Source organism: Mustela putorius, unplaced genomic scaffold, assembly GCF_011764305.1.
Source record: "Mustela putorius furo isolate JIRA1106 unplaced genomic scaffold, ASM1176430v1.1 tig00000876_pilon_pilon_pilon, whole genome shotgun sequence".
NCBI lineage: Eukaryota > Metazoa > Chordata > Mammalia > Carnivora > Mustelidae > Mustela > Mustela putorius.
In genome coordinates, this window is record NW_025421506.1 from 3,298,276 (window position 1) to 3,370,364 (window position 72,089).

The 72,089-nt window shown below is 41.5% G+C and overlaps 1 long non-coding RNA gene across 1 annotated transcript; it reads right to left on the reverse strand.

Annotated features, from left to right (window-relative positions):
* Positions 1 to 22,092: 22,092 nt before the first annotated feature.
* Positions 22,093 to 33,624, reverse strand: LOC106003878. Its single transcript, XR_006608422.1, has 2 exons — positions 33,474 to 33,624; positions 22,093 to 22,823 (listed from the first exon to the last, which is right to left on the reverse strand). It is a non-coding gene; the product is annotated as an uncharacterized LOC106003878 (long non-coding RNA).
* Positions 33,625 to 72,089: the final 38,465 nt, after the last annotated feature.

Sequence of the window (72,089 nt, forward strand, 5' to 3'; positions counted from 1 at the left end):
TTCACATTTTGCCACTTTGTCCTTTTCGAAAATTCTGGATAGAGCTTCTGTATTTCATTTCTTTGTTTTTCCCCAGACAGACTCCTCCTGAAAATGAAAGGCATTCATAAACTTCTTCTGAAGAGTGGGTCTTCTTGGTTTGAGGACACCTCCTTTAGGACACAGAGTGTCCAGGGAGGGTAACAGGACATGACAACCAGACCGTGCACACATTCTACCTTGTTTCTCCAATCACTTGTCTTTGCATTATGTACATCTTCTCTCCAGCAAAATCAACACCTAATTTCTAGAATTAGATACTAATGCAAAACAGTGCTATTTATTTATTACTGAGTGACAAACCATGCTAAACTTAGCAGTTTAAAACAGCAAACATGGGCGCCTGGGTGGCTCAGTGGGTTAAGCCTCTGCCTTCAGCGCAGGGCATGATCCCAGGGTCCTGGGATTGAGTTCCGCATCGGGCTCTCTTCTTGGCAGGGAGTCTGCTTCCTCCTTCTCTCTCTCTCTCTCTGCCTAGTTGTGGTCTCTCTCTGTCAAATAAATAGTATAATCTCAGTTTCTAAGGGAAGCTTAGCTGGATAGCTTTGGCTCAGAGTCTCTGACGAAGTTGTAGGTAACTCAAGTAGGAAGTGGGTTGCTTCTGAGCCCACTCAGGGGCTTATGGTGGGTCTCAACTCCTCACAAGTTGGTTGGCTGGAAATGTCATGTTCTTACCACATGAACCTCTCCATAGGCTGCCTGAGTGTCACTGGAGTGAGTATTCCAAGAGAGAAAGCCCAAAATGTAAGTCATAATCTTTTATAATCAAATCTCAGAAGAAACATACTGTCCCTTTTGCTCCATTCTATTGATTGCACAGACCAGTCCTGGCAAGAGTCAGGGATCAATGGCGGCCATGTTGGAGCTAGCTAGCTGCCACTGATAGAAAGTCTTTCACAATTGCAATATTAGTTCTCCTCTACACACACACACACACACACACACACACACACACACACACAGAGTTCTTATTTATCTGCCACTAACACTTATTTCCTCAGTTTTTAAAAGGGCCATCTTATTCAGATATATGGGCAGCTTATTTTTCTTTGCAAACTTCCAACTCAGGTCCTGTAAATGTTATTTATTCAATAGTAACCCCAAATACACAGTTTAATTGAAACAGGTTAATAACCACAACAAGAGCAGAGCTGCCTGTCAGTGGTCCCATGTTCCCTGACCCATGTGGATATGATTATCTATAGCTCCCATGTGAAATGGCACCATGTCCAATCACACTGCACTGCACTCTCCCTGCACTGGAACCCACTGTCTGGAGGACACTAACTATGGCCTCTGATAAAGTGACATGAAAGAGAAAAGACAGAAAAGACACCATTATGCCACAGGGATGCCGGGAATCTGCATCAGTAGGAAGAGTTGAGGAGTTCCTTTGGGTGTCTTTCCAACCAATGCCCAAAATATGTGATTTTCTCAAAGTGCCTCTTCATTTCAGAAAGATTTTTTAGACCAAATGATGTTTCCTGTGGTTTAAAGTTATATCACATTGCAACTTCCTTTGCTTCTTTGTGTCCCTCCTCACCAACCCAGCTACCTTTCATGAAACTACACTCTCAATGCTGTATCACGGGAAAATGACTTAATCCAACACTCTTGTTTTATGCCACACACAACATCCTGAACTCATTTTCTTAAAAACCCTACTTTCCGCCACTTCTCCCTACTTGTCCTGGTTCTCTCGTCTCCCTACACTAACCTGCTACAGTTAGAGATTCTGTAGGTAAATTTTTGTTCAGAGCTGGTGGGGGAAGTGTAAGAATGGATCCATCACCTCAAATCAACTTTTAATCATCAACGAAGGAAATTCAACAAAATTATCTGGATTTTCTCTCTTGTTCACTTTTTCTTAATACCCCTGTCTTTTAGAGTAGTCAAAATCATAGAGACTGAAAGCAGAGTGTTGATTGCCAGTGGCTGAGGGGAGAGAGAAATGGGGAGTCCATGTGTAGTGGGTATGGAGTTTCAGTTTGGGAAGAAGAAAAAGGTTTAGAGACAGATGGTGATGGTCACACAACAATATGAATGGGCTTATTGCCACCGAACACTTAAAAGTGACTTAAATGATGACTTTTATATTGCATGTATTTGACTCCAGTAAAAAGAGAACCAAAAGACCAGGAGACTCAATTTAGTTTCAGTGCAAAAGGAGGTGTCACAGCTTAACCGTGAGATTTGAAGTTATTGGTAAACATTCAAGTTTTATGACATTAACCCAGTAAAGAGTAACTACTCCCAGTAGAGAAGAACTATCCTTGTATTCTGGTTTCTCCATTAAGCAATTAAATGAGAATGGAAGTAATTTAAATGTCATGTGTTTTGTTACAGGCCAGATACACACTTCCCAGTGTGTGTCTCCCGGTGTCCAGGAATTGGCCCTAGGTTTAGGAGACAGGGAAAAGGAGCCATGGCTCTCGTCCATGCTAAATTAACATTGCCCTAAGTCTAAATCAGTGCTTTGTCACTCTCACTGCCATATGAGTTAGCTAGGGAGCCTGCAGAACCCACAGATGTCTGAGGTCATGTCCCCAGAGAATCTTCTTTAATTGGTCTGGGAGACAGCAAAGACAGTATTTCTGAAAGCTCTGTTGGTGATCCTAACATGCAGTCAGAGTTAAGAACCACAGTTTAGAGAGGACATATACTCACTATTGGTTATACCAGAATTGGATATTGGTCATATTGGAAATCTATTGGATAATACCATCGGTTATCTTTTCTTCTGGGTTTTAAGAAAAGAATAAGTTCTATCTCATCAGGTAAAGCAAATGACTGATCCCAATCTTTATACTGAAGACATCGTAAACTAGACAGGCTTGGTCCAAGCACATGATTTGCCCATGTGGGGACCCCAGGAGGATGTCTAGAGGAAAGAAGACTATATGAAGAGGGAGCACAGCTGGGGTTGGGCAAGTAGCAACTCCTGTAGGAGTCCCCCAGGGCTAACACACCAGAGCGATGAGGGGAGAAATCTTATTGCCATCCCTGGAGACTCAATCACAAAAGGATTCCCATGCAAAGGGAATTTCCCAAGTCCAGAGGGAGAAAATAATTATATTCTGGGCAATACTATTTGTGCCTATTTTATCTCATCAGCAGTAAGCTGCACCATATTTTATGTACCACTAAGAAAGAAAAAAAAATACAGTCCCCATTCAAATATAGCACCATATTTCCAGATTACTTGGATTTATTCAATATGGATTGAAAGAGGTTTTGAAGACGTATTTAGATAGAGATGATCATCTTATATGACTCTTAAGCTTACATAAGAAGAATAGAAACAATGAGTTGACTCCCTAAACCTTCTGCATACAGAATGTGCTCATCTGAATAATTTCGTTGACTCAAAGCTGTCACGGTTTACTATTTCTCCCACAGAGAATTGTCCCCTGGGCCATCAAGAGGAGAGCACTGGTGATGCAGTATTTCATAAAGAAGGCTTGTGGTTGTCATCAGGACTCTCTTTCAAGGACTCTCCTTACCTCCTCTGAGGGTGTGAATGGAAGGCTTTCAGACTACACCCAGGACTCCTTCAGAAGGTCCTCATGGTCTAGAAGCATCCATCAGGAATTGCCATCAAGTTTGTTCTAGGAACAAGAACGCATGCATGGGTAATAGCAGCCGCATCACACCAGTCTTCTCGCCTGCGATGACTGTCAGCTGTCATCAGCTGTAACACACATCCTGTCTTCAGAGACATTAATATGTGAAAAGAAATGTGCATTTCAAATTGACAAAATATGGTATTAATGTTTGCCACTAATTGAATGCCTATTGTGGGTCAGACATGACCTTAAAAATCGTAGAGGTAATAGAATTCACTCCTCATAACGAACTCAGAAGTGAGCATTAAATATTTCACGGAAGATTGGGGCGGGGCGCGTGGGTGGCTCATTTAGTTAAGTGTTTGCCTTCAGCTCAGGTTATGATCCTGGAGTTCCAGGATGGAAACCCCTGCACCCTCAAATCAGGCTCCCTGCTCAGTGGGGAGTCTGTCTTTCCCTCTGTCCCTCCCCCTGCTCCTTCTCTCTCTCTTTCTCACTTTCTGGCAAATAAACAAATGAAATCTTAAAATAAAATTAATAGAAGGGGAAACTGAAGCTCAGAGTTGCCAAAAAAATAAAACAAAAAACAGAAAACACCATCCAAACCACACTGCTAAAAAGAGGCATGATCACAATTCCATGGAGCCAAGGTGCCTAATGCCTGTTGTCAATGGACAGGGATATGAAAAAAAGAATCCAACTTCACCACCAGGGTGACACCGAGTCAGGTGGTGCTCAAGACAGGGCTCCACCCCAGCAGGGCACCAGACAACCAAGTAAGATGACCCAAAAATGGCAAGTGCAGGAGAGGATTTGGAATCCAGGCTCATAGAGTCTGACTTCAGGCTTAATTCTTTATCCCATTGAACCCTGGCCAGGAGCAGTCAGGGCTGGGTCTGGATGAAGGATCCTTCTAGAGTTCAAGGCCAGCTTCAAGGACAGAGAAGAAGGGCTGATGGTAGAGACACCTACTTATATTCTTGGTTTCTTCTGTGGTGTGGGACCGTGGGATGAACTCCACCAAACGTGGTTGAAAATGACTTTTTAAAAAATATTTTATTTATTTATTTGACAAAGAGAGATCACAAATAGGCAAAGAGGCAGCCAGAGAGAGAAGAAAGGAGGCAGGCTCCCCACTGAGCAGAGAGCCCAACATGGGGCTCGATTCCAGGGCCCTGGAATCATGACCTGAGCCGAAGGCAGAGGCCTTAACCCACTGAACCACCCAGGCACCCCTGAAAATGACTTTGAAGGAGCAAAACAACTTTTAGTTTCATCCTTCACTTATATGGTCCATTGCTCAAAAGAAGCGCCACCAGGTCTGAGAAGGCAGACTACTGAGTGGGACGAGGTGTCTGGTTTTTATTCAGTAGTTTAAGGAAACTGACCAACTCGTATGACAGTTATTAATACCATATTTTAAGTGCAGATTGTCACGGAGAACAAGAAAGGCTCCCATTTGCACTTGGAAACTGCTGACGGAGTCCTGATTTGGTTTGAATGCTGGATTAAAAATGGATCTGCCTCAACTCCACTCTTGGTTCTTAAAGCTCCTGGAGAATGAGCAAACTTGGTGGATTAAGACTTACGAGGGAGATAAACACAGTCGAGTCTTAGGTTATGAAGCTCTTCCCTTCTATTCCTACTCAGAAGACTCGTTATAGTCTGGTTAATAGGGGAAGCAAAACCAAAGACTAATTCAAACCCCATTAATAATGATAATACCTAATGACAGATGCTGGCGAGGATGCGGAGAAAGGGGAACCCTCCTACACTGTTGGTGGGAATGCAAGCTGGTGCAATCACTCTGGAAAACAGCATGGAGGTTCCTGGAAAACAGCATGGAGATTCCTCAAAAAGTTGAAAATAGAGCTACCCTATGACCCAGCAATTGCACTACTGGGTTTTTACCCTAAAGATACAAACATAGTGATCTGAAGGGGCACGTGCACCCAAATGTTTACAGCAGCAATGTCCATAATAGCCAAACTATGGGAAGTACCTAGATGTCCATCCACAGATGAAAGGATAAAGAAGAAGTGGTATATATACACGATGGAATACTATGCAGCCATCAAAAGAAATGAAATTCTGCCATTTGCTACGATGTGGATGGAACTAGAGGGTATCAGCTTAGCAAAAATAAGTTAATCAGAGAAAGACAACTACCATATGATCTCCCTGATATGAAGAAGTAGAGATGCAGCATGGTGGGTTTGGGGGATTGGAAAAGAAAAAAGGAAACAAGGTGGGATTGGGAGGGAGACATAAGTGACTCTTAATCTCACAAAACAGAGGGTTGCTGGGGGGAGGGGGCTTGGGAGAAGGGGAGTGGGGTTATGGACATTGGGGAGGGTATGTGCTATGATGAGTGCTGTGATGTGTGTAAATCTGGCGATTCACCTGTACCCCTGGGGATAAAAATACATTATATGTTTATTAAAATTTTTTAAAAAATTAATAAAATTTTACAAATAAAAAATAATCATAATACCTAATATTTACAAGCACTTACCAAATGTCAGACACTGTTCTAAACACTTGATGTCTGTTGGTTCCCCAAAGCTCTGGGAGGTAGTATTAAGCTGGTTCCCATTTAACAGATTTGAAAACTGAAGATCTGAAAGTTTGAATAACTTGACCAAGGTCCAATCGCTAGGAATAATGAGAGGCAGAAACGGGGTCTCCAGCACATACACGTTTTATAATAATAGAACTTCTAAATTAAGCATTACACGTGGCAAGTATTTGCTTTACAGCTTCTCTCCTGACAATTTACATTTTAAGCTATTTCTATAATCATTGTTATTTTATGCTTGATGAGTTTTTACAAATATATATCTGTGTAACCGCTACCCTAAATTAAGATCTAGAATGGGGCTGCCGTCCTACTTTTGAGAAGTAAGAGAAGTTTATATGTGCTGAATTCAAATCCTTTGTCAGGTATGTGTACTGTGAACATACATTTTTTTTCACCCTGTGGCTTGCCTTTTCGTTTTCTCTAAGAAATATGAGATTTAAAATTTTGATAAGGTTCACTTTCTTGGCTTTCTCCATTTATGACTATTTTCCCTTTCCTTGTCTAAGGCTGCAAAGCTATTTCTCCATGTTAACTTCTAGAAATTGCATAGCTTTAGGTTTTGCATTAGGTCTATGATGCGTTTTGAATTAATTTTTGCATATGTTGGAAGGTTTGGTTGAGGCTTCTTATTTTGCACATGATTTGTTAAAAACACAGAACATGAGGGGCGCCTGGGTGGCTCAGTGGGTTAAAGCCTCTGCCCTTGGCTCAGGTCATGGTCCCAGGGTCCTGGGATGGAGCCCCGCAATGGGGTCCCTACTCAGCAGGGAGCCTGCTTCCTCCTCTCTCTCTGTCTCTCTCTCTCTGCTTGTCTCTCTGCCTACTTGTGATCTCTGCCAAATAAATGAGTAAAAAATATTTTAAAAAACCGCAAAAAAACCCACAAAAAACACAACAGAACATGATTTTTTCAACATTTCATCACCTGGGCACCTTTGTTTTGGCCTGTCTTTGGACTCTCTTCTTGGTTCCACTGATCTACTTGTCTTTACGCCAACACTTGGCTGCCTGGATTACTATATTGTTATCATAAATCATAATATTTTATTATTTGCAAATGTTTTTGCAGGTAGCAGTAGTGCCCCAGCCTTTCCATTTTCTCATAAAATAGTGATGACAAACGGTTCATCCCAGGTCACACAACCGGAAATGGTAGTCAGAAACTATTTCCTGGGCTCGCCCTCCAAGTTCAGGGTTCTTGCCTCCAGCTGACCTGTCTCCTAGAGCCAGAAAGGAATTCTACAGTGAAACGACAGGGTTAAAGTAAACCCCTGCAGCTGAAATTCTGGAATTCTGGCTAACAATACCGACATATCTTCAGTCAGCACCAAAATGGAAATTGTGTGCTAACTGCAGTTCAGCACTGCAGATAACATGAAATGGAGTACACTGGCTGACAGAAAATTCTCTCCCGCAGCTGAGGCACTTTCTCTATATGTCAGCACTAGCAACAGAACCCAGACTGAAAAAGTGAAGAGAAGGAAGCTGTCGGACTCATGGTTTTCCAGGTATCTATACATTTCAGGTCTACCTGCCATCCTGTCCTCTTTCCTTACGCCATATCTGAAAAGTCCAGACCAGAGCAGGATTCGTTGTTAATGGTCTTCATTATAACTAAATGAAATTTAGTTGAATTCTCAAAGAATTCTTGTGTGTTCCTGGGTAAGGGAGACAATTGGACCAGCAACCACTGCTAACCAGTGTCCATGGACACATCCTCAGCTTTGGGAGGAAAGTCATTGTCTTCCTTGCCATTGGCCTAAGCATTCCATTGCCCCAACTGGTTTGAAAGGTTGATGCTGCTTAACACACAACCATAGCAGCTAAGGAGGAATCCATTTTTCCTCCCGTTTACTCTTGAAAGAAATGACTAACACAAAACATTGTTAGAAGGATAGCGATAACGTTGATCCCAATTTATGGATTTACTTTGATTATTGTTATTTTTATGCAATTAAAACAAACAAGAAACTCAACTATTTACATGTGAATAATGAAATTTATAAGCATATAAGTATCTTTTTTTTTAAAGATTTTAAAATTTATTTATTTATTTGATAGACAGAGATCACAAGTAGGCAGAGAGGCAGGCAGAGAGAGAGGGAGAAGTAGGCTCTCTGCTGAGCAGAGAGCCCAATGCGGGACTCGATCCCAGGACTCTGGGATCATGACCTGAGCCCAAGGCAAAGGTTTTAACCCACCGAGCCACCCAGGCACCAGTATCTTATCACTGTAAGTAACCACTTCAAAACTAGCTCGATAATTCTATTTAGTTCTGATTTCAAGTCAGTCTTTGGAACACCATGGAAGGAGAATATAGGAATCAACTCCATTATTTTTTTAAAGATTTATATTTATTTATTTGACAGAGATCACAAGTAGGCAGAGAGGCAGGCAGAGAGAGAGAGAGAGAGGGAAGCAGGCTCCCTGCTGAGCAGAGAGCGCCATGTGGGGCTCCATCCCAGGACCCTGGGATCATGACCTGAGCCCAAGACAGAGGCTTTAACCCACCGAGCCACCCAGACACCCCAACTCCATTATTTTTTAAGAAGAATTTTATATGTTTACTATTTATGATTCACAAATGCTGCTTAAAATGAAGAGTGATTCCAAATGATTCAATCATGAAGGACTGTTTGAGAAAATTAAACAAAGATGAAATTGCTAAATTAGAGGATAAATTTCAAAATCTCATGTTCAATTCATAGGGTTTCCTATTTTCTGTTTTAAAACAGGTTCAGTTTTAATTGCCTCATTAGCATATCACCTGATTGGAAAGGGTGAGATCTGGCTCAGGAGGATGATCTTGAATAGCAGGTTGCCAAAAGAGACATCAACAGAGAAGGTACTAGCACAACATGGGACCATGAAGGCTTCAAGGACACCAATCATCCCAACCTTCCCTTCTACACATGCAAAAATTGAGGTCCAGACTGAAATTGAGGTCCAGAGGTGAGGTGACCTAGGTGATTCTGTGCTGGGCTAGCAGAGGGGAATTTTGGGAAGGGGTGGGGAAGGAATTAATAGGAGGGGGGAAAAACCCATCAAGTTTGGTAAGTCGAAATAAAAGGAGTTAAGTTAGCAAATTTAGGGGAAAGGGTACCTCAATGTGCTCCTGTGGAAAGACAAACAAAACAAGATAAAAAGAGTATAATGTTCTTTATTTTTGCAGCCAAAAAGTGAGGTAAGCCAAGAACACAGTGGGCATTTAATCAAGTAGGGTTAAGTCTACAGCACTTCTGCTTATTAAAACAATGGGTTACATTATCACAAGAGAGAAAAAGCAATGTAAAGTGAAATTAAAGGTCACTGAGATGTAGCAACATTTGGCTCACTTCAGGGAAAAATCTCAGAAGGAGTTTCAGAGGGCCTTTTGCCAAGCACAGAAGAAATCAAAAGGAAGAATTTGATGTATGTTTAAAAGAGTGGACTTGGCCTTATAATCCAAAAATTCTCAGGACCCTGCCCACTTGCAGATGGGAAGGGGTGGCTGTGTGGCTTATTCCAGCCAATGGATTGTAAGGACAAGTGCCAAGGTGAGGCGATGAAGATCCCTTATGACTTCCCCACTATCTTTTCCTTTTCTGAGAGGATCATGGCACCAAGAGATGATGTGTCAGGAGACATGGAATTAAAGATGTCTGGATCACTCTGTCCCTAGCCAAGGTGAGTTATCCTCATGAGTCAGCCCATCTACAGTAAACTTTACATGAATGAGAAATAAACACTAGATATTAAATCACCATGATTTAGGGATTGTTTCTTACAGCAGCATGTGCCTAGTCTAGCCTGACTAATACAATAGTCTCTTATGGTTGCACATCCACATAGTCCTGCCCATTCAACTTAATGGCATCACTGCCTAAAAGGAACATTGGTCAGGGAATTTGAAATCCATTCTTCTGCTGACTCACATAAGATTTGGGGTTAAGTAGTTGTAGCAGCCAGAGGGTTGGTCCCACCAAGAGTATGGTTGCAGGTATATAATCATCGTACATTTCACTTTGTGGGTCAGCAGGGAAGGTCACAACAAAAAAGTTTGTGATAACTCAGGTGAAAGAAAAAACATTTTGAGAATATTCAGAAATCTTTGAAATTTACTAAACCTGCAAATTAAATAGCAGAAATCCAAAGTTTATGCAGTTCATGCACTGAAGGGAAGCCAGCTGGGCAGACTAGGGAGAAGAAAACCATGGGAACCTACATGAAACCATGTTTGGTAGGTCTCTCAGACTTCTTTCCAAAGTGTGCAGTAGAGAGGGCGGGAGGAAGAGCCTTACAGTGGAGAAACCTGATAAACATTTCCTCAGCCAGGCGATCAAGGCCAACATTAGCAGTGATAAGTCATATCCATACTATATCCTTCATATGACGTGAGGAGATTGTGCATTTTACTTCTGCGGTCTTCCTCCCAATATCCCATAATCCAAGATTTGTTAGGAGAAAATTATCAGATAAATCCCATTATTGGGGAATGCTGCAAAATACTTGACCAGCACTTCTCAATACTGTCAAGGTCATCAAGACCAAGGAAAGTCTGAGAAACTGTTATAGACAAGAAGAACCCAAGTAGACTTGACAGCTAAACAGAATGTGGTTTCCTGGATGGAATTCTGGAACAACAAAAGGACATTAAGGAAGAACTGAGGATATTGGAATAGTCTGGTCTTCAGTTAATAATAATGTTTTGCTATTGATTCATTAATTATAACGGTTGTGTCTGTTATATGATGTTAATAGTAAGATAAACTGGGTGTGAAGTATATGGGAACTCTACACTAGTGTTTTAATTTTTCTATAACTCTAAACCTGTTTTAAAAAATAAAGTCTATGAAAAAGAAAAAAAAAATAAGATTACAAAGTAAAAAGACAGTTTTGCCCGAGACAATCTTTAATGAGTATGCCCTAGTAATAATACCTGACACTGAGTTTCCCTCTCTAGGATGAATTTTTCTTTTATGAAACCAGCATTGACTGGAGACTTGCAGCCCTGTGGTGTTCTTGGGTGACCTGCATTTCTTTGTTTTTTATTAGATTTATCTTCTCTGCAAAAGTTAAACAAACCCATTTTATTTAGTGGAAGTCGATGGATGTAGATAGAGAAGGGGAAGGGGAAAAAATTATTGATTTCCAGAGGGAAATAATGATATCCCCACTTTTTCACAAAGGAAACTGAGGTCATAGAGATTGGATAAAATATCTCAGAGTTGCAGGTGTCCTAAAGAGCCGAGCCCGGAATCTTGGCCCAGGTGTGTCTGCTTCAAAGTTCCTTCTCTTTCCACTTACTTGCTGACCACAAAATGTACTCAAACATCACATGGTTTATACATTCTGCTTTGGGCAACGCCAGCCAAGGAGGCTGGGAAATAACTCTGGGCGTGGCTGCTGTAGATGAGGGAATGGAAGAGACAATAAATAAGTAGACAAAGCCATTTCTTCCCTTCCACAGCACCCCCATCCTGGGCTGCCCAGTGATCTGTGACTTACTTCCACTCTTCTTCATATTCTTGTCAGTCTCTTAAGGTGGTTTTCCAAGTTTTACTTCTTACAATGTGTTTACATGAGCTCACACATCCAACAAGCAAAATTAGAGGAGCCCTCGTTGAGGCAAGGCTGGGTGTGGAACCCCCAAATCTTGGCCCTTTCTCTAGTCCAAAGCCTACCAACCCTAGGTCCCTAACACAGTTTCTGTCAAGAACTTTGAGTCTCTCACATCTTATGTGAACATCAGGGGGAGTTGGGAGAGGGTAAGGGAAGGGTGTGAAAGGCTCTCAATGAGATCCTTCCAGGTCCTGTACCGGGGCGTTGTTCTCACAACAGCCACAGGTGTGAAAATCCATGTACGAAAGAGAAGGATTTTTAAGTCCCCAGGAAGGCAATATGCTGCCGACCAACAATTCAGGTTTTGTTCAGGATTGGAGCAGATCGGTACTTCCCAAAGAAAATGATTCAAAGAACCCAAATAGAAGACTAAAGATTCTTGCGCTGATGCGAACCCGGGGAACCTGCAGCCCACACTGTCTGAGCAGGCCCAACGTCTGTCTTTGCGGTCCTCACACTTCGTGGCTCCAGTGGCAGATTTCATCTTGCAGTATCCTTGGAGTTGGTGATGAGTTTGTTCTTGTTTCTGTGCCTTTTGCTTGGGGTCATTGTGCAATCCCAGCAACCCACGAGTGCGGTCTGTGTAAACTTTGAGATGTATGAGGGAGCCAAGCCTCGTGGGGAGCGGGTGCGGAAGAAAGAGAAGAAAAGGAAAGAAAGGGGACAAGTGGAGGGGACAAGTGGGAAAGGAGATTCTGTCTCGCATCTGTGATAGTCCTTCCACACGGAACTAACTTAAGTAGTTGACTTGCATCAGCGAAATGGAAAATGGGCATCTGTGAACACTAGGTGGGGGGTGCCCAGGCGTAGGAAGGAGCAAGCCTCATGGAGGGCGCAGGAGATGTCGCTCACACCGACGTCACCCCAGGGCTTTGTCAGCGAGGGAAATGGCAGATGGCAGGAGGGTCTTCTGCCCTTCAGTTATTTCCTGTCTTTCCCTGCCTCCTCTCCGAGCCTCCTTTCCTGTCTTCGCCTCCTCCCCCACCCCCTCACCCTTTCTCTCGTGCCCAGGGTAGGTTCTGAGTTGTCAATTTAATGCTGCAACCTCAGGTAATTTCACAAGATCGGATCTTCTCCCCAGTCATCCATGATGTCGATTTCTACACTTTTTATTTTTAAGAGAATAAAATAATAAAAAATTAAATTAAATTAAAAGCAAAAACAAAAAGAAAAAGGACTACAATTAAATTGAAAGTCAATGGAAAATGAAACATTAAAAGATTTAAAATGTAAAATAAAATAAAGAGCCCACAACGTCCGTAGCCTCCCCTTCCCTCCTCCCTGGCTTCCTCGTGTCTCTGTGCCTGGCCACAGCTGTCACCCGTTTTCGTTTCCACTGCATCCAAGTTGTTCAGGTTTCCGTGAAGCCACGGTGCCGGAGTGCTCCCTGGGAGCCTGACTTTGAAAAGGAGAGTCCCAGGGGCGCCTGGGCGGCTCCGTGGGTTAAGCCTCTGCCTTCGGCTCAGGTCATGATCTCAGGGTCCTGGGATCGAGTCCCGAAACTGCTTCCCTTCCTCTCTCTCTCTGCCTGCCCCTCTGCCTGCTTGTGATCTCTTTCTGTCTGTCAAATAAATAAATAAAATCTTAAAAAAAAAGAAAGAAAGAAAAGAAAATAAAAAAATCTTAAAAAAATAAGGAAAGAAAAGAAAAGGAGAGTCCTACCTCTGGGCCAAGAGTCTGTCCTGCGCTGACACTGGTAAAGCCCCGTTCTTCAGGCCACGCCCCAGGCCTCCCCCCTCTGCAGCCAGGGTACAGTGACTCTCCGCCCTCTGGCCAGAAAGTCTAGAAGGTCCCGACCTGAGAAACCTTTTTGTATTATTCTCCTCCCCACTTCACCCATCCCAACAGAGCCCAGGACATCTTCAGGCTGAGGCGGGGAGAGAATTCCCAATCTGAAATCTCAGCTTTAACTTGGATTTTCATTGATATCAGGGAGCTATTGCTCTGTGTCAGGTGCTGTTAGAGGAAGGGAAAAACCACAGAAAAGGGGGAAATTGGGGAAGAAAAGCTTCGTCCAATGGTGTACCGATCAAATGGTCATAAATAATAATTCTAGAAATGAGATACTTTGTGGTTGATTTTTATGACTTTTAAAACAATATAAGTGGTGGCAAAAACCTCCAGCAACCAGAACCGCAAGTCACATTTTGGTTGTGGTTTTTCATTCCCTACAAAAAACAAAATACTTGGTAAAAGATCACTTCGATTGTATTTTCCCCACAGAGGTTGAAATCCTCCTCCTTTAATGATCCCTGGACAATTTACATGTCTATGTTGGAACGGACATTTCTGCTGGAAGACTTACTTTGGTGATATGAATACTAATTGATAAAAAACACCTTATCGTTAGCAGAACAATTTCATAGACTTTATCTCATTTTATCCCACTGGTGGGCGGTAGGCTCTCTGATGTTCACAGAAGGTCAAAGTCTTGTCCAAAGTCTCTCGTCCAGAACATTCCAGGATCTACAAGATCAGGGCTCCACAAATGGCAGCCATGGACCAAATCCTACCCACTGTGTATTTTCTTTTTTAATGGCACATAAGCTAAAAATGAGTTTTACAGGTTTTTTTTTTTTTTTAAGATTTTATCTATTTATTTGAGAGAGAGTGAGAGGAAGAGCAAGAGAGTGAGCGCGAGAGAAAAGGCGAATCTACTCCTCCCTGAGAGCCACAGGGGGGCTCCATCCCAGAACCCTGAGATCATGACCTGAGCTGAAGGCAGACTCTTAGCCAGCTGAACCACCCAGACACCCCCGAATTTAACAGTTTTAAATGATTTGAGTTGATGGGGGGAGAAAATTTACTGACACAGGAAAATTACTAAAATTCAAATTTCAGCATCCAGCTGTGAAGTTTTCTTGGAACTCAACCGCGTTTACATATTATCTATGGCTACTTTTTGGCTACAGGGGCAGAGTAGTTGGGACGAAGAGCATATGGCCCGCAAAGCCTAAACTATTTACTCCCTGGTCCTTTTCAGAAAAAGTTTGCCGACCTCTGTCCTAGATCAAGGTCTTATTCTGTCACACAAGAGCTGTCTCTCCAGAATCCTAGACCCGTGGACAAAGGCAAAACCCGCAGGGATCTGGTGTGTAAGCCTCATAGAAGAGGCTTAGAAATGGGCCTCCGATAAAAGGCTGGTCCTTTAAGTCTTGAGTGTCTCGGTCCTTCTAACTGGTGAATTGGGGACTGGGGTCCCAGCCTCCAGCCTGGGAGGCAGCTCCCTCCTGGGGGGCTGGGGTTGGGGGTGAGAAACGCAGGTGTGTCCTTATAAGACTTTTGCGAAATCAAAGGGTGCTATTTTCCCCTTTCCCTTCTGAACCTCCTCCACTAAAGAAAAAAAAATAGTTCCATTGCTGGGTTGCCCTTACAGTTAGGAATGGCGAACCATCCCAGCTTAGAGCCGAAGGAGGCCAGGAGGAATGGAGCGACGAAACATTCTAGCATTTGTTTCATTTTTAATGCATTTGTTAGATACCCTTGTCCTCCTCTTCCTGAACCCTGCTTCCACCGGCCATTCTGTCTGCTGCTGATGGAGTGAGGGGTTGAGACCGAGCATGGAAGGGCAGGTGGGGTGGGGGAACCAGGCATGGAAGGCTTGTTCTTCTCTCCGCGGAGCTTCCGATTCTTTCCGACTCCCTACTTTGTCTACCTCACACCACAAAATAGAAGTATGAGCTCCTTTTCCCTGGCGCCTATCATATGTCATTCAACACAGGCTGAAACAGAGGATCTCGTGTAACTGTCCTCATAACCTCAGAGGGTTTACGGAGGAAGGAACCGAAAACTGGCTTCTGGAAAATCCTTTCTGGTGGCGAGCTATTGCCCGATGTCTGTTCTGTCAACATCCCGGCTTCTTCCACCAAACTTCCAGAGCTTCGCAAAGTCAAGTGCGTCTTCCTCCACGGGCGTGTTTTCACTCTCTGATCCATGACACTTCACACAGCCCCTCCCCCCACGAGAAGCAATCTCCCAAGGGCATTCCCAAGGGCATTTTCAGAGCACCAAGTCCTGGGACCTTACATGGAATCTTAAAAAAAAATCTAGGTAGCGATGGGTTACAAAAAGCTTACTCAGACTTCTGGACTTGAGGACTTCTCAGGGGGTTGCTTCTCAGGCATTGGCTGCTTTGCTCACCTCTGTGGTTTCTCGGAATTTTATTGAACTTGTCAGAGCCTCGGTTTTCTTCTCCAGGAAACAAGAATAATAATAATACCTGCCTCTTGAAATAGTATAAATACTATTTCCTTTCTCTTTCCGTTTTTGGGTGGTTCTCTTAATTTCTATCACATGAAATTAATCCTAAACCACCAGAGGGACGCTGAATAATTTGAAGAAATAAGGATCATTCTGATAATAAGATAAGTTTACGCACATCCGCCAAGGGTAGGATGCCGCACACGTTTTTTGTTTATTGCATTGGTTTTCATACAGGAAACAATGCATCTAGGGTAGGGTAAACACATCACCAACCGTGTTGTGTACAAAACTGCATAGGCACATGCTGTCACTAGGAGAGAAAGCCACATGTGTGAGCACCCAAAGGGGAAAATGCCCACCTATTACCAGAAACGCAGGGGAGATTTTGAGCTATTAAGCTTTTTAAGGCATTTTTGAGGATGACTTTTTTTCCATGCCCCTGGGTCAGGATTCAGCAAACTTTTTCTTTAAGGAAACAGAGAGTGAATAATTTAGACTTTGTAGATCTCCCAGGCTCTGTTCCAGCTACCCAGGTCTGCTGCGGTAGTATGCAAGCAGCCATATGTAAACAAGTGGGCATGGCTGTGGGTCAATAAAACTTTATTTACAAAAACAGGTGGCGGGTTGTACCTGGGCAGAGGGCCATGCTTTGCCAGCCCTGGTCTAGATGCTGGGCATAGGTAGATATACCTCTCAGCATGATATTTTACTCAGTTTTAAAAAACTTTTTGTTCATTTGTGTTGCAGAACACTTAACATCTTTTAGAACTAGTATTCTAAAGAACATGACTTTGGGAAAACTTCAAAGAGCTTTTTTTTTTTTTTTTTTTTTTGATGCTCAAAATCAGAGTCATCTCCTTAGAACAGTGAACACAGAAGTAATAAAGATGGAGGGAAACTGGGTCTAGGCAAAGGGGTCCAGTCTCCGGGAGCTGAGCTATTCATTGGCCATTAAGTTCAAGTCCTCAGACAACTGCAAGGGGTCCTGGATCCCGGCCCTGGCAGACAGACTGTCCAGGTTCTCTCACAACAGAGAGAGCTTACCAAGTGGCGCAATAGCGTAGCTTTTGAAAAAAATTTGTTTTTTGTTTTATTAGTTAGTCAGGAATGTCTGCAAGTAACCAAACACACCTGAAGACCCTTTGAGAGATTGGAGAACATCAATGCAGACCGTGGCTTCCGGAGCCATTCTGCCTGGATTCGGGTTATCATTCCACAAATGAGCCTCAGCAAAATGAGCCTCAGTCTTCTCAGCTATAAAATAGGAATGTCTAAGTCATAGGCAAGAATTCAGTGAATTACGTTTAGAGGGCTGGCATGGGGTAAATACCATGGAAGTATTGTTGCTTACATTAATTTCCGGTTGTCATGATTTATGTTACTCTTAGGTTATTAATCTTTCAAGGCTTATCAGTTCACCTAGTTTCGTAAGAGCCAAGAAGTCATTATAAAATTTTACTCTCCATATTTTTTCAACTCTTTCTGTGTGTTCGTTCTTGTTTCTGTGGAGACCTGTTTCATTTTCTTAGGAACATGGAGTTTCATGGCTGCCTTCAAAATCAAAGCCCAAGCCCCAGCCCACATCCTCGGCTAGGCCAGCACCCTCAGACAGTAGACTCAGTCTCTCTTCTCACTTCTGTCAGGGGCCTAACCTAACCTTAGCATCCCTGTAAGAAATGGCACCTTCTGATCCATAAGGCTACTGCTTCCCATGTCTCTGGGAAGTCCCTGGTCTCTGCAAAGAGATTATGCTCAGCAGGTGGAAATAATGGGCATGTCTGGTACTATGTCCTGAGGCTGGGTTCATCCCAGAGACACTGGACACCAAGTCAAGACAGCAGACAGTGGCTAGACTCTGAGTCATCAGTCGAGAGGGGAACTTTCCATTTTATCTATCTGGACTTCCATTGACTCAGGACCAGGGCAAAATCCAGCACAAAGGAAATCAGATTTCATAGCAGACCTATGGGTGGGCCAGGGTGGGTGGTAACTGACATCAGGTACAGAAATAACTATAAAACATGGGAGGATTTGCTTATTTCCATCCATTTGCTCATTTGTTCAACAAATATTTATTGAGTGACTTCTAAGTGCCATGCTAGGAAATACACAATTTTTTATTAAGAGAACAAATAGACTTCTTTTTTAAAGAGATGAGGAGTATTTCTGTAATCTCAGAAGTAAAGTTCTCAAGCCAGTTGTCTTTGTAAATAATCCGTTTATACCGGGGGTTCCCTGATGGTAAAAATAAATCTTATCGTATGTCTTATTCACATGCTTTAAAAGTTGTTATTATTCAACGGATTCACTATGTTCCATATACAAAACAATCCCTGGAAATTGGCAGTGATTCTATGAAATATTCCATAAACACATTAAGAAAAAATACACACACACACTACCTAGGAGATATGAAGAGATATGAAATAATAAAATGAAAAGTCACACATTCACAAATGAGCTTAAGAAATAGAATTATACCAGTTTCTCTGAAACCCCCTTGTGTGGTCTTCCCAGGTTGGAATCACTAACTCTCCCTCAGAAGTAGATCATTCTTTAGAATTTGGTGTGATGAGTCATTTTCTTACCTTTCTTCTTAGGTTTTATTATATACAATTCTATCCCTAAAAAAATATCATTAGTTTTGTCTATTCTGGAATTTCAAATAAATGGAATCATATTGTATCTGTTCTTATAGATAGATAGATATCCATTTATTTATTTATCCATTCATTCATTTTCCTGCAACCATTTTTAAAAAAAATGGTGGGAGAGGAAGAAACAGATGCCCCACTGAGTAGAGAACCCAATTGGAGTTCCATCCCAGGACCCTGGAATCATGACCCGAGCCAAAGGCAGAAGCTTTAACCCACTGAACCACCCAGGCACCCCTGTAAACTATATTCTTATCATGCTGCATTGCTCTTCAAAGACATGGAGGTGGATGGGGTGAGACTTCTAGAAAGTTCTGTTTTTCAAATCCTTGGGTTCACTTCTTGTGGTCTTTTGTTTTATTATTATTATTATTATTATATTGGGAGGCAGGGATTCAATACAATCCCCAGCTTAATGAATTCCTAAATAACCATATGATATGTATTATGATTAGAGGAAAAGTAACCATAAATATATTCTGTGACATTTATTTAAATTGCTTATCCTATTATTTCAAATTCCTTCAAGGTTCTCAAAGAGTTGAGCTTCCAGAGAGAATGATATTTGGATCAGTAAGCTATTATTTTACTAGTCAATAGTTATTGTATCTATTTTAAGTACTTATATTCTTACAGACAAAATAATCATAAATAACTGGAAAAAGGTCGTCTTTGAAGTCATAACGCAGAAAGCATTGTCCAATGGTTTCAGCTTAATAAAATTCTAGGTAAAATTCTTGTGCGAAAATGAAGAATATCAGAGATATTACTCTCAGCAAACCTAGCTCAACAGAGCAATGGCTAACGCTTATGTACTTGAGAGCAGTGAGGCTGTGTATGTGGATATGGCCTCAGAGTTCTGGGACCATTTGGCTAGTTTCTCTGTTTATAAAATTCTAAGTTTCTAATAAGCTATGTCAAAAATTTAGGTGACATGGGTAAAATCTGAATTTAATTGGGGTATATTATTTGACTGTCTAGTGAAGAGCCATCCGTCTGTTAGATAGTTAAATAACTAACATACGATGCATAAGGGAACAAGACAGGTGGTTCCAGAAGCTAAGATGGACTAACCACGAAGAACAGCCAATGTCGACAACTTAAGAGACCATTTAGATAGGACAGTGATACTCTTTGCTTTTTCATTTTCAGAATGACCGAGGGATATTTTGGTAGGATTACTTCTGTCCGTCTCTCCTTCTGGAAACTGTAATTTCTCCCTCCCTTGAGATTAGGCACAGTCATGTGGCTGCTTAAGCCAGTGAAGCGTGAGCCGAAGTGGTGATGTCACTTCCAGTGAACCCACTTCACTGTGTCTCTCCTTCCCTGACTTGAGACATGACGGAACATCACCAAACCTCACATGGAAAACAGCTACTGGGATTGTCTGTCACACCTGCATGGTGTGTGAGCACAGTGCGAGCAAGAAATACACTTGTGTTGAGGAAGAGTTTAGGCTGTTTGCGCTGCATGAGAGCACTTAGGCATGCCACAGGTACCGACACCGACTATGGGAGGTGAGTCGTGAACTGGAGACCTAGTGGTCAGGACCATGGATACCGGTTTCCGAGACCTTGACTCTTCTTTTCCCACATGAGTCCCACCAAACGTGAGGGAAATGGGACTTGCTATCCATTCAAGAAAAATTCACACTTACACTTTTGTGATAAGAATGAAGAAAGGAAAGTTATTTAAACAAAAGGATTCCATTCCTGAAAACCATAATTTGGTTATCTTTTAAGGATTAAAAAATGTGTGTGTATGCAAGTATATGACATACATATATGCATTTGATGTGAGCGGATGTACAAGGTCTGTGTCTGCTGTCCTGACTTCTCTAAGGTCTGCTGGCTCTGGAAAATAGAGGTTTCTCGAAACAGAGCTCTGTCCTGAACCCATCCTTACATGCTGCAAACACTACTGGAACAGAATTTATCAACAAAAAAGCAAAAGGTAATATTAATTTAGCGGCTTCCCTTTGAAGCCAGTAAACCCCCTTCCTCCATGTCCTACCTCATGTCTCTCGCCTTGTAGAGAGCCCTCGCCTCACGTGGGTCACATGGGATCATCAAACATCAACGGGACTTTTACTTTTGGCATTTCTCACCCTCATACTCTTTTCTGATGCTCCATCTCAAAGGGCCTCTGCCCTTGCTTTTCTAGAATCTGTAGTTTACACACTAATAGCTGCCTTCTCCCAAACACAAGTGGTCTTGTCTGCACCCCACCAACATAAACAAACAAAACCCTTCAAAACTCAGGATCGCAAGCAAATCCTTTTCTGATCTGAAAAAGAGGAGAAATTCTTTCTTTTCTCCCTATCTTTTTATCCCCACCCATTCCCATGTCCTTCTCTGCATCCATTCCTCACCCTTTATCCCAACAGAGAGGTCCCGAACCTCACCCTCAATAACATTTCTGGTCTAGAGCCACGATGCAGGCAGTCACAGTAATGCTGGCTATGACAAACAAACGAAGAGGAGTGGAAACTCAGGGAATCCCACTTTCCAAGATGACAGGCAAGTGCAGGGACGGTACATGAGGTCCCCGCTGTCTGACACGCAGTGTAGGAGAGCCCTCTTGGTGCCTTGTGTCAGGACTCTGATGCCACAAGGGAGACCAGGCTAGAAAGGGGGCGAGCAGGACTCAGGACATATTTTTCACTCAAAGAATTTTCGTGAAGCAATAGAGAGAATCGACAAAGTCACTCTCAGTAATAAATATAGTTTTGATATTTCCTTTAGATGAGATGAATCTCAAAAGTGAGGGTCCTATGATGACATAGAATTGTTCTTTCTCATTTCATGTTTCTAAGTGCCTAACAGGTTTTTTTTTGACATTTAAATTTTGGGGCGCCTGGGTGGCTCAGTCATTAAGCATCTGCCTTCAGCTCATGTCATGATCCCAGGTCCTGGGATCGAACCCCACATTGGGCTCCCTGCTCAGTGGGAAGCCTGCTTCTCCCTCTCCCACTGCTCCCTCTCATGCTTTCTCTCTCTCTCTCAAATAAACAAATAAAATCTTTTTTAAAAATTTAAATTTTGAATCCAAAACATCCTGAATGATTTCTCTGATATTATAACTATTGTTATTAACTACAATGTCATACTAGTAATATTGTTTAAGATTTATGAGGGCATATATGTGCTAATAACTACATTAAACATTTACATTGTCATAGAATTTCAGCGAATTGGGTGCTATTATCTTCATTTTACCAATGAGGTATCACCTTTAGAGGTAATATGGCAGCCCAAGGTCAACATTGGTGAGCAACGGAATGGTGGCTCAACCTTAGCTTGTCCCATCTCAGACCCTAGGTCTAAGTCCTCCAACATATACATCTGCTCTGACTCTTGAGACTTTACATGCCTCTTGGAAGAGCTTAATATACTTGATTTGGATCATCTTGAACTTTTCTCTCAGCACCAAAACACAACAACAGAGCTCAGAACCCCTGATCTTTATTCATGTACTTTCTGTCCAGCCCTGTAATGACAAAATGGTGGGCATGATCCCCAGATGGACAAGGGGATAGAAGGCTCAGGCTGGGAGGTGTGTGGACTTGTGCCACTATAAACTCGGTTTCCTCACCCATGATTTGAAGAGTTTGTGGTCCTCACAGGTTCCCTCCGGAGTCTCTTCCAGATGTGGAATTTGGAGGCTCTATGTGCTCAATGCGTGGCTTTTATGTGGTTTCACATCTGAATTCAGAGTGATTCTGCTTCCCCGTGGGCATTTTTCCGTGGTTCAGGGAACATCAACAACATTCACAGCATTTGCAGACAGTTCCGGCGACAAGGCTGGAATTCATTACTTTCAGTAGCCAAAAAGCCTTTATACTTCTATAGGTTTGGTGCCAGTTGAAGTCGGTTCATCCCTGGATCTTCTGGTCCACCTTTTTGCCCTAGCTAAAGGCCTTCTGGAACTAGGAAATGAAGATCTTTGCCTTTGACGTTTGGGCTGGGAAGAAGTGAAAACTGATCTAATAATAATTAGTTATGGTTTAATATGCGAGGTCGGAACGTCCTCGTTTTTCATCCTGGAGCCTGGTAAGAAAGAGCCAAGGGGAAAGAGAGATTGATGGGAAGAGCACAAACCCCTGAAATGTTCTCACGCCATGTAGAATAGGTGATCCTTGGGCACCTTCTCGTATCATGTTAAGAGCCCGTGGGAGCCCTGAAAGAAATGGAGAAACCCAGTGAAGGTAGTGGATTAAAGGGTTTTCTTGGATTGTTCTCCGAGGCCAAACACCTTGGTACATGAGCTGCCTGCCTATTTACTGCATAAAGACTGTGGTCTTGGGCTGGATCAAGACTCTAGGCTCCAAGAAAGAGGGTTTGGGTTCAGATAACTGGCTCTGAGTAAACAGCAGCTTGTTTTTCTAATACTAGAGACGTATTCACTTCTCACTTCATGAACGGGAGTGATGTTTGGGATAACATATGACCCGACACAAACATATGCCCCAAACATTGTGGGGCAAACTCTTTCCAGAACTTTCCAATGGGTTGCCATGTGAAATTGGTGTTGGTGGGTTAGTTGCCATGGGGCTATTTCACTCACTTTCTGAAGAGAAAACACTGGAACGGAGAAGCCAATGTAAAGACATTCTGTGTGTGTGTGTGTGTGTGTGTGTGTGTGTAGCACAGCTGTGACTTGACATATCTAGTAAGATCAGCCTGTTTCTCACTGCTGGGAAATTCAGTATGGTCCAGAAAGTTGCAAAGGGTGAGGAGGGTATCTATGAATAGTTTAAAAAGGAAAGTGTTAAAGAATCCTTCAAGTATCACTCTGCCCCAGAAAGGAACGTAGATGAGGAGAGAAAAAGAGCTGGTTCCAGGAGAGGAAAAACAGATGGTGCTTCACAAGGAATGGCCCTGCCGTTCATCTTTGTCTTCTGACAGGGCTTCAAACGTGAATGCTCCGGCTGTAGGGGGAAGGCACAACACTGGGGACCCACCAGTGATGTCCGATGACTGAGACAGGTCAGACCCCCGTAGGCCGGGGATCCGGTGCTGCCCCACCGGGATCGTGCATCAGAGGTCAGTGGGGACAGTGAGCCAACTGTCTGCTCTCATCCATCTTGAGTGAGATGGCAAGACTCTAGGGAGGGGAATTTCAGCTGAATGGTTAAGTGGCCAGGGCAAGTGGGGCTTATCACAGCCACCAAAAACAGAACAAGGAAATTTTCACGAATGGTTTTTAGAGACTTGACTGAATTTTAAATCTTCTCCCTATGACCCTTATGGCCTCACAAAGTTTTGTGAGTCTTATCCTTATCCCTTCCCTCATCAGCTCCAAGGATGAAGGGAGCCAGAGACTCTGCTCAGGGCAGGCAGCCTGCAGCCAGCCAGCGTCTTCAGACACCCCTCATGTTTGGGAGTTTCTGCAGATTTGAACGTAGTCTTGAGTCATTTGCCTGGAAGCATCATGTCCAGTGATAGCTCTAACACACTGCTGTCCCATGGGAAAAACAAGGCTTTAGTGTGGAAAGTGTAGGCTTTCATTTACTACTATGATTTTAACATAAGGAATAGGAGGTTCCATGATGACACTTAAAAAAAAAAAGAATATTTCCTTAAATACCAAAAAGTCCAATGTTGAACTCAACAGTAGAAAAAGAATATCCAGTCCCTGAAGAAAGGACATTCTATACTCAGGATTATAGGTGCCGCACGAGCCGGACAACAGCAGCAATTTTGGACTTTTCATTGTTAGCATGGTGTTATGGGGATACACAGGTGGTAAGGGTCAGTGCATTGGTTCTCATATTTGAACAGGTGCCAGAATCACCTAGAAGGCTTCTTAAAACACAGATGGCCAGGCGCCACCAATGCCAGAGTTTCTGTTTCAGTAGGTCTAGGATGGGGCTTCTAGTAAATTCCCAGGTGCTGCTGCTGCTGCTACAGCTGCTGACCCAGGGTGCAGTCCCCTTTGAGAACCACCGTCCTAGTGCATTTAGGATCAAGAGACATATGTAAAAGACATTCAGGTTTACCCCCATTCACACCTGTTTTCTGGAAGGAAGTGTAATGGGCTGTAATAAAGCCAACACTTGTTGAGCTGAGCAGAGATGGTTGCTGGCAGTGAGAACCTAGGTGTTCTGGATTCCTAGACCGTGCTGGAGGCTGGAATGAGCTTGGGACAGAGGAAAGGGGCATAAAATATTCAACAAAATGCTAGCGTGCGGACAGACCTGGGAATGACAGGCATGGTGATGACATCGAGCATTGAGTCCGAGAGCTTGAATTCCAATTCCAGCTGCAACTGTCGCCAGCTTTGAAAACTTAGCAAGTTACTTAACCCTGGTGAACCTCACTTTCCTCCCCTGTAAAACTGGGACCACTGCGAGGCTTGTGTTTCAGTCCTTAGCTGTAGTCAGCTGAAGTCCACTCTGACTGCCTGAAGCAGGAAAGAAATTTATTGTAAGGATATTGGGTTCTACAGGAAAAAGGAAATTTTTTGCCAACAAATCATTGGTACAGGAGAAAAAAATGTTGAATGAAAGACAAATCAGAGACACAATGACAAGACAATTGCTGGGCTTCATTTGGATCCTGATTCAAGGAAATCCACTGTAAAAAGGCAGCTGGAAACTTATAATATGCCTGGGTACCAGACAACATTAAGGAATTACTGTGAATTCTGTTTGGTGTGATAATATAATGAGATTATGATTCTTATAGAGACCTTAACAGAGGCTAATGCACTAAGGTATTTACAGGTGAAATAACACAATGTCTAAGGTTTACATTGAAAAACTTCAGGGAATGATGAGCACTGAGTAATGTATAGAATTGTTGAATCATTATATTATGCACCCAAAATTAATATAACACTGTATGTTGTCTATACTGGAATGGAAATTCAAAATCTTAACAACAACAACAACAAACTTCAGGGAAGCAGAGAATGTAGAAGAAGTAGGATTGACAAAATGTTGATTATCGGTATGAAGACATAAGGGATTTATCTGTTTCTCTATGTGAGTGTGTGCCTGTGGGTGTATGTGTGTGCACTTGAAATTCTTTATGATAAAATGTCCTCAGAGGTTCTGCTGCATCCCAAGGACCCACATAAAACTGAGGCATTTCAGAGGATGGTGGCCTGTGGTCTTCAAAGTCATGTGTTCTGGTGGACACTTTCTGGACATTCATGCCTTCACTAGTCTGTCCATGTGGCCACTTTTTGTTAGCCTACCTGGGACCGAATACTTTAAACCATTCCCGAGCTCCTTTTCTCCATCAAGATTTCCCTATTTTAAAAGACATGCTCCTTCTAGACACTGAGCTCTATCAGGTCACAGAGGGGATCTGTTACTGTTATGGGTGGCAAAGTAATGAATATACTAAAACTTGCTGTCGCTTTGGTTCCTAGCAGAGTTTCAAAATAAACATGGAGACTTCAAAAGAAACTCAGGGAGCCGATTAGTTCCCTACTTGTTGTCTTTCCCCTGCTTCTTACCCACAGTCTTCACTGCCTCACATCACAGCTGGTCCCTTCCAAAGGGACAGAAAACCATGTATCCCAACATCCCGAGTGAACTAGGTGATCCAGCCTGGCTTGTAGTCAACATCCCTCATTGCTGGGTCAGCCAATCAGAGCAGAAGCTGTGGTTGAGCAAGATTGCATCCAAATATGTTATTTTGTATCCCCGCATATTCCCTCTCCCACCGCATATTCCTATTTCTTCTCCCCCCACCCAGCCCACAGGAGCCCCCACCACTAGTATCCTATATATCTATGTTATTATTGTCTACGTGATTTTCTGTGCTGCCCCTCTAGGCTTCTTGATTCTGTTCCAGGTCCCTTACTGCTTTGGCTGGGCAGTGTGAAGCCTTTCTACTTGCATCTAGGAAGGCTCCTCTCACCAGCTCCTTCTCTAGAGTTTCTGTAGCCTTGCGTCCATGTTATATATGTTGTTATTCCACCGTAAGTTGTCTTTTGCATTCCAAATGGCTATGGAAAAGTAAGCAGTGCCTCACCTATTGGGATGAAGGCCCAGCTTCCCTGGAATAGGGGCTGAATATATATCAGACCACTCATTGCACCGCAGGCAGATAGGGGGCATTTTCTTGCTATATTCCACAGCACTTAGCAAAAAGTAGGTGTTTAAAAAATAAGCAGTTGTAAAGATAACGTTCAACCAGAAGAAAGGCTCTAAGGGTGGGAATTTTGGACAAGCTGTAGTTGGGGGAAGACATACTCTTGAGCAAGTGTCCTCCAAATTATTTCATGAAGATTTTTTTTTTTATTCTTTGTTAGACTGGTTCTGGAAAAGTATTGGTAGAATGAAAGCTGAAAGTTCCTTTATAGTATTATTTATACTTTAAAAAAAAATTGAATGGGTTTTTAAATGGGACCCTGAGTAATAAGCTTGTAATCGCTTTGAAAATCAGTGATAGGCAAAATAAATCAAGGGAACTGAATGAACATAATAAATTGGATCTAAAAGACATGTGATAGGGTCAGCCTATCTCGTCTGTGTCAGTTTAGAATAAAAAATGCATTAACTAAACGTTCTGACAAACTGATCCCAGTGGGGACAGGAGCTGTCCCCTCCAGTACCTAGCTCAGCGCTCCATCGAGGCATGGAATAAATAGTTGTTATCCCATGTTGAAATAATATATTGGACATATTCCATTACTAAGATATATTACTCTTTTAACCGAAGTAGAGTTGACCACAATGTGACATTAGTTTCAGGTGCAGAACATGGTGATTGGACAACTCTGTGTTACGCTGTGTTCACAAGCTGGGTAGTGGTCATCACTTGTCACCATACAACACTGTTACAGTACCATTGACTATATTCTTTATGCTCTACCTTTTTATCCACGAATGATATCTTATTAAAACTAACTTCTATCCATCTACGTTTCTATGTTTCATCTATGTTTCATCATGTATGTTTCTAATGTGGCTAGTAGAGCATTTATAATCACAAACGTGGCCCTCATTCTGTTTCTATTGGGCTGTGCTGCCTCAGAGAGATAGGGCCGGGTGTGGAGAAAGAACTCTAGCAGCTGTGGGGGACTGTGGGCTAGGTGTCAGAGCAGGGAGTGATGTTATAGACCATCTCAGCTGACCTCCTTTTGCCTATGAATAGACTGGTCAGCTGTGCCACTCATGCTGCTCATGCTGGTCTACCAGAAGTCAGGATTGGGAGGGCCAGGCCATGCCCTTCTCCAAGCTCCTTGCAGGGCTCTTGTCTGACTCATCAACTTTGAGAAGGCACTGACTACGCGGGTCACCCTCTCGGGAGCTTCTGCATGTCTAAAAACATTTTTATTTATTTAATAAAAAAACATTTTTAATTAAAAAATATATTAAAGATAGACAATTTAGCAAATAAGAAAAGATCCAGAAAAAAAATAGTAGTTAAATATCCACAATGCTATCACCCAGGAAAAATAATAGAAAAACTTACCTCGCAATTGCTATGTCCAGATACTATTTGAACCTCACACATACTGTGTTTCATCAAAACAAAATCACCAGTGATTACAAGAGGCAACTCTTCTTTATGGGACACCAAGAGAAGAAAAAAAAAATGTTGCCAATTAAACTCTGCCATAATGCTTCCTGATCACTTAGAATTTCTCTTTTGTACTTAGTAAAAAAGATTTCCTTTTAGATTTACTTAGGCATAGAGGTGTACCATGAATTACTCTTCATCTGTTCATTTGTGAACAAAATGAAATGATTAAGTTTTTACCAAGCTTCTTCTCATGCAGTCTCAAATGCTTGACTAAATCATTAACGACCAAGTCCTTGTTTCTTTACAATATCTTCTGAGCCAATAAGAACGTTGGTGGTTCAGTCTTTTTTGAGGGAATCTATAAAGGGACTACAAGTCCCTACCCTGGGCTTTGAAGCTGACTTTGCAAATTATCCAGAACTTGTCTCTTTTTGATTCCTGCTTCTAGAACTTTGCAAAACACACCTAGCTCTACCCAGTCACTTCCTTCTCCCTTCAATCATCTGTTTCCTGGGAATTAAGAGTGCTCTACTATTGCCTTCAAGATCGTTTTGTAAGTGCTGGTATCTATTCTGCAAATTTTTTGACAGAGATTTTTTTGCTGTTGTTGGGGAAATTTTGACATTTTTCAAGGTACAGGAATAACAGAACGCTGTCTTATCAACAGTGAGGTGGTATCTCACTGTGGGTTTTATTTTTATTTTTATTTTTATTTATTTATTTGACAGACAGAGATCGCAAGCATGCAGAGAGGCAGGCAGAGGGAGAAGGAGGTGAAGCAGGCTCCCCGCTGAGCAGAGAGCCCGATGTGGGGCTCGATCCCAGGACCCTGGGATCATGACGTGAGCTGAAGGCAGAGGCCTTAACCCACTGAGCCACCCAGGCACCCCTTCACTGTGGTTTTGATTTGTATTTCCCTGATATCGAGTGATGTTGAGCACTTTTTTATGTGTCTGTTGGCAATTTGGATGTCTTTGCAGAAATGTCTGTCAGAATGGCTAAAATTAACAAGTCAGGAAACAATAGATGCTGGCGAGGATGCAGAGAATGGGAAACCCTCCTACACTGTTGGTGGGAATGCAAGCTGGTGCAGTCATTCTGGAAAACAGTATGAAGGTTCCTCAAAAAGTTGAAAATAGAGCTACCCTAAGACCCAGCAATCACACTGCTGGTTATTTACCCTAAAGATAAAGATCTGAAGGGGCATCTGCACCCCAATATTTACAGCAGCAATGTCCACAACAGTCAAACTATGGAAAGAACCTAGACGTCCATCAACAGATGAATGGATAAAGATGTGGTGTATATATAGACAATGGAATACTATGCAACCACCAAAAACCCCTGAAATCTTGCCATTTATAACGACATGGATGGAACTAGAAGGTATTATGCTAAGTGAAATAAGTCAGTTAGAGGAAGACAATTATCAGATGATCTCACTGATATGAGGAATTTGAGAAATAAGACAGAAGATCATAGGGGAAGGGAGAGAAAAATGAAAGAAGATGAAACCAGAGAGGGAGACGAACCATAAGAAACTCTTAATCTCAGGAAACAAACTGAGGGGTTGGAGGAGGGGAGAAGGGTGGGGGCAATGGGGTCGCAGGGTAAGGGACATTGTGGAAGGGATGTGCTATGTTGGGCACTGAATTGTGTAAGACTGATGATTCACAGACCTGTACCCCTGGGCAAATAATACATTACATGTTAATAAAAAATAAAATAAAATAAAACACACACATATGCTAAATAAAAACATCATCTCATATGCTGAAAAAAGCAAAAATAAATTTTCTTCATCCTAAATTAAAAAATAAAAAGATACCTATTCATTCTATGATAATGAATTAATGTTAAAAACTAATTTCCCGTGACCATAAGGCACAGAGTATTTAAAAACATTATTCTGTATTGCATTATCAGTACAAGTATTGTCAATGGATGGTTAATAAAAAGAAAAATGTATAAAAAACATTTTAAAAACACGTGAACATAAATTCCATCAGTTGTGAGGCGTATCTGGGTTTCAGATATATAAATATGTGGAAGATGGTGTGTCTTTGAATCAGTGAAGTGGGATATAGTATAAACTTGTTTTATTTTCACGGGAACACTCTGAGATAGTGCAACTGTGATTACTAGCCCATTATACAGATGGGAAAACTCGGGCACAGAGACCTTCAGCCACTTATTTAAGATCACAATATTTAACACTTATAAATAAGTCTTAGAAGTACCATGTGTTTCTGTATGCTAATGTTTACCTGAACATTTCTTTGCCAACTAGAAAGATTACATTTTTTGAAAGATCTAGAATAGGGAATATTGTATTTAAAAATCTTAAGATGCCATGCGAAAAATAGTTATGCATATTGAAGTTATGAATAAACATTTATGCTCACTAAAATAAAATAAGGAAGACAGAATATTTTCAAAATCTTTATCCCCCGTAGCTTTAAGTACACTTCTAAAAAATTCATCTTACTTTATGTCAGATGAAATGTCTGCTAAGAAGCACTTTGTCTTGAGTGTCCCTCCATCCAAATGTTCACAGCTTGCCTGATTTAAGACTCAGAACAGTAGAAGATGCTTACATTTTGGACCACTCTCTGTGTCTAAAACTTCAGGATAACTAGGATGTTTGAGATTTTCAAAAAATATATATTGACCTGAATTTGGTCTACCCAATTTACCTTAACAGAACTGATGTTTTCCAACCAACCCATCCCAAATATTTTTTAATTGAGTTTTTAATTTTAATTCCGGTATAGTGAACATGCAGTGTTCTGTTACCTTCAAGTGTACAGTATAGTGACTCAATGATTCTAGACATCATTACTCAGTGCTCATTATGATAAATATACTCTTAATCCCCTTCACCTATTTGATTATAAAACTATAAATCAGTTCTGCTTTCAAATATCCTTCTTCCTCTTATGAAAATTCTGCTTCTGGAGCTGTTTTTCAAGCCTTGGGATATTGCACCATGTGTTTTAACAATGGGCAGTGTTCACTTCATCATTTCCAGGCTTAGAATTTTAAGGTTCATGAAATTTCTGCAGGACAGATTTCAGGGCAGTTGTTTTTCAAATGCTCTCAAATAATACCGTGTATGGATCTGTGGGATACCTAGTGGAACAGAGACCGAAGGCATGCACACTGCCTTATTTTCTGGTAGGCAAAGTGGGTAGGTTATGGAAAGCATGGAAAGGCAAGGTATAGAGCAGAGAGAAGGCTATGTGAGCAATCCATTCCCACTTCACAGATGAGAAGACGGGGGCTGGTGAGGTTGAGTGATGAGCCTGAAGTCACACAGTTGGTCCCCTCCCTGGCAGATAGAGGACCCAGTTCTCTGGTTGCAGAGACCTTGGTGACAAAATAGTGCTCATTTGGGTGTGGAAAAGTAAGCCCCAAGGCACTATTGTGGGGTGGGCGGGGTTTGTCAACCCAGACGTCTCTCTGGAAGACAATATATCAGTGTGTGACAATGAAAATGCCTTTTGGTCCCAATTCCACTTTTGATGATTCATACCCACCCAATGATCAAGAGGGTTGCTCAAAGGTGTACAAATAAGATTGTTCGTTATCACATTGTTTAAAATATTAAGGAATTCAGAAACAACTTGAATATTCCATAATCATAATCAATAAAATTTATTAATGGTACAACTAATAAACTCCCATAGGAAAAAATGCATAATGGCATGAGAAGATTTTCATCAGATTTCTATATTAAGTGAGGAAAAAAATTAACAATGGCTTTAAATTGTGTGGCCCCTCTACTCTGCCCGTATAAGGAAATTACTAAAATATCATCACTGTGTTATGCAAGATGCTTTGTTGCAAGCAACAGAAACTCAGTAAGGGTCGCTCCAGCTCTCTGATATTACCACTGTGGTATTTAGCTTTTCTGAGGGACCCTAAGAAAGCCTCTGGATACTAGCCTATGGTGCAGAATGTGAGCACGATGTAGAACATTCTCGTTCTTTTCCTTCGGTGACAGGCTGAGTCACCATGCGTGGGTCTGTCCTCTGCCCTTTCTCACAACTTCCACTTGATCCACTGACAAGTACTGAGAACAGTTGCTGGACTCAGCGAATATGGAGGAAAGGAAATCTGTGATCTGGACTTCAGTCCCCTTTGGGAATACATGGCCCGTAGCCACATGAGTGTCTCGGGCTTTGTGAGGACAGGGAGGAAGCACAAGACCTGGTCCCTGGAGTGGAGAAATGCACAGAAAAGGCACCAGGATAATCACACAAGGGGGTCTCAGGTTAATGCCCCAAAGGAGGGTGCAGCCTGGGTGCTATAGGCAGTGAGCGTAGTGGGCAGCCTGGAGAAGGTGAGGAGAAAGTCTACCCAAAGGAAGGGACGCATGGAGAAGAATGAACAGTTTGCAGAGCGAGGTTTCAGGGGAGGGTAGAATGATTTCAGGCAGACAACTGGGATGACTCCAAGCAGGAGAGTCTGGAGTGGTCAGCTGTCTTGAGACAACCATCTTAAGATGTAAACATTATGTTTTATTTGTTTTCACAGTCACTGTGTGCAACAGAAATCCATCATGCTATCAGTATTCTCAATATAGAAAGAGCTCCTACAAAGCAATAAGAAAAAGTATAAAAGCCTGGATGTTGGATCAACCAGACAGGGTAACAGAAATGAAGTAAGGGTAAGTGAATTTCTGAAGGTGACTTCTTAGATTCAACTGATAAACCCCAAAGTTTAACCAAGTGGGAGATAATTGTCTTCCAGCATTTATCATCTCTCTTAAAAATACAAATGGTAAAGGCAACATAGTCAATGAACGTTTGCAACATGCATCATCATTCATTATCCCCAAAGTCACATTGATTAAGTTTAAATTTCTCAATCTTGCCGAGATCAACTCGAAAAGCAAAGATTAAAAACTGACACGGGAAGAAAATTCTTTATGACTAAGAGTAATAAGCTTGTTTAGATGTTTCTCAAACTTCAGTTTCTAGCAAGTTCATTAATTAATAAAAAACAAGGCGTTGTGAGGACTAACAGTCAGTTCTAGGCAATGTGTCAGTTTTGATAATGTTTTAAGCAAACTTGACTCCTGTCACTTCTCAGATAAGAACACTAATTGTATTTTTTCTGGTTTATTTTAGCTAATTCAATCGAGTGAATGGGAACACAAAAACGAAAACAAAATTCATTGTCACTTTGGGAAGCGTATCTGCTTGTTACTAATGAGGCTGCTACCCCAGGTTGGTGTCAGGAACCAGTGAAGCCCTTCTCTAGCTTGGGCTCACCTGGTTCTGGTCACCTGCATACCCAGATGCCGCCACCACCGTCCCACCCCCCCACACAAACTCACCCACGCAGACAGACCTGCCAGGGGTCCAGGGCTCTCGCTCTCGTTCTCGGTATCATAGAAGGCTTGCGTGCTGTACAGAGTACATGTGGTAGATGGTGTGAGTAGTCACTGACCCATTCCCCCATTTCCCCTCCCTGGGTTCACCACTGAAACCCAGGCCTCGCCCATGATGTGTGTTGGCCAATGAAAATGGAGCAAAAGTAACAGCTGTTACATCTGGACGGATGTTTTAGGAGTGATTTGGGGCTATGTCACAATCTGTTTCCCTTTGGCCTGGGCCCAGACAGCAACTGGTATGATTGCCCTGGGTTCTCTTAGAGAAGACAAACATGACGATGGGGCAGAGCCCCCAGTCAGTGCACAACAGCAAACACTGTGAGTCAGACAGAAAGCTCCAGTGAGCTTTGGGACTGCTTGTTACTACAGCATAACCAAGCCTAGTCCAACTAGCATGCTGGCAGGGAAAGGAGGCTCAAATGAGTGCTACCCCTACAAATTGGTCCCTGGGTTACTAGATCTCTGAGTTGCACCCAGTGCTTGGATGCTTGAACTGAGCCTCCCATAGTGGCCTTTGTTGAGATGGTCCTTAGTCCTCACGGAATCCAGCATGTTCTCTCCCTGTCCCACCCACCGCTCTGGTCTCATCAGCTTCCCTTCATCTCATTCCATGTGCCTTCCCTGCCTTAAACCTGGGAAACGTTAGAAACCCCAGGGGAAGTAGGAAGCTCTGTTTCTGTTTCCCCCCAAACATTCTCTCTGCTGGAGCCTTCAGTATTTCCCTAAGGGATCAGGCTTTTGGAAGCAGATGCCAGGGAAGAGTTATTTTTCCTGTAGTCCTGTCCCATCTTACCCTGGAGGTAATGAGCACAGAGCCATAAAACTAAGCTGTTGGAGCAGAGGACAAATACTGGGTTGTTTCATATTCTCACTTACTGTTCTGCCATGGAGTTTTGAAACTTCTTGTTTGGAATAACACCTTTAGTGTATTACTTAAAGTAACCCTAATTGTGACACACCTTTCTTCTTTGACATTGATTCCTTTAGTAAGTCCTAACTCTCTGGGCCAGTTCTGATGGGGGAAAAAAAAAAAAGGAGTGATCATGAGGGGACATACCTCTACTCATCCAACAATAGATCAAAAATGGGACAAGTCATATTTCTCGAATGCTGTGCGGATTCTGTTTGATGACAAATTTCAGTTTTAAAAAAGCTTTATTAAAGAACAACTTATTTCAGTTGCATACCTCCTGCCCTTGAGGCTTCGTAAATGTGGAAATACAGAAGCAAACATCCAAACATGAGCAAATATCATGCTGCCAAATGAACAGCTCAGAAAAGTGTAAGCTCCTTGAGGCGGGATCACATGTACCAACTCACTGTCATGCCATCATGTACCATGTACAGTGACCAGCACATAGGGCACACTCAGGGAACTGTTGTTGAGGGAGTGAGTCACTAAGGACTTCAGTGAGTGAGCAGAAGGGAGAGAACACTTGCAGCCAGACTTTTGAGTGAAGATTTCCTACCAGAGCACGGATTCCAGATGATCTTTCCAGGCAAGGGTGAGAAAACAAATTAAAATCAACTCCATCTTTTCCTCACATTTTATTTTATTTTATTTTATCTTTAAAGATTTTATTTTTTTATTTGTCAGAGAGAAAGAGAAAGCACAAGCAAGGGGAGCTGCAGACAGAGGAAGAAGCAGGCTTTCCGATGAGCAAGGAGACCAATGCAGGACTCGATCCCAGGACCCTAGGATCATGACCTGAGCCCAAGGCAGATGATTAGCTGACTGAGCCACTCATGTATCTCTTCTCCTCACATTCTGATAAATAAACTGTTATTAAAAATGGCAATTGTTAAACATTTCTGGTTTATTTGTGTACATGTGTTTGAGGCCAAATATAAGTCCCACTTGGGCAAATTTCTGTGGACGACTACACCTGAACTTAGTTGTCCACCATGCCCACTCTCTGCCCCATCCTCCATCAGAATCACCACCAGATAAGACCATGTGATGATGGCCTGACGAAACTACCCAATTCATTTTGTGTCTTTAATTTTGCGTTGGTTCACTGAGAACCATTTCTGTAAGTTTCCTTCATGGCCAAAGAGCCCAATAAACATTGGGCTTAATCACATCTGTGTACAAGTTTTATAAAATAAACCCACTTGGAAATCTTCTTGTTACGAAATCCAACAACTTTCGGGGAATAACAGAAACATAGTGCACATGCTTGTGTGCGTATGTTGTGAGTGCGTGTGTATGTGTGCACACCCAGGTGTGTGCACGTCTGCAAGACTAAAAATCTTGCTGTTTTAGATGAAATGTGTTTGTTTGTTTGTTTGTTTTAATTTGCTCTCTGAAGTGGTGGGCCATGATAGAACTTCACTTCTTTTCTATTTTGAAGTGCATTATAAGAAGATCCTCACGACCGTCAGTTTTGCTTCATTATCCCATAGTTTTTGTGTGAGCCATTTGAGATCAATTTTGTTTAAAGTCAAATATTCACAGTTTTTAAGAAAATGCCATGGTGAATTATCAGCATACAGGATTCAAAGAAACTGGCTCTATATTTTCTGCAAGGGATGATAGAAATTTCACCAACTCTTTTAACAACACTGAAAATTTGGCCTTACACTTGTGGCACTCGTCACATGATACTTTAAATAATCTTCCAAATGTCAGCTGTAATGCTATCTCTCCCTGCTAAGACAATGGATGGACCTAAAATTAGCTAGAAAAAGACAGCTGGGTCTATCAGAGTTTCTTCAAGGAAGATGCCAGAAAATCTTGATTAATACCACCGTTCCCTCTGGAATTAATTTTCAGTTCTGCCATCAGGTGTGTTGATGGAAAGCGGTCATACAATTCTAGTAATTGCCTTGGATTCCTGTGTTGTCCTTCATCAGGGCCTTTAATGAAGTCTGAGTTGTAGCCCCGTGGATGCCAGACTGGAATGCAGGGAGGCTGAAAGCTGACACCAGTTCAGCAGAGCAAAGGGCCATGTGCTAAGGTTGTCTCCATGACAACCTGAGGATTTTCCTGGTGATGCATTTACACAGCAGGTTAAAGTTCTGTGAAATCAACAGCTGTTGTAAGAACAGTATATTAAATATGTTCAGGATAGCAAAATGTGCATTCTTCTCTGTGGTGTTTCATTTGGGGAAATTCTAAAAATGCAAAATGTATGTAAAACAAAATTACCAAAGGCGGGTTATTTCCTTTGACAAATCTCCTTAATTCTTATTTTTGAAAGGAAGTATGAGTAAATCATTGCTGAACCTTTATTTTCTGGCATTTATTTCTTTTTAAATGATCTTTTCATGCTCAAATATCCAAATTATAACCCTGCTCCCTCTCTGCTGACGAGTGTATCTGCAGTAAGTCACTAGGCAAGTAACCGGGGGAAGGAAAGCAACATATGAGTCCTGTGACAGAGATCATTTGTTATGCTTCTACTCTGACTTTGTTCTTTTCTACTCGAGGCCTGTTAGTTTTTCAGGCTAACTACTTATTCTGACAGGTATTTGAGAAAAGAAACAGAATTTATCAAATGGTCAAAAAATATATTGATATTTTTAATAGAAAACTCTGTTCAGTTTTTGCAAACCCTGTGTCCCCAGGTTGAGGGGACTGATTGGCTGGAGGTAAACTAACCTTCATTCAAAGTGAGCAACGTCGTGGCAACTTCTTGAACAGACAGACCGACCATTCCAGTTTGCCCTGGGTAGGGGGTTTGTCTGAGACATTGGAATTTCACTGCTACAATCAAGGACATTTGGGGAAAACCAGGATTAGTTTGGTCACTTTAGCATTCGAAAACATTGGCCAGCATCTGTTAATATGCCAAGCTTGATGGGCATGTCACGAAGCAATGGGATCCAAAGTCAAATAGTCCTTGGTCTGTTCCCAGCTCCCTCAGTAATTCAGTAGAAAAATGCAGTAAATTAATTTTGACTCTACCTCAGTGTGCTCATATCTATAATAAGAGATGATAAAATGTGCACCTTCACTGATGGGACTCGTGAGCCACGGTACTCTCAAGTAAATAAATATATGGTGGGACCACTTTGTGTTCGAGGCTGACATCTTGGTTGGATTAAAGTGAGCATCTGCCAACCACTTCCTGATCTCCTCTGTCTCTCTACCAGTAGAGGTTAACATTGACCAAGGAAGTCCATTCACACAGTACTCCTCTTGGAGCCTGGAACGGAGACTGGAAAGTTCATCTATCTTGGCTAAATCATGACAGACCCAGCAGAATCGGTTATGTGGCATTTTACTGTCTCCTTTCCATGCGGGGACTGAGCAGAGGAAAAAAATCTTTGGACTCTCTAGCCACAGTGAATATTTGCGGGAATATTTTTCTAAGTCAAATGAATCAAGGTGTATTGGTTGCCCAGCTCCTTTGTCTAAGGTAGGTCTGGGAAATTCAAAGAGACATATTCTCCCTTTCCTTGAAAGCAAGTGACATAAAATTGTTTTACTCCCTCTGTTTCTGAGTACGGAAAGGAAGCAGTTAGTAATGCTTCTAAAACACTGTCAACAATTAAGATGGAGGCCAAAGGAATGCACATCTTTCATTGTACTCTACCCACTACGATTCTGTGGGAAACTCCTGGCTGAATTCCCCAGCACGGTGTTCCAATGGTAGGAACGGAATTCCTTGTCCAACCACATGGAGGAGACTCCAGCATGAGCACTCATCCACTCTCTCACTCACCAGGCATTTATTGAGTGCCCACTGCATGCCAGGCATTATCTAGAGCAATTGCGGGTTGGGGGGGTAAGACAAAGATTCTTGCCCTTGTGCAGCTTATATCCTAGTGAAGGAGAATAAATTAAAATTCTACCAAAACACACATAAATAATGTCTCATAGATTAGGATTAGATGTAGATATTAGATTAGGATTAGGATTAGGTTTTTTTGATTAGGATTATTACAAATTCTTTAGATTAGGATTATTATAACTTCTTCATTTCAAACAACTTCTTCAGATGAGCTCACAGATGAGTCTCCCCTCAAATTCTAAATTATGATATCTTTTAAAATTATGGCATCCTGACTAATATTCTAGATAGACTTTTATTTTCCGGAAAGTTATAATATGCATAATATGAGGATAAAACTAGCAAGTAGGTATTAAGAACTGACCTATTAAAACCTGCCTAAAGTTATTATGCATATGAGTCTGATGTGGAGCTTATTCCAGTAGAGCTTATTATAGGAAGAGCTAAAACTCACCATTTTCTTAGCTAAATGAGCTAATGTTAAAAGGTAACAGACTGAGCTACTCAAAGGCATTGTAGAATTCAGGAACAGAGATTTTGTAGGTTGCTCAGATCCTGATGGGATCGTTTCACTTTGTCTTGAAGGTAGTTGAGATGGGTTGCTTTTTTGAAACAAAGTCTAGCTGATTTGTGACAAGATTGAGCATATACCAGCAGAAGGCCACAGAACTGGAAGGCTTTGAAGACTCACATTTATTAACCGACATATTAGTCCCAATGAAGACATGTTCTTCACTTTTCATTCACTTGAATCTCATGGCTATGCTGGGCACAGACTTACGGTAAGTGTGGTTTTCTTTACCGCTTCCATATCTTTAAGCCAGATTTCACAAACTGGCCCATAATATCTGATTTACTACTCAAATTATTTTTCTATGTATCTCACTCGTTTTCCAAAAGATCTACCAGAAACTGAAGTATGTAGAAAGCATTAATTATTATGAATAAACTAATGGATCTTGAGGAGAAATGACTGTATTAAATACCAGATTCTCTAAATAAAAGCTACTACAATGCTCTGTTTATGACAAATGCTGTCTTTGGGAATATGCTTATGAAGAAAGGGAAGGTATAATTTGAATAAACACCACATTCCACATTGTCAAATATTTTATAAGAATCTCTTCCATTAAGAAGACGCATTTCACTTAAAACTGCCACTGTTTTCATCTACCTGCTTTGTAGGGAAAATAATGAGAAATAAAAATAGAGCTAATTGAATCTTAAAAAGGATCTCTTCCATTTGTAGCATGGGTAGGGGATAAGAATTTTCTTACTTTAAAACAAAACTCTACTGTCAAGAGAATTCTATTTTGTTTTTTTCCATAGGCAAAAAAAGAATGGTTAATTATTTGTCCTTTATGAAATAGAAGAAGTTATTTTGAGAAAAGAAAAGCTACATCTCCTATATTCTTAGAAAGACCGTGATATAAAAGTTGACTCCTTAAAAAGAAAATCATGTTGGGAAGATAGCCATGAAATCGAACTGAACGGGCATCTGCCAAAATATCTTTTTCTAGGCTACCTCCTCCCAAGAATGCAATAGGGTTTAAGCAACTGAAAAGCCTAAATGATTTCCACCCATAGCTAGTGTTGCTAGAGGTCTAGCACAAGTAAGGACTTTGGCCTATGGCTTCTTTTGGAGGTTTGGTTTGGATTTAAAATCTGCTCTTAGAAGACAGGAATAAATAATTTTAAAAACCAGTTGCTGGATTTGGGAGGGCAGGGATGGAACATGAAACCCAGGACTGAGCAACCCGGGTGTGTCCTCAAACTACCCTGCGGGACCCGTTTCAGTGTGGAAAGGGACCTCCCGAGGTGGCGTCTACCACTGCATCCCTTGGGAGAATGTAAACAGAGTCTGCCTCCCAATAGAACTGAGAGGGTTGTGGGCTTAGGAGCAAGAGACGGAGCTTCTCGAACTGGCTTTCTCATTCGTTCATTGGCTTGGTTTCTTTAGGAAAATTATTTAACTTACCTAGGAGCCTGTTTTCTCACTTGGAAAAGTGAGAACCTGAGTCCCGTTCCCTTCCAGCACTATGTTCTACTCAGGCAGGCCAGGACCGTCCCCCTCGAAGAGGATCCCGGCTGTGTTCACTAGGCACAGAGAACATTCTCCCAACTGCGAAGAGAGAAGCTTCTCCACTCTCAGTGCATCCTTTCAAAATGGTGAAGCAGTAGCATGTGGGGTGCTGTCGGATACCTTTCTGATGATAGATTCAGTACTTTTCTCGATGGGGGATTTCAATGAGCCTTTTTAAAAGGAGGCCTGAGAAAGCAAGCTTGAAAAGCACATAGGCTATTTTCTCAAAACCTACTTTTTCCTCGACTAGAAGCCTTTTCTAGATGGATTAACTTAGCCTATGTAGCAGCTTGTTGATTTGAAACATATACAATTGGCTCCTTAATGTCTAATTTGCTTAAAAATTTTTGGATGTCAGTTTTCCTAAGTTTCCAGGAAGCTACCTTGTGGTAGAGCCAGTTTCCCAGAACCTAAAACAAATTAGATTAATCATGCTAGAAACTAAATAGAAGTGCCTTGTTGGGGCCTGTTTGGGCAAGCCCTAATACTCTCTCCCATTGGCCAGGAGGAAAAGATCATCTGGAAGTCTCAGCTGCCACCGACCCTGAACCAAAAGAGCGATGTGACTTTGTGAGCCTCAGAGGGCTCACAAAGTTCGGATTGCTCTCCAAGTGTCCAGTCAGATGGCAGAATCCTGGAGAAGACAGCACGGATGGTTTCCAAAGATTTTTATTTACAAGTAGGCGTGGATTTTGAGCACTTGAACTCAGGACTACCGAGGCTTTGTTGCCTTTAATGATCACCCAGCAGAACTATTTACCCTTCCTCCTGATTTGCCGGGTCTTTTCTCCACCCATCCCCCCTGCTCCGCAGTTCTCCAATGCGCGGACTTCTCCGGGTGTCTGGGGATATTTACAAGCCCTGGAGAATGGGTGGACCTGACACCACCTGCCACTTGATGCGTTGTTGCTGCGGCTGTCTCTTAGAGCTGCCAAGCTCTTCCCCCCTGTGGCATAGCTGCTGGAGAACTCCGCCCTCCCCAGGAGTTCCAAATCCAGGGCTCCCGAGGCGCACACACCCAGCCCGCTGCTGCACCGGGCTGGGCGGAGTTGATCCCCGGGCTGCCATTTGATCTCTCCCCGGCCCTCACCAGAGTTCGAGAACTGAAAATATTTACTTTGTGTTGGCTGGACAAAACCCAGTAAATAGCAACCTTTGCAGCCCCAGAACACACGCCAGAGGAGTGGAGGGAGGAGGGTCTGAAGAGCCCTGGCTGTGCTCACATGAGGAGGGTTGCTGAGCTGGGAATGCAAACCCCGGAGGGAGTCAAGCCTCCGGTTTGTTTTGCCTCTGAAATCAGTATTTACTGACCAGGGCTTTGGTACAGAATAAAAGTATGATTGGTGCCCCATTTTCATTGTTAAATCTCTTTTGGGAAACGTAGCTGAAAAGAGTTTTCTGATCATTTTCCCTGTTTCGATTTTTCAGTATCGCTCATTCACTCGAGTCATTTGATAACTCTTTACTGAATTACCGTCATTTTCTAGGCTTTATTGTAGGTACTAGAGAGATTCAACAACGAACAGGAAGGATCTCCAAACTCAAGAAAATAAGTCAATAGGATCATTCCAAATTGAGAAAACTGAAAGAAACAAACTGGGGGATTTGAAAAAGAGTGAAATTGTGGAGTCCTGGTGATAGGTGATCCGAGCAGGCTTTCCTGAGATGTCAATGCTTGATTCAAGACTGAAAGGAAAAGGCAGGCATGCAAAACCTGGTCGGCTCAGGTTTTAAGGCAGAGGGAAGAGTAAATGCCTCTTGGGGCAAGAAGGAGCTTCATACAATGGGGGAGGTGTTACAGGGGCCAAGTGAATGAGAAGAATGAAGTTGAAGGTGACTGTATCACTATGTCACTACCATATTTTTCAAGCTACCAACACATTGCTGTTTTATTCCTGTATGTGCTGCTGAACCCAATAATCACCAGGAATGTATTGATGTCAGCACATGAATTTCTTGAAGTTACATAGGAGCAAATGAAGTTCTATTAACATCCTCTAAAGACACAGTGAAATGTACAGTTCAGGAGGTTTGGCAATCCTCTTCATTTGCATATGATCATAATTTAAACAGATTTTATTCACTTACTGAGATGTAAGAGTTACCAGGGAGTTTTAAAAAATACCTTGGGGATTTTTTTTTTTTTTTTGGCCAGAGAGTGACCTGTACTGGATTCTAGGTAATTACATTGTATATTTCTTTGGAATCCCAGTTTCACAGAACTCCAAGTCACAGTATGCTGCGACTCTCCAATTAAGTCGAGAGTCAATGTAAATTGAGTTGACAGTTGGCATCACACAAGATGGCGAGCGTAGGGTTAGAGTCTGCTAGACGTGGATGGGAGTTCTGTCTCTGTCCTCCCTCCCTGTGTCCTTGGGAAAGTGACTTGCCGTCCTGAGCCTCAGCTTAATGTCAGTTAAATAGAGATTGTAACACCTACTTCCTAGAGTAGATAACCATGAGATGACTTAAAAAAAAAAAAAAATCCCCAAGGTATTTTTTAAAACTCCCTGGTAACTCTTACATCTCAGTAAGTGAATAAAATCTGTTTAAATTATGATCATATGCAAATGAAGAACCACGTGGTGGCTTCTGGTTGGAGCACTTATCATTCGACTTGACTAATTTTTAAAAAGTACAGTGTGGTATACAGAGGAAGATTAGCAAAAGTGCTCTGAAACCATTTCAAGGAGAATCACAGTCTGGGAAAAAAACAGCTTCTGCCTCGCAAGGGTGAAGTTGGCTGGGAAGACGGGGGGCACAGGCAGATACAGCTGGCTCAGGTAGGGCGCCAGGCTCCCTGCAATTCTCATGAATTTTGTCTCCCGGTCTCCACCTGTCTCCAGCAGCGTTTGCTGGCACAGTCATGCCTGCTGTGATTTCATCCTGGGGGCTCCTTAAAGATTCCTTCTGGCCGCTGGTATTATCCATCTGAGGAGGACCTTACTGACAAATGCTATTAATTTTGTTTCCCTTGAGTTCAGAAGGTCAGTTTCTTCTTTTGTTATATGAGTTACATGCTCTAAAGGATAGCTTCGGTTTCTTCAAATTCTAACACTAAACACTTTTAGGAGTGTAATACCTTCAGGTATAATTTGCTGTTGTATGTAAGGAAATCAGGTGGCCCAGAGAACCTAGTTAATTTCTCCTGTATTTCTTGAGTCAGCCAGAAGGAAATGGTTTCTCTTTGGATTAAGGTATCAGATACCTTGTCTTAGAGGCAGGACTGTTATGCTTATTTTCCCTCTTAAAGTAGAATTAGTCATTAAAACTTAAAAAGAGAAAAATTAAAAATTATCTGAGGGAAGAAGTAACAATAGAGGAATATTTTAATAACAGAAATTTGTTGTTACAATAAAAAATTTTATAGCTATGAATGGTGACAGATGTTAACTAGGTTTATTGTGGTGATTATTGCACAATATATAAAAATATCCGATCATTGTGTTATACCCCTGAAACTACTATAATGTTTATGTCAATTATATATCAAGTTTTAAAAAGACACATGAGAAAGAATGACTATTTGTATATTTCTGTGCCATTGCACATGGTTACCATTACTGCAAGTTTTAAATAATTTTGGTCATCTTGTAGTACACACTCCTTGCCTTAATTCTTCTTGAATATTTTTACTCCAATACATGGATTTTGTGTCAAGTTCCATGAAAAATGCTGCTAGGATTTTTGAAAGAATTATATTAATTTATTAGATTAATTTAGGAAGGATTTACAGCTTTATGATGTTAGTTTACTCTCCAGGGACTTGAAAAGTCTTTTCTTTACTTTAGGTACATAGTAGCATTTTAACATTTCTTTATATTTTTCAATAAAGATATTGCTAAGTATTTTGTATGCTTATGAACTTTGTAAATTAGGCTATCATTATGTCATCCAACTAGTTATCTCTATATATGAATTAATGCTATTAATTTTTAAAGTTAATGTGTATTAATTTTGTAGTTGTTCACCTTACTGAATATATATTAGTATATATATGAGATAAATGCTTATATATACAGATGTAAATATCTATATGCACATATATCAGAATGTACCATATAAACACGTTTCACAAATCAATTAGCAAAAACATAAAACCCAATAGAAAATCCAACAAAGGATAAAAGTAACATGTTTACAAAATAGAAAAAGCAGATAGCCAATTAAATATGAAAAATTGTTTTACTTCACTAGTGACCAAAGAAAAAATATTGTATATGCCCATGTGAGAAAGGAGATATCATTTGGTAACGATATGGTCTACAGTACCAGATATTGGCAAGAATGGGGTCAAGGAGGACCTTCACTTTCTTCATGTGACTATAAGTGTGTGTGACCGCTTTGCAGAGCAATTTGGCAGTATCTGGAATACTCAGTGCTCACACACCTCCTACCCACCCTGCTTGGCAATTCTACTTCTAGTTCTTTTTCTTTTTTTTTTTTTTTTAAGATTTTATTTACTTACTTGACAGTGAGAGACACAGCAAGAAAGAAGTACAAGCAGGGGAAGTGGGAGAGGGAGAAGGAGGCTTCCTGCTGAGCAAGGAGCCTGATGTGGGTCTCGATCCCAGGACACTGGGATGACCTGAACCAAAGGCAGACGCTTAACGCCTGAGCCCCCCAGGTGCCCCGCTAGTTGTATTTCTTAAAGAAACTTTGCACCAAGGAGACACAGCATAAAAGTGTTTAGTGGAACATGGTATGCGATAGTAAAATCTCTCAAAAATCCAAACGTCCATCGATACACACCGTCATGGGTGAATAAATCGTGATATATGAGGGGATACTGTATGGACACTAAAATGAATGAATTTGATTTATAAAGGTTGCTTCTCAAAAAACAATGCTGAATAAAAAGCAAATAACAGAATCTTAGATACAGAATGATGCAGTTTACATATACACTGAAAAAACCCAAAACAATGCTATTCTTTGGTGCCTAGACAGGGAGTAACAACGTGGCTGGAGGATAGACACGGGAAGTGACAGGGACCCGCCTCCAGCAGGGACGGACAGATGGAGTAGAGAGGCAGATAAAAGAGAGAGACTTCAGCTGTAATAGTATCATTTCTTTCATTAAAAAGAAATCAAAACCCAAATGACAATATGTTAGCATATATTAACTGTGAATTTTAGATATGCAGGTGTTTATCATACCCTGAACCTCTCTGACTTTTTATTTTTATTTTATTTTTTTTCTCTCTGACTTTTTAAAACTTAAAAAAAATTTTTTTTTGTGTTGGTTTGTGCTAAGTAGCAAGTGGTCCTCTACAGTATCCCCTTGCCAACTTCATGTGTGGGTCACCTGTCTGTACACATCTGACCTTTTACTCTTCTCCCCTCTATCATACTGCCCTATTTACTGCCTACTTAGCACCTATCACTGTCAGGAAGCCTCCCTTTGGCTTACCTTCTAATTATCTGTCCTCCAGCCTTTCCATTAGAACAGAGCTGTAGGAAGGCAAAGTCCTAGCCTGCCTTCTTCCCTGCACGATGTTAAGCTGGCGAGCAGGGCACGTGCCCGGTAAGGACACGTCTGTGGAATGAGTGAATGCTGAATGCTGTCGTGCAAAGAGCTATGTGCTCCTTAGTTCTTCCATTAGCTCTTGGATACAGCTACCTGCAACATTTCTCAGCTTCCTTTCAGGTCCAAATGGAAAAGTTTTCTGTTTTCAGAAAGGAACAAAGATGAGGTTACACACTCTTCTTTAACTTTCGTATGACTGCATTTTTCCTACTCAGGAAACAGGTCTTGGGAGATTACACTGGGACGGCGTTCCAACTTTCCTCTGACCTCTTTCCCCAGCCAGGGTCTCCCTCACATGGTGGAGGTTCGCTCTGCCTAGCAGGTCCCAGAAGATTCTGTAAGTCACTCAAGGAGTCTGTTTCTTAAGAATGCCCAGTAACCCTGCTGTTCTTGGAATATTTAAAAACATATTAAAATAAAAGAGTGGGTGGAGTGAGTGAAATGAGTAAAGAGGTAAACAGGTGCAAACTCCCAGGTCTAAAATGAGTAAGTCCTGGGGATGTAACGCACAGCACACGAACTGTAGCTAATACTACTGTAATTCTGTATTTGAACGTTGCTAACGGAGTCGATCTTAAAATTTCTCTCAAGGAGAAAAGAAGTTGTAACTATGTGGGGTGATGGGTATTAACTAAACATTGTGGTGATCATTTCACAACATATGTGAAGAACCAACCAATCATTACCTGGTACACCTGAAACTGATATAATGTTATATGCCAATTGTGTCTCAATTTAAGAAGTAAAAGGAAGTAGGAAACATGTTTTTAGAAGCTTAATACTGTGATTTTTATCATATAAAAATAAAAAACACACATTTGCTCAAAATAGGTTTTATTAACCCGTTTCCTCTTATATTATTTTTGTTATTCCTTCTTACCATAGGTGGACATTCCTCAGTTTTTCCACTTATATTTGCATTTTAAAAATCATGTTTAAAGCAAACCATCGTTATAAAATATTGGATCATTTTTAAGAAAACATCCTGAAAAATATGAGCTATGTCATTATAATAATGATACTATCATAATACTAACCCCCCATTTATCTGGGTCCTCTAAGATTTGTCTCAGGACATACATTGACTAAAGCTGTATCTTTACAAATGTCAATGTTAGGTGTTTTGCATGAGATGTAGAACTGTTCTGACATGACCCTTTGTTTTCAGTGCAAAGTTGTAAAATTACAAGTAGAAAAAAATTAGCATGTGGCTCTTCGAAACTTTGAAGCATACAACTATCTCGTTTCCCTTATTGAGACCGTCAGGATGCATGTTTCTGAAAGATTCTGTCTAGAAATCTCTTTTAGTAGCAGGGAGAATAGACCAGAGGCCACTTGCAGCCTGGCCTGAGCGCCTGAGCATGAGGAAGAGGCCTGAGCAGAAGGACCATTTGTCTTTGTTATTAGGAGATAAATCAACCTTTGTTTTCCTGGCCAAACTCAAGGAATGTCATTATTACCAAATAAATTGTGTTGTTACAAATCAATCAAGCCACCTTTCATTTAAATGTGAATCACTTTAATTGTCTGAGCTTCAAACTTGATTCCACCCGGTGGAAACAAATGATGAGAGATATACATCATTCAAACTCTGCCTCTGGTCCAAAATTTTCTACAAAAGCAGGTTAAAAAAAAAAAAATCTGTAGATTAGTCAACAAACTAACTCATCATTCAATATTCTTTCTTAGAATATTCAATATTCTCCCTCATTCAATATTCTTCTCTGAGGGGTCATTGCGAAGCTCTCTTTGTGACTGTAAGATCAATTTGGCAAAAAGTCAAAGGCTGTCTTTTTCAAAAAATGGCAAAAATGGCAGACTAGAGATACCATGAATGAGGTATTTATGTCTGATAATGCTTTGCGTCTTTTAAAATCTAGTATCCTCTGCTGATAAAAAGAGAACAGTTCCTGTTTGGAGAAACTTTCCGAAGGACTTGGAGACAAAGAGAATTGATTACTTACTTTGAACTAAGTTTCATTCTACCTTTTGCTGAGCAGACAGACTTTCTATGTAAAACAACCGTAGGTTTTAAGTTCTGCTGTGGGCATTTTTCATACGGCTCTAATTTCATTAGCGTACAGTTACAAGGAACATCATTCTGAACTAACGACAATACTCAGCCCAAAGATTGCCCCTTTTCCCCTCTGGTTCTCACACTGTCCTTTCTCTGTGACCTCTCTCCCACCTCTGACCTCCTTCCCAGTTTTCACCCTTGCTTTAACAATTGATTTATGATGGGCCCATGGAAGGGTCAAGCCCACTTTTATGGTTTGCTTAAAATATTTCTTTTAGAATGAGCACCAGAAGTGGTCTTCAAGCCCAGCTAACCAGTTTCCCCAAGACCTCAAAAGAGCTCCCTTTACTGCCTGCCCATCACTGCGCCTTATTTATATCTTTTGTACTTGTGAAGAGAAACACATTAAATAAGGCAATTTTGAAACTTTTACCAAACTGAATAACATATAAAAGATGTGTGGGATTGAGCCCCCCACCCCCATGTCTATGAATACATTTGTAACTCAGGGGAAGCGAGGTGGGAGGAAGAGAGAAGAAAAAGCCACTCCGAGCAATTCGAAGACTAGGATTATTTCTTTTATGGGATCTAGTTTTCTTCGGCTGTGACAGTTTTGATCTTCTCCAGCACTGAAGCCTGCAGAACTATTTGGGGACACTCTCACCTTCATTGTCTCCACAGTAAATGTCACCCTTTCGTTTAATTCCACTTCCTGTTGTTGTTTCAATATACTAAATTATCGCCAAATTTTAGGAACGCTTTTTAATGATTACTGGAGCAGACTTTTTTTTTTTTTTAAACCTTTTGGAGATTTTGAAGATAGAAAACGATTGGAAAGGCAGAGGACCATTTATTTTTAAATACATACCGAATCTGAAAGACCAAATATCCCCTAAAATGAGGAGAGTTGAAACCAAGACTTCCGGCCTGAAAGAGAATATAACTTTAATGCTCTAATTTGGATCTTAACATTGGACTTCGGACTGCTGTGACATATTTGCCACCTTGGTGAGCTTGCATTAAATAACACCATATGATGCTTCTACAGATGGCTTCCCCAAGCTTATTGATCTCCCCCTCCTTGGTCATTAAAAATGTGATTTATTGGTCTGACATTTTTAATAGGGCAAAGCTCAGAGGTTTATTGCAATGGCTTTCCCATTCCATGTTGCCGAAGAAGCAACTCTTTTTTTTTTTTTTTAAACTAAATGACAACCTCTACAGATTTAAAGTGTTTTACACCTATGACATAACAATGAATTAATTTTTCCCATTTCACCCCTCTCTTTCATGTACTGCAAGGTGCTCCCCCAACCCCCAATTAAATGCCGTCATTTCCTTAGTGGGAGGCTTGGCAGGACTCCAGAAGTGAGCAAGCGTGAACTACAGGGTCTGCTGCTAGGAGTCTGTGTGAGCTGAGACAAAAGAGTAGGTCTCTGACCCACTGCCTTCCTCAGCCCGGGGAAGGAGACACAACTGCAAGCCAGCAGCCTCTCACGCATGAAATGGCAAATCCAGCCATCTGAAGGTCACTGACCCAGTGTATGAAAATAGGACACATGAAGGGACTGTGCTCTGTATCCTAACTTCCTAGGCTTTGCTGTCATGAATCTTCATGAATGGGAACGAATCTGTGTGCCTACCATCAAATTTAGACTCATACTTCTGGATTCTGGCTAGTGGCCAGCAGACCTTTGGGGTGGGGGAGACAGGGGTGAGTAGAGTGTCAGCTACAGCAGGGGGTATCCAAATGATCCCATGGTGAGGGGCTGGATTCCTGCGCTGGATTTGAACCTTTGGTCCCCCAAGAGCCATGTGGCTCCCTTTCCCCCAGTTCCTTCCAGGAACACATGTCCGATTTGCATGTATTTTATTTGGAGGAGGAGGCGAGATGGAGTTTTTGTGAAGAAAGAGCTATGGTTCTTTTGATCATAGTCTATTTAGTCAGCATACCCTGACTATGACACAAACCCAGAATATCAGCTTTACATCTTTCCCAGGTTGTTTGAATTGGAGTCTTTTCCTATGCACTCACTTTAATCGCAGGCCCCAGTCCACAGCCGGAGACACAGGGAGAGGAGGGGAACCGGACACGCGTCTGCATGAGAATTCTCCCGCCAAAGAGAAATGGTTGCATTTAACATCCGTCAAGAGGTGTATGTTTTAGGACAACAGAGCTGCCCCTGAATTTTTTTGACTAAGGCTTTTGAAGCGAAAAATGTGGGACCTGTACTTCTCTTACGGTGGATTAGAAAATGCCTCATGTGCTTTCCATGCTTCACTTTCTGTTTTTACTTCCTTCTGGCAAGTAAATGTTGTCAGCCGGAGGGGAAGCAGGTGCTGAGCAGGCTTCCTGCCCTCCGCTGCCATGGGCCCCCCTCAGCGGGGTTCCTCCCAGAGCAGACTGACCATGGAGGTCCCCAAATTTCAGGAGCAGTCATGGTGAACACCAGTGGTCCCACATACTGATCAGCAGCCCCCCTTCCGTTCTCGAGTTGTGCTGATTTGGATAGGATACGTGGCCCCCTTGTTAAAGGGGCTGTCAGAGCTGTGCCGTGAGAGTGAAGTTCCACTTGGGGTTCATCGTCTCACCCTTCATGGCCAAGTGTGGCTGCCGGAAGGACTGGTTCCTGTGTTCCAGTCAGGTGGACCGGTGTTTGATTTTTGGCCGGGTCAGCCTTCTTTAGGTACATAAACTTGGAGAAGTTGCTTCCTGTCACTGAGTCTCAATGTGCTCACCTGGGAATGGGATGAATGATAACTCTTTATAACAAGTGATTAAATATAAAGGGCCAATATCAGTGCCTGTGAGTCAAAAATGAAGTTAACATTTCCTTTCCCTTATTCCTGCCTCTTAAGTGTAGCAGCAGGGTCTTTCCACTCTAAGTTACGCCTCCCTATGTACACCACAATGCTGAGGGAAGTTATAAACCCACCATGTTGTGAAGGTCAGGGTGTATGCTACTGTTTCCGGTTCTGCCACTGACTTGCTCCTTGCAGGCTGTTTGCAAACTGTCCGAGCTGTTTAAGAGGTCTGTATAATAAGGATCGTGACAGCAACAAAGAAGATTGAGAAATCAGCCTTTTTACCTCTTTAACAAAGCAAGCATCTAGCGATCGCTTTTTATTAAATTCCACCACTTGTGCTAGAAAGTATACATTATGTATGTATGTATATACACATATATGTGTATACATACATATATATACACACATATATATAACTCACTAACATGAGTTAGAAAGAGAAGAGATGCTTCTTGATTTAAAGAGATCTGAGCGCTAGTTGGAGAAGTTTTAAGTGGACCCAAAGGCTGCAGGGTTTCTCAACCTTAGCACTATCGACCTTATGGGACAGATAATTCTCTATCACAGGTGGCTGTCCTGTGCGTTGCAAGGTGCTCTGTCACATGCCTGGCTTCTACCCACTAGATGCCCGTAGCATCTCCTCCACCCGCTTGTGACAATCACAAATGTCTCCATTAACGCCAGGTACGTAATTCACAGGGCCCCGTGCAATGGAAATGTGGGTCCCTTATTCAAAGAGCAGGAAAAATGTGGCATCAAAGATGCTAAAATATGCTGATTTTTCTTTTCTTCCAGTCTTTCTCATCTTTGTCATGATGCTTTTTTTTTTTTCAAGATTTAATTTATTCATTTGGGGGGGGGCACGAACAGTAGGAGGGGCAGAGAGAGAGGGAGAAGCAGACTCCCCACTGAGAGGGAGCCTGATGTGGGGGCTCTATCCTAGGACCCCAGGATCATGACCTGAGCTGAAGGAAGACACTCAACTGACTGAGCTATCCAAGGGTTCCCATCATGATGCTTTTAAAACTTTGCTATTCAGTGCCATTCTCACAAGAAAAATTAAAGCTTTAATTTGTTAGCATGAATTTTACTGTTTATATTGCAGAATACCACTTTTAATGCAAATATAGGGGCCTTTATAATCATATGCAGAATCACAGAAATTACACAACTCGATTTCACCCCCGCAGAATAGTGACTGCTCTGCGCAAAACATGCACACATTTTACTCACACTCTACCTTCAACTCCTTGACAAGGAAGGAAGGTCAGAAAGGAAAGGAGCTAAGCGATGTTCTAGCTTTTCCTTTCTTTCCACATCATCATTTGCAGTCCAAATGGTGGGCTAACCCAGGGAAGTAACATGAACAAGAAAGATATGATGGGATTTCTTGGTCATTTGCGTTTCTTAGAATGCCACTGACTTCTTTCGATAAGACCCAAGGCAAGTTCTGGTTCAAACAGAAAGTGTGGCTTCCTGGGGATGCCCCTGCTTACTCAGCCATAGGTGAAGCACGCAGAACTTGTACTACCTGGGAGTCTGGCTGAATGCCTACTCAAGGTAGCTTCACTAGAATTCTGTGTTCAGAGAGCATCTCAAATGTTATATTGAACGGGGTGCCAGGGAAAGGCATCCACACATTCTCCATGTATCCGTTCTGCTCACACACAAGTTCCATTGTCCGCTGAGACTTCACATACAAAATACAAGTTCAAAGATAAAATTCTTAGCAATTGTAAATGGTGGCAGCAGAACATTAAACCAGGAGCAGAGCCCTTCTGAACATACAGCCCTGTGCAAATGCGTAGGTCACACATTTATTAAGGAGGTCCTGGGCGCCAGACTTTGCCAACTGTTTCCTAGTTGTTTCCTTCAACATAACCCCCAGACAGGAACCACTGTGATCCAGTACACAGCAGGCTATGCTAAAGATCATGGTGAAAAAAATATAATCATATGGATTTTAAGTGTGTTATTTCAGAATGAGAGATGCAAAGAAAGCTTTGCTTTGATTAAGACCTTTGAGGACAGGGTGATGGGTATTAAAAAAAAAAATTGGAAATTGCCCAAGCTCATTCATTTCTGAGAGTTCATTTGTTGACTTTTGTGAAACACTGTTTTGAGGGTGTTTTAACTTTTTTTTTTAATCCTCATGAACATTTTTAATTTTTGCCTTAATAAAAGTTTCTGTCGGTACAACACCAACTGAGAAAAAAGTTATAAAAAATTTGGCAAGCTATGCATTATACATTATGTATTTTACTTATGGATAAAAGTTTTTGATCAATTCTTTATTTTTCCAGGAGATGCATTGCATTGGAAAGTTCCAAATTTCTATATGTCATTAATCATAATATGGAGTAGATAAGGTAGTACAACTTTTTTCTGTTTTTAAAGAAATCTAACTAAGGGAACAATCATTAACCATAGGCCAAAAATCTAGGCTGTGCTTCAGGCTTTGGCGTGAACATCGGGTATAAATATTAAGTTGAAATATGAATATGAGAAAAGAAATTGATAACAAAATTAAGCATCATTTCTACCTCTTTGACAATTCTCTGCTAAACAGAAACCATGGTAGATGGCCAGAGGATAAAATGAAGATTCAAGGTAGTCTTGTTTAAATATCAGGTTCTTCACTCTGTCTGCACTTCTGTTTCTTAATCTACACCAGTGATAATAAGCCCCACTCTGTACTGTAACTGGTTGTATCAAGTGTCTTAAAGAAAACAGTGTGTGAAGGAGTTTTGCTAACTACAAGATGCATATGATTATTTAGTAATCTGTTGTTACTAAGTACATCGAAGGATCTGAACACCGACTTGTGTCATCAGTTGTTTTCTAGACCGTCTCTGAAAAGACAAGTTGTAAGTATCCGTCAGAATTCGTAATGCTGATTGCTGTAACAAACAAATGTCAAATCTCAGTGGCTTAACACAAATATGTTTATTTCTTATGTGTGTTCTCATCTGATGCCAGTCGGATGACCCTTCTCTGTGGCTGTCCTCCAAGCTGTGACTCAGGGACCCAGGCTCCTTCTTTCTCTCCATGACTCCATCTGCAACACATAGCTTCCACAGATGCGGGAATGTGGAAATAGAGGATGTTTAGAATTTCATGCAGGGGGTTGCAGTGGCCAGTCTTAGATATAGTGTCCGTAACATCTGCTTACATTCTGTTGCCTGAAATGCAATCTAATAATGGCTTGAAACGAACTATAAAGGAGACTGGGGAGCACAGCCTTTATGTGTGCCCTTAAAAGAGGAATGTATATGGTAAGAATCGGTTCTAGTCTCGGCCACATTTCTGGAATAATGTAATGGCCTAATATAGGGCCAGAAATCTTATTCTTACTTCTCTATAGAGTAAGTCTTGCCAAGGAATATCTGAGGAGTCATTGTTTATCACTTTAAGATATGTCAATTTAGACTTAAGTTTATGTCCACATAAACTAGACAAGTGAAGTACTATGCGTATTTGAGCTATCATGTTAATGAAAGCAAACAATGCCTGTGCATTTGTGAAATGTACTGGGCACAGAGCTGGGCATTGTGCGAAGACCAGTACACACACACACACACACACACACACACACACCCCTTATGTATTTATCAGGCCCCAACCTCTTATCCCAACTCCTAGTTCCAGGAACTATAAAAAAGCTGGGAAGTCAAAATTAGCCCCCATAAAATAACAGTGAACAAAACTGGGAAATCCACAATTAAGTGCTGAATCTTAAGGTTCTGACTATAAAGCAGAGCCTTCAAACCCTCAGTCCAGCTATTGAATTGATCTTATTTGGTTTGGACCACACAGTGTTTTGTTTGAAAAGTCTGATTGGTTGGGGTGCCTGGGTGGCTCAGTGGGTTAAAGCCTCTGCCTTTGGCTCAGGTCATGATTTCAGGGTCCTGGCATCAAGCCCCGCGTCAGGCTTTCTATTCAGCAGGGAGCCTGCTTCTCCCTCTCTCTCTCTCTCTCTGCCTGCTTCTCTGCCTACTTGTGATCTCTGTCTGCCAAATAAATAAATAAAATCTTTTAAAAAAAAGTCTGATTAGTCATTTAAAAAATCAGATTTTATTATAAAGTTCTCTTGGACAAATAGAAAATCTGGCAACACTGGATTGACACTGTCCCGTGGTATCAATTAAGAGAGCTGTGGGGTGGCTGTCCCACTGTGTGGGGGCTTGCCTCTCTCCAGCACGGCGGGTCCCACCACTCTGAAGGAGGCCCCACAGTAAGAAGTCATTGATTTCCCCTTGTCATGTGATCACAGTGTTGCTTCCCTCTTAGTTAAGAAATATTTCTCTGTAGACACATCTTTATCAAAATTAGGAAATAAAAACTAGAACAAGAAAATCTTGAGCTCCATGAAATATGGAAGATTGCTATTTCTTTGTGTGATTGAAGGATGCTGTTAAATGTTTGCTAAGCCAAGAGTCTGTCTGCAACCAAATCCTAAAACCTACACCTGTTTCCCACTATAAGCCTGGCTTTGTAGATGTCGTTTTTTTTTTTTTTAAACAACTCCTCAATATTATACCTCAATAGTATAATGTAAATATTATAAATTTCATCCATAGAAAGTGTACAATTCAATGATTTTATTACACTTTTTGAGATGAGCAGCCATAATCACAATCTACATCATAGAGCACTGCAAAAGTCCTCTTGTGCTCATGGACAGGGATTCCCCGGTCCTACTCCTAGCCCCAGACAACCCCTGCTGTGCTTCCCTTGTCCATCTGTCACACAGCCGTGTTCTCAAATCGTGCTCAGAGGACCCGTAGGTATTCAGAGGAGAAGGACACCATTCCAGTCTGATACAAGAAGGACTCCATCATGAAGGAGATGAGATCTGGGGAGTTTGTATAAATGCTGGCAAAGGAGAAAGGTATTCTGGGGCCAACCATCACGTTTTGCAGAAGATTTCCTTCAGATTGGCTGGGTAGCTTTTTTTTTAATTTGTGATACAATAACATGCAATTTTAGGAAGATGTACAAATTACATGATACAACTACACTTATGCTTTTTGTTGGTCATTATAGATTAAGCAATAAAAGTGGGTAATATACAAATCAAATGTCTCCAAGTGGCCCTTTCTTCTCTCCACCCAGTGGGGAATCAGCAGTCCTTGAAGACCCAAAGCAAGTCATCCATCTTCATAGAACTATGAGAGATTTCGCTAATTTCCAAAAGGCCTCAAAACACATAGTCTGTATCCCACATTAGGCTGTTCTCGAGTTTTTGCCTGGGACTTTTCCTGTATTTTTTCTTGTGCTATTCAGTTCTTATCTTCATAGAATTCAGTTTGACATGTTTATCAAAGTTGCCTAAGGATCTATACCCTCAGTGTTTAGGGACAGTTATCGTTTCTTCGACATTTTTTTATTCTTTGCACAAACCTTTATGTTCTTTCATTCCTATAGTAGATGTTTAATAAAACTTGTTGAAGAGTGAATGTTGTTTATGAAGTACTTTTAAGAATTACAATTCAGTGATTCTGTAGTTTTACATGCAACAAAAATACAATGTGTTGACTGAGTCAGTAAAGACATGATTCAACAAGGGGCTTTCTTCATCCTTGCAACTAAGACCACTGAAAGATCCCCAAAGCAAGAGATGGGTTTGCTTATTTTAGTATCTGAACAACTGAAACAGATCGACCGTTCATCTTACCCATTGCTCATAGATCCCATTTACTCTGTTAAACAAGGAAGTCTGGGCCAGTTACGTTTCTGTTGTTTCTGGATGTTTAGTTTTGTTTTGTTCTTTTGTTTTTACTTTGGTTTTTTTCTCTTCCTCTCCCGGTGATTCTCTATGGCCTTATTTGTGACTGTCTACTTCTCCCATCCCCCCCCCCCCAGTCTCTCCATCTCTCCCTTCCTCTCCCTCCCTCCTTCCCACTGTCTGTCTCTCTCCCCTCCTCTGTCCCCTGCCCCTTTGTCCATTGGTATCTCTGTTGTGGCCTTTGTTTGTTCCTTGGTCTCTTGCCTTTATGGTGTGAGCACCCTCCAAGTTCAAGGACACTTTCAGAGCACCAGCACTGGCTTGCCTCATGTGGCAAGCACAGGAAGTCATTCGTGGGTTCAAAAATGGGTCATCTGAGACATTCAGACAGACTTTAACTTCCCGTAGAGATATGTGTGCTAATAAAATGGGGGGAAAGGCAAAGAGAAAAAAATAGTAAATTCTCCATACAGAAAGACTGAAATGTTTTGGAACACATAGAAATGCCACATTATAAAAACTTAATCTTGGCTTCGACTCATATGGAATTTACTTAACAAAGGCTATTCCCTAAGAAAGAGTCTATATATCTGAATGACAGACTCAGTAGGAATAGTATGTAATTCACCCTCTTTATAGATGTTTCTCTCTCAAAATACAAGGATGACACTTAAAAATTCTTCAAAATCATTCTTTCAGGCTCAGATTATAACTCGATTGGAGAAAATACAACCTAAACAAGATTTATCTTTAAAAATTTTTCCCACCCACCTCTGCTATGCTACACCAAAACACTTTGAGACCTTGAGAAAAATAAGGGGGATTTCTAAAATAAATAAGTGTATCTTCCCGGGAGAAAATAATGTCGCATCCTCACCCCACAAGACCGTCCCCCCAAAACTCTCCAGCTTTCCCACTGCTTCATATTCATTAATTAGTCTGAGGTTTCTTCCATGTTTCGTTTACAAAGCCACTTAAACCCACGCACCCATTTAACATATTTATGACCCCCGTTTTCTTTCTGTTCTCCGAGACTGTACCGTAATTGTTCTCTGGACCCCGGGACTGCAGAGAGCCTCCCTGCTGAAAAGACACAACATAAAGAAGGAAATGAATGTGTGCGGGTTGAATACCTTCAACAAAACCACTGGGTGCAGTTTGGCCCCTGCCCCTCCCCTATCCCCTCCCCCTCCCGGGGTCACTTTAATTGAGTGGAGCCTCACCCTCTATTGAGTGTATGGGAGACTATTAACTCTTAACAATGCTTCTCTGAGGTTATTTATTTATTGCTTAAATGATTTGTTATTGCTTCTTGAATTTAATACACCCTCTGGGAACCAAGATGGCAGCATCATGTTACAGAAAAACTACAAGTTATTTTAAAACTGTAATTGACGTTTTATGAGAGCCATAAAATCTTTCTGAACAAATAACTTACCATTAGTCAGAAACTTCAGCAGGAGATCTGTAAAATTAAGGATACGGTAGAACAGTACTGTACTTGTGTGTGTCCTTCTGCGTATGTGCTGGGGAGGATGGGGCAGGAGGCAACCAGAGACAATCCTGGTGATTATTCTGCATGGCTTCCACGTGTCTTGATTTAAATCCTCACACTTCGGAGTCCCCGGGGGTTGGGAAGTAGTGCACAGGATTCCAGATGAACTGTATCTGCTGAGCACATTTCAAGGGACCACCTGGGGTCTTTCAGATTTTGCTGCTGATTGAGACCACTTCCCAGACAGGCACTGGTGTAGTCCACTGTGGTCAGCTGCCTGGTCTCGCTGGGTCAGCATTTACCTGTTAGAATGACATATTCCTGTCCCAACCATATGTAGATTTCTTGGCTCTTCATAAGAGCTGTGAGCACCCATCACTGACAGGTTTGGACCATCTCGTTTCCTGGTCCAGCAGAGCTTAATCTTTTTTTTTTTTTATTAACATATAATGTATTATTAGCCCCAGGGGTACAGGTCTGCGAATCGCCAGGTTTACACACTTCATAGCACTCACCATAGCACGTACCCTCCCCAATGTCCATAACCCAAACAACCTCTCCCTACATCCCTCCCCCTGGCAACCCTCAGTTTGTTTTGTGAGATTAAGAGTCTCTTTTGGTTTGTCTCCCTCCCAATCCCATCTTGTTTCATTTACTCTTTTCCTACTCCCCAAATCCCCCACGTTGCATCTCCATTTCCTTATATTAGGGAGATCATATGATAGTTGTCTTTCTCCGATTGACTTATTTCACTCAGCATAACACCCTATAGTTCCATCCACATCGTTGCAAATGGCAAGATTTCATTTATTTTGATGGCTGCATAGTATTCCATTATATATATATCTCACATCTTCTTTATCCATTCATCTGTTGATGGACATCTAGGTTCTTTCCATAGTTTGACTATTGTGGACATTGCTACTACAAACATTTGGGTGCATGTGCCCCTTCAGATCACTACATTTGTATCTTTAGGGTAAATACCCAGTAGAGCAATTGCTGGGTCATAGGGTAGTTCTATTTTCAACTTTTTGAGGAAACTCCATACTGTTTTCCAGAGTGGCTGCACCAGCTTGCATTCCCACCATCAGTGTAGGAGGGTTCCCCTTTCTCCACATCCTCGCCAGCATCTGTCATTTCCTGACTGGTTAATTTTAGCCATTCTGACTGGTGTGAGGTGATATCTTTGTGGTTTTGATTTGTATTTCCCTGATGCCAATTGATGTGGAAGCACTTTTTCACGTGTCTGTTGGCCAACTGGATGTCTTCTTTGCAGAAATGTCTGTTCATGTCCTCCAGCAGAGCTTAATCTTTTTAAAATCACTTTGAGATAATAGGAAAGAGTTTGACTGAAAATTCGCAATTCTGAAAATAGCACATGCCCATCTTCTCTCTCATGGGATCCCCCCTCCAGGACTGAGGGTCCCCAGGAGTCCTGAGTGTTTGCTCCTGGTGTTCATAGCTGCATCCCCAGGAACTGTCTTTGGCAAGAGTGAGTTTGCCTGCCTAAAGTAGCCCAAATCTACCAAAAAGGAACCCAAACCCAATTCTCTTGCCTTAATTCAGGACAACCCTAAGTGGCCTCTCCAGTTCTGGAACTACCTAAGGGATCAGCTTCGGATTTGCTTACAATTGCATCTATAACTGTTCAACTTCTCCCTCTGCCCCATCCTGCTTCCCTTGTCCCCTTCCAAAGCTGATCCTGAGAGCACGCCCCAGTAACCCTCCTGCACACTCAGAATGTGTTCCCAGGGGAACGCAACCCAAGACAAGGGTTTACTTTACCTTCGTTGACACTTTGAGCCAACCACAGACCAATCCACCCTCCTAGGAAGCCCCAAGGTTGCTTTGTAAATTGCTCAGGAATGTATTTGTCTTGCTTCTGTCTTATTTTTGCTCTGAGCTCCTCCCTATTCAGCTCAGCTCTGAAAGCCCCACCAAATCCTATTCCTGGCTCCCACACTTCAGTCACATTTTTCTCTTGTTTGTACTTTGACTTTTCCAACTGGCTTCGACTCAGAGCCCCCACACTGTAGCGTGAAGGTGATTTATGCAGCCAACAGTTAGAAGCTCCTCACAGCAGTTCCAGATGAGAGAGGAATCCAACTCTGGATGCCAGTTCACTTAACGCTAGTTAAGTTAACCTGCTCAGTTAGTGCTGACCTCGCTTCCCCACCAAGACCTCATCTGCCCCACCAATATTTGGAGGCAAGCATGCTGGGCAAATGACATCAGGAGCAGTCACAAACCGACATACTATATATGCTTTTCGTGTCAGGAAAGCATGATGTTCAGATCTTGTTGGGGCTGAATCTCTTACAAATACTACCGTTGTACAAGGTGTTACACAGAACACAGCAGAAAAAACCTGAGCATCAGTTCGCAGGCACAGAAATAAGTAGCATCACCTGGGACTTCTACTGGATGGGCCTGGTCATGTAGAGGAACACATGCAAGATGACTCTTAAAAATTAACTAAGACACTAACTTCCTTCCCTTCCCCCTCCATCTACACACACCACCTGCCAAACTGCGTTCTCTGGACCACTGTGTTCACACTACTCTTCTTCGGGCAGGGAACTGTTATAGCTACGAAGGTCCCTTTCTTCTCCCAAGACCTCTAGTTATTTGAAAGTTCTTTTCAGGGATGTTTTGGAATGGACCCCAGATTTGTTTGAATCAGGTCTAGGAAGACATGCAGACACAGAAATGATGGACGCGAAGGAAGAAGTCTCTATACTCAGTGATCCCTAAAATTAGGCCACACAGGGTCAGTCAGGAAGCAGAGGGAGTGAGGGCAAAGCCTCTATTGTGGTTTCCACAGGAAGGATCCAGCAGCCTGAGCAGGTTTCGGTTTAAGTACCGAATACCTGCATTAGGCTCTGGACAGTGTAGCTGCTGTCCCTAGTTGTCTGGCACCTGGCTCTGGGATGATTAGGGCAGCTGGATGGTCGCCCAGAGTACATGAGCTCCATAAAGGAGGTGGTGGGGTTCAGCCTCTGAATTGGTTGGTTTGCCTCTGAAAGGCATGCCCAGTCATATGCTGTGTCTAGGAATTACCTAGTGCACAGAAGGACATTCCCTCCAATGCCCCAGATGTCAAAGCACCAAATACAGAAACTGGAAGAAGTGGTTATTATAAGATGAGCTACAACATCCCCCCTGCCCTCTCTACCCAAAGGTCCTAGTTCAGCCCTCTGGTGCTGTGTAGAATCACCTGGAAATTTCCTGACTGGCTCTTGGGAGAGCCTTCCTCTCTCTGCTCCTCTTCCCCATCCTGGGTCACGACGGCAAATGACCTCCCAGACTTGTCTTGAGAGACATCAGTTTGTCCTTTTCTTCTCCTGTGGTCTGTACATCATGCAACACGTGGCCGGGAACCCCCTGCCTACTGGTTAATGCATTTTGAGCACATACACATATATCTATAGGCTACGTTTTTAGATGGGAATTGTTTGCTCAAGGGAAAGAGGGATTTGTAATCTTACAGAGATTGAGAAATTTCCCACCATGAATGTTACTTCTTGTTTTGTTCTTAGCATATTTTAAAAATATATTCTACACGTAGGGGTCACCTGAGTGTCTCAGTGGGTTAAGCCTCTGCCTTTGGCTTAGATCATGATCTCAGGGTCCTGGGATGGAGCCCACGTTGGGCTCTCTGCTCAGCAGGGAGCCTGCTTCCCACTGCTACCCCCCACCCCCCACCTGCCTCTCTGCCTACTTTCTGTCAAATAAATAAATAAATAAAATCTTAAAAAAAAAAAAAATATATATATATATATATATATATACTTCACTTAGTAAATTAATGTGGATAACCCATCATTCCCTTAGCTGTACTTCAATAAAATAAGAAATAGCAAAAGTAAACTTTGCTTCCATAGTCCCCTGCTCTTTTTACACATTTTACATGGATAAGGTATAATAATATTCATTCACTCCATTCCACTCTGATAAAATAATTATTGCCCCTTTATTGTCTGGAAAAGCAACCCTAAGTCTTTAAAAAATCTGTGTTAATGAAAACCGTAAATGCTGTAAGATTTTGGTTAAATGAAAAGTGATAGGGAACTACAAGAAAGGAGTAGACAATTCGATATAACAAGAAACAATGAAGAAGAAAAAATTATAAAGAAATACAGAATATATATAGCATCTGTAATATAGATGGAATATAGAATATCTAGAGAGAGAGAAAAAAATGATAGGACAACTCCAGGAAAAACTAGAAAAGTCAATGAAGAAAAGTCATTGACTTGTTTATTGTCAGGATATATAGAACAGTCCAAAGTGAAGTGTTGTCATTTAATGTTTATAAACAATAGTAAGAATTTATAATATTCACATCTGAAAGTTTGTACTGAAACTCTCAAAGCACTTAAGGAAAAAATAAATATTAAGGGAAAGTGTGGATAATAAGACATATTTCCTTTGAGTTAGAAACTACTGAACTATTGCATAGATCTTCGTTGTGTTGGAAGAAGAAACATTCTTGACTTTCCCATTTGGCCGTCCAGCTCCAGTGATGATCAACCTTTGAAATCCCGTGATCTTGGGGTATTTCTTGCATGGACAAAGGGCTCAACTTTGGTATTTGACTGTTCGCCTGCAGGAGGACTAATATATGGGTGAAATTTTTATTCTTTGAAATTTAACTCTTTGGGCATCTTGATGGCTGATTTTGAACTCCTCTTCGTTTTTTTATTTTCTGCCTATATCTTAAAATTTCTTTTCTCTACTGGGGAGCTGCAAGACAAAAGCTCATCCTCTTTACATTTTAGCTCACAGTTGGAGGTGTGTGTGTGACCTGTCACGTAAGCATGTGGGGTGGGGAACGGAGGGAGAGGGACAAGCAGACTGCACTCAGCACGAAGCCCAACACAGGGCTGGATCCCCGGACCCTGAGATCATGACCTGAGCTGAAACCAAGAGGCAGATGCTTAGCTGATGGAGCCATCCATGCACCCCAAGACATCCATCCTTTAAAACAGGCATTGTTTTCTTGGTGTTGTTTTCATCACTTTCCTTCTTTAAAGCTGTCAGTAACTACGGATACCATTGGTGCCCATCAGCTGACCACTTCTCTGCACCGGGCACTGCCTTGGTTCATCCTTACAACTGCCTCCCCAGACAGATAGATCCATTTACACAAGTGGAACCTGATGTGGCCCGAACTTATAAAGGTAAGAGGTGGAAGCCTCAGGCTTTGGTCTCTGATCTGTGTGATGTCAGAGACTATGGTCTTAATGAGTCTGTATCCACCCTGGGATTTAGGTGCTGAGAAATCAGGATGCAATTATTTCTTACCAGTTGAGCTCTCTGCCTCACCCCAAACTAAATTATTTTTCTTTCCCAATAAGCCTCTTGGGGGCCTTCATTTTTATAATCAGTACAGGAGCTTTTAAAAGACACTATCTTACATTTCCTTCTGTTTCTCATAGCACCATTACACCCAGATGGATGAAAATACTTGGTTATTTTGGAGAAACTTGTTCATGCTTCAAGCGATCAGTGTATTTCGTCTTGGGTTCTCAGACTGTACTTCTAGGCTCTTTCTCTGTTTTGGGATGTTAGAGACCCTTTCTTCTGTTGAGCAGTGTCCAGAAATAGACATGAAGCTGACTCTATGTTGGATCTTAAACGTGTGTAGATTTATGCCATGGCTTGAGGCATTCCTTCACTTGCCTTGAAAGAACATACAGATGTTTCTGTGAGAACGTCACTGCATAAAATGCCAGCGGGGGTCATATGAATGCAGACTTCTGGGGAATGAGCATGGCTACACATGAGACTTTGGACTGCTTACACATGAGACTATGGACTGCTTACACAGACACCCTCCAGTTCAGTTGTACATGTTGTAGATGAAGGAGAGGGAACATTGTCATTGTCATTCCCTCCGAATACTTCCATATGGCAAGGGACAGAGTCCCGGGCCCATCCCCAAATTATCAAGTCAGAATTGGCATTTTGACAAGATATGCAGATGATGTGTTTGCACATTAAAGTCTGAAGAAACACAGGTCTAGGCTTTTTCTCTGCCTTTAACTTCTGACCCCCTGAATGTTCAGAATAGTCCAGGCTCCTGCTGACTCAATGACTCCTAGTAACTCTACTGTCCCTATTCTGGAATATTAACTCTGTCTGCAGGTTTTAGATACAAGATGGCCTCCCCTCCCAATCCCTCAGACCCAGTGACTTAAACTGGGTCTCTTATCCCAGCCAGACAGAGCCACCTCAGGCCCACTGACCAGCCCGCCAATGAGCTGCTTGGAAAGAGTCATCTGATCATCTAATCTATTCCAGTGCAGATCTGTAGACATCCAGGGCCAGAGGCCAGATTTCCTTGAGTGGGGACATGGGCCCAGTAGGTACAGACAGAGCCCTTTCTCTTAAATTCTTTTCTGTCCAGAAAGATTATTCTGGGAAATCACCATCATCTCTCACTCTGGAAATTGGACTGCATGGTGTATTGTCTACAGCTAAAAGATGCTTTAAAGGGAGGAGGGTTTTGGTGTTGATGACCTGGGCCTCTGGGCTAACGGCCACTGGTATTATTCATTCTGTGATATAGGCCCCAGGGTGAAGGTAAAGCAGCATCTAAAATAGTCTTACCAAGCCTATCAGATATTTTCTGTTTTCATTTAGGTCAGAAAAAGAAGGTGTGGATATACCTGCTGGGTTATTATAAAATAAGAATTATTTACAAAGCGTGCTCACATCTTGATCTAAATGCAAGACATAATCAACAGCAGCGGTTAACTATGGTGTTATCTTTAGAGCCAAATGCCCCTTGGAGGAAGTATTCAGCCATTGGGATTCTGCAAAGGGGATGGGTGTGGTGATTGCCTTGCTGAGCCTGACTTCCACCACCACCCCTCACTCCAACCTGATCCAAACTCGCTTCTCCAGCAGCAGCCCTGTGAGGGGTTAGGAACTTCTCTGGGGAGATCCCTCCAGTCCCCTGAATCTGCATTTGAGAAAACCCCAAGGAAAGGAGAGAGATGCCACTGGAGGCATCGCGGGGAGAGCTTGTTTGTTGCTTGGTTTTCACTTGCAGTTGGCAAACAAAAAGGAATCTTTCCCCATTTCAAGTCATTTTTCTCACAGGATCACCCTCCAAACAAATCCTTTTTCCAAATTCTTTAAACAAAGTAAAGGACCACACATCAGATTTTGTAAGTTTTACCTGAGATAGTTTCCTATAAATGAATTGAAGAATTTTTGTCCTCATAAGTATGCCAGCAGTTGTTGGCTAGGGGAAGATTTGTACTCAGCTAACAATGCAGGCATCTCCAAATTCACCTACAGATGTGCCTAGCTTTAGAAAAGAAAAAAATAATAATTATTAAGATGCAGACTACGCATTTTGCAGCCATTGTGGGAAACGGGATGGAGGTTCCTCAAAAAATTAAAATAGGATCCAGTAATTCCACTACTGTGCATTTACCCAAAGAAAATGAAAACACTAAATCAAAAAGATATATGCACCCCTATGTTTATTATAGCATTTTTTTTTTTACTATTTATTTTAGACACAAGATGGCCTCCCCTCCCAATTACCCAATAGGGTAAATGAATAACATTTATTTATCCTATGTTTATTAGAGCATTATTTACTATAACCAACATATGCAAGCAACCCAAGTGTCCATTGGTAGATGAATGGATAAAAAAGATGTGGTATAGATATCCAGTGGAATTTTATATAGCCATAAAAAGAAATGAGATCTTGCCATTTTCAAGAACATGGATGTACCTGGAGAGGGTATTATGGTAAGTGAAATAAGTCCATCAGAGAAAGACCAATACTAACAATTTCACACATATGTGGAATTTAAGAAACAAAACAAATGAACAAAAGAAAAAAAGAGATAAAAAGGGAAACAGACTCTCTCTCTCTTTTTAAATATTTTATTTATTTATTTGACAGAGAGATAGAGAGCACAAGTAGGGGAGCAGCGGGCAGAGGGACAAGGAGAAGCAGGCTCTCCACTGAGGAGGGAGCCCAATGCAGGGCTTGATCCCAGAACCCTGGGAACATAACCCCAGCTGAAGGCAGCCGCTTAACCCACTGAGCCACCCAGGCGTCCCAAGAAGACAGACTCTTAACTACAAAAAACAAACTGGTGGTTGCCAAAGAGGAGGTGGGCGATGGGTGAAATAGGTGAAGAGAATCAAGAGTGAGTCAGGTATAGAATTGTCGAATAACTATATTGTACACCTGAAACTGATACAGGAAGGCAGGCAGGCAGGCAGGAAGGGGACGAGGTATTTCCTGTGAAAGATCAAGCACTGCTTTCACACTGGAATTCAGCTGTTTTGTTGATAAATTTAGTCCCTATTATCTGACTATCTTACTATAGATCCTCTTTAACCTATTTTACAGGGTTCAAAGAATTGCAATAGATGACATTTATAAGTGAAGCACAAAAAAAAAAAGGCATTATCTCTCCATGTTCAGGATGTAATACATTTATGCATATAAGATACATATCATACGTAAAATACAGTAATATATATTACTAAAAATCTTGCTTATTTTTCAGAAAATAACTTTAAATAATTCCTTCTGTATTACTTTCAAGTCAATAAACTATTTTACAGAGAAAAAAATGCAGACTGCAAGTTCAACTAGAAAAAGACTGTATTGTACAATTTATAGTTAAATAATGTGAGCCTCAAGTTATCTGATCAAAGATAAATAGCTACTTTGATGAGAATCTGTGGGACAAAGTCAGTGGGAAAGAAAGATATATTGAAGAAAAAGTGTCTCAGAAATATTTTTTGTACAGCATTATGCATAAGTATAATTTTGTTGACAAATGATTAAAATTAAAATATGATATGGGCACACATTAAGATGACAAGAATCTTTCTGTGCACACTGGAAAGTGTAAGATGAGACTACCTTGACATTTTCTAGTTCAATACCCCTTCCCCATGCTAGGCTGGTACAAAATTCAATTTGAGTCACATGGGAGTGTGGCAGACTATGTTTTCTGAAGATAGTCACAGACTACCTCTCAACCTACGTGCTACACTTACAGGGAAGTTTTGACAATCCTTCATCAAGTGATGAGATTGTTGTTCCTTCCTCTGAACCTGAGGAGGTAGAAGTGACACCATGTACTTCCAAGGCTAGGTCTTCCTAGGTCTCTTTGGACACCTACTCTTGGATATTAGTCACCATGCATGAGAGAAGGCCCAAAGAGCCTTTGGACAAGCCTGTGTGGAGATAATCTAAAGATCTGAGATCTTGGCCTGTATCTGCATGAGTTCCCAGTCAAGAGCAGAAGCAACTCATCAACTATGGGAATAAACCATCTTGAAAGTAGATTCTCCAGCCCTAAATTAAGCTGTTTAGGTGAACTTGGAAGGAAGAGAAAGGAGACCAACCTAAATTGAAGATTCATGAACAAAATAAAAGATATTTTGTTATGTCAAGCCAGTAAGCTATGGGGTGATTTGTCACAGAGCCATAGGTAATTAATACAGGCCCTTCCCCTGATACCCTGCAGAATTATGCAAACATCTCAGGCATCTCAAGCCGAGCTAAATCTGGAGGAAGGAAGGAAGGAGGAGGAAGGAGCTCTGGAATTTGGACTTCTGGTTACAACTGAGTTACCACTGACCAAGCCAATAAGGGATCCTGAAGTCCAGCATCTTTGGCTCCTCCTTGGGTAGCAAATGAGCAGGGCATTTGTCTACCCTCAAAGGATGATAGGCATCCTCCACCATCTTCCCCACCCCCACCGCAGGGTCCCTGCACCAAGGAACTCCACCACCTCCATCTTTTTCCATTTGGAGACTATCTCTCTTCTTGACTATGCTTCTCCATCTTCTCCTGTGGGCAAAGGAGTCAGAGGACCTTCTTGAAAAAGAGATTGAAAGGATATTGAGATAGGAACACACACACACACACACACACACACACACACACACACACTAATAGCTTAGTAATTTACCTGTCACATTTATATTTTGTTGGGGAGAGGACAGAATGGCTATAAGAAGGTGAGAACACTTTCAATAATTATAGGAATAAAAAAAAACCATTATGGGCCGAGGTTATAATAAAGTAACATTCCCAGATTAAATATTTCTCAAAAGCTATGCAAACACACATACTATACACACATTATTGGAAATAATACAGAGACTGGCTAACTCTAGGAGAGTAAAAGCAGCCAAAGTAACAAGATGGTCAGTTACTTTTAAAAAAAGAAAGGATACTGAACTGGAGATCAGAAAGCTGGTCTCATCTTAGTATGTATTCTTATCCTGGGAACATAATTTCTTCCATGGTTTAGTTTTCTTGTCAGTGAGATGGAAGTTTGAAAGAGATTATTTTGAAGCCCCCTTGAGCCCCATAGCCCTACAACTCCCATACAAGCCATGCTAACACAGGCTAGTCCAGTTAATAACCAACCTGCTTACACTATGAGAAAATCAGTTGGAATTTGGGTGCAAACATCAGAATTTTCTGCCACTCTGTGCCAGAAATTAAATTAGACTCACATAACTTTACATATCCCCAAACTAGCCAAAAGTAAACAAGAAATGTAAAAAGAGGAGGGAACACATGGAAGTGTTCTGTGAATACTCGTTGAGTGATAATTATAGTCCAGGACATGATATCATTTGTTCTAATTATCTTCTAGTCCACAGTCCAGGGGTCAGATGCCCGTTTACATGTCTTTATACCTGCTTGCACGTACATGTGTTGTCAGATCCTGATCAAGCAGACAGTTCAGGAAAGATTTTGATGATCATAATTTATATATATTCCACTTAAAGACTATGAAGAAAATCCCAATTGCTTATGTTCAATGTTAATTATTAAGGCAAATAATGTTCTTAACTTTCTGTTCACAGTACTTTAGGATGAAAAATTTAAGAATTCCTGGTGTGAAGAACTAAATATCATATATAAAAAACATAATTTGGGGAAGACTGAATTTACCAGGGATCTAATGGAACTCTTGTATTTTTCACATTTCATAAAAATTAAAATGGCTTGCTGAAATAATGTGTCTAAATGATATTTATAGTAGCATCATTTGCAATAGTAAAACATTGGAAACAAAATAAGTATTCATCATAAGAGGATTCATGAATTCAATTATGATACATCCACATACTAGAATACTATGTAGCCATCAAAAGGAACAAGAACATATTCTATGTACATTGTCATAGTGAAGAAAGTATGGTACAGAATAGTGAGGTTAACACCTGTTATGGTTTTTGACTGTTTACGACATATCAGGAGCTGGGAAGATACAGTAACTGTGACCAGCAGCTCCCTCTGGAAGGTAGAAAGGAGTAGGTAAGTATTCTACTGTAGCCAGGGGAAAACGAGTCTTGATTTGCACTGTGCTTTCTTTCTTACCTTTTGGACTTATATACCACATGGGGAAAAAAATTAAGCAATAAGAGTGTACTAAATAAAGATGGCATCAATGCCATTTTACACATGGGGAATCATAATGGTGAGGAGCTCCAAAGTGTTATACATTGCTAACCTTCTATCCCTGTTTTACCTTCTGTTTCTCCTATCTTCTTTCCTCCCATTTGTCAGATTTCTTTGTTCAATTATGTTGAATGGAATTAACTTAAAATATGCAGTTTAGAAAAATAAATAATTACTACTCCTCCAAAAGCTCTCAAAATGCCAAACAATTAAAAAAAAAAAAAACAAAACCCAAACCCACAAAGCAACAAACAAAACACAAGAAAACAGATCTTCAAAGTTAAGAGAAAGCTATCCAGAAGTCAGTCCACATACACTACATTTTAGGAAAAGATTCTATAGTGAGGGAAGAATTACTGTTTTGTCTCCATTCATACAGATCTTTTCCCCTATAATTTTTGTACTGAATGCTTACACAGAGGTGGCAGAGGGGATGGTCATAGATTCTAGGGGGCCAAAACTGTCCTCACAGAATGGTTATTCTCAGGAACAATGGAGAAGGAACTGCCATATGAATATGGTTCTAAAACTAGTGACCTTATCTAAGGATGCTAGGGATATGCTTGCTTTGGGAGAGATTTTTTTTTTTAAGATTTTATTTTTATTTATTTATTTGTCAGAGAGAGAGGTAGAGTGAGCGCAAGCACAAGCAGACAAAGTGGCAGGCAGAGGCAGAGGGAGAAGCAGGCTCCCTGCAGAGCAAGGAGCCTGATGTGGAACTCTATCCCAGAACGCTGGGATCATGACCTGAGCCGAAGGCAGCTGCTTAACCAACTGAGCCACCCAGGCGTCCCGCTTTGGGAGAGATTTATTTACTTCCTTATAATAGAGAGGCAGCATTTTTTATGACTGTCTTAGTCCATTCAAGTTATTATAACACAAATACTATACACTAGTGTCCTATAAACAAGAGATACTTATTTCTCATGGCTCTAGAGGCTGGGAAGTCCAACCCTGCAGGCAGATTTGGTATCTGGTGAGGATCTCTTTCTTGGTTCATAGGCACCACCTTTTTTACCCCACATGGCAGAAGAGGCTAGGGAGCTCTCTTAAACCAATTTCATTATAAGGACACTAATCTCATTCATGAAGTTGGAGCCTCCCAAAAGGTCCTAATATGAATACACTGGGGGTTAGGATTTCAACACATGAATTTTTTCAGGTAACAGGGCACAAACATTCAGACCATATCAAGGACCTTGGAGTGGAAAGTTAGACAAGAAATAACCACAGCTATGAGGACTTTACTATATTGGCTATGCCTTTTTCTTGGTGGTTTAACATATTTAAGTATATAAATAAAGATGTATTTAAGTGATGTTGAAGCTCAATGAAATAAGGTAGACTAAAGAGTAGCAAGCCTTCCACAGAATGTTCCTTTTTGAGTGATGATGTTGATAATAATGGAGATGATAGTGATGAGAGTGTAAGAGTGATGATGATGGTAGTGCTGATGATGATTGTCATGATGGTGACTGTGACGATGATGATGATGGTGATGATGGGGACAGGGATGATGATAGTAATGGTGCTGACAGTGATGATGATGATGGTGATGGTGGTGACAGTGATGATAATGATGATGGTCATGATGGTGACTACGATGATGATGATGATGGTGATGATGGGGACAGGGATGATGATAGTAATGGTGCTGACAGTGATGATGATGATGATGGTGGTGACAGTGATGATAATGATGATGATAATAGTTCTGAAAATGGTGATGTTGGTCTTAGTGATGGTGATGATGCTGATGGGGACAGTGGTGGTGTTGGTGAAGGTGGTGATTATTCTCATTCATTCTTTAATACGTGCCAGGAATCATGCAAAGTACTTTACTTACATTATTTCATTCATTCCTCACAACATTCCTACAAGAAAGGAATTAACTCTGTTTTCTAGACTAGAAAAAAAGGCGCAAAGAGGTCAGGAAACTTCAAGAAGATCACATTTTTTCTGTGGTTTTACACTAGAGGTAAGTTAGTGCTGATGTAAATCATGCAGCATATATGAACCCAAACATGCCACACATGGTACCCTCTCCCTGTTAACTAAAAACTCTCTTTACCAGCCCTGAGAACTCTTCTTTCCAACTGTAAATTAGGGTACTTCAGATGATTTCTTGTCAGCGGTTTTGGTAATCAGAAAAAAGAAATATGTGCCTCCATCATTTTGTTTATCCTCAGGAGGTCTGGCTAAAAACCAATGCCATATGGCTCTCTAAAATAGTGGTTTCAGCGAGCTGGAATTTAGCTAACACCGGGAACTTCAAGAACCCACGGACAGGGCGCCTGCGTGGCTCAGTTGGTTGAGCAACTGCCTTCAGCTCAGGTCGTGATCCTGGAGTCCCAGGATCCAGTCCCCCATAGGGCTTCCTGCTCAACAAGGGTCTGCTTCTCCCTCTGACCTTCACCCTCTCATACTCACTCACTCTCATTCTCTCTCTTTCAAATAAATAAATAAAATCTTAAAAGAAAACACACACACACACACAAACTATCTCATCCTTGCCACAGGGCATAAAACATCTGGGTATATCTAGGTTACACATGCTGATATCACCAGGTCAATCCATGTTGGCCCAGAAAGACTGGGAACCATTTCTCTCTTCTCAAGTTCACCTAGGAGTCCACCCTCATTGCCACTGGTCAGTGTGATGATGCCATATTTTTCCATT